We start from the raw sequence: 60010 nt of genomic DNA on the forward strand, positions 1-60010 counted from the left end.
GAATAAAAAAAAAATAAATTATTGCAATACTATGTGTGTTTTTTAATTTCTCTATATAGTTTTTGCACAAAAAAACGACATCGAGATATTTTAAATCAAAACAATTTACGTATTAAAAACAAAACAAAATTAATGATGTTTTAGACTGAGTTTTACTGTTAAAAACAATATATTTTGATTGGTTTTGTTTTTATAACTATAGGATTAAAGTATAAACAAATTTCTATGCATTTTTTAAACATATTAATATCCTTTTTCATTTTTCCACAATTAAATCAAGATAAAGACTTGGCCCAATAATTTTGTGAGTGACTGTGTTTTTTTTTATTTGACAGCAGATTTGGTGTTGCAATCAGCTGTTCAAAGTCAAAGTGACAGAAGCGCGCTTCGAGGATTTCTCAACGTAACGCAACGAAGCGACGCCCTAAAGCGTGATTGTGTTTCAGCTTTAAAGGCTATTTATGTTTTCGTGAAAACAAAAAAAAAGAAACTTTCTTTCAACTTTCCTATCAACCTAGTTTTGATCCTAAAAATATATCCACGAAAACTTAATGCCAACTCGAGTGCACAATATAGACAAGATCTTATCATCACACACTCAAATGTTTACAAAGGAGATACAAATAAATTTAAATGTTTTAAAATTTGTTTTTTTTTTTAATTTATTAAAAAAAGCATTTTAATAGATTAAGGAGTATTTTCTGGTCACACCGGTGACATATTTAACAAACGTTTTGTTTTGTATGAGCCCAGTCGGGATGTTCAAAAAATAAAAATGAAATGGACGGTAGAGGAGATCACTAGAAGCTTAAAACCAGCTTGAGCCAAAGCCGCCATCTTGGATTTAAGGATAAACAAATTTTATTGAATTACCTATTTGACAAGAGGCAAAACTTGTGGAAAATTTTATTTTTAAAATTTGGTCTTGATAAATTTGTCTCTATGACCCATATTTTCGAGTTAATTTAAAAATACTATTCTCTTACTGAGCCAAAAAGTTATACCCTCTTTGAGCATAAATTTAAAGATCAATGCAATATGTAGGGATTGGAAAAACCGGCCGGTTTAAACCGGTTTCGGTTTTTTTGCTTCGGTCAACCGGTTTTTTTGCCCTAGCGGTTTAAATCGGTTTTTACAAAAAAACCGAAAAACCGAAAAAAAAACCGGCTGAAAAAAAACGTCCAACAAAAAATGATCCGACGAGACAAAAAAGTGAAAACCCTCAAAACATTCATTCCCTCTCTCAACTTACCATATAATTATAAATTTTCATTCATATTCGGCTTAACAAATTCCTCAAAACTCCTATTAAGAGTGAGTTAAGAACTCTTAGGGCCAATTTGTTGAGCCTCCATTAAATTTTGAAATTTGTCGTTTTAGTTAAAAGCTTTGTTAATCTATTGACGTCTTTAAGTTTCCATCATTAAAAATTCATTTAATTCACTCTGCTTTAGTTAAAGTCTTTACTTTTAATGGAAACTTTAAATTTAAAACTCCATTAAAAATATGGCAGGGTTATTTTTTGAAAAATTTAACTGTCAAAAGCTACATTTTTGTCAAATAAAATATATTTAAATTTGAAGATTTGAAGGATAAACAATATAAAAACACAAAAATTATGACCCGTAACAGAAGGTGTTACAATTAGGATTACGCAGCATCTCAACCCTGATTAGTTTCACTAGTCGTGAAGATATTCTCTGTGCTCTTCTGCGCTCTGTGAAGTGGATAAGAAATGAATTAATTTCTTTGAATTTTGTGTCTATTAAAAATCTCAAATAAAGTGTTGTCCATTTAACTCTCATACCCATAGATTCAAAAATTTCTGGCAAGCCTATAAATATATTCTTGTCTGGCGAGAGAGAAATGCCAGTAGTGACCAAAACCTTCCTATAACGTTGAACTAAAAAAACACAAAAACGACTTTTTCTGTAAACCAAAATTACCAAACGTTGGTCTTATGAAATTGATTGAACACATTTTCACCATCCCATTTTTCCATATTCATGCATGTTTTATTCATTTTTAATTGTTAACTTACACTGAAACTTTGTTTGATAAAATAATAAATGAAATGACATTTGACGCTAATGGAGAGTGAATAAATAGAAATCCTGTTTAAAACCTTCGTTTGCTCTAAAAATCCCTCTTAAAAGGTCGAATTTGGTGTTTTAACTAGAACGACTTTTAAATTTAATGCTCAATCAGTTAATGATGCCAAACTTCAAAAAATTCCTTAAAAGAGACTGAATTAAACGAATTTGGTTTTAAATTTTGAAATTCCATTTTTCAATGGCGATTTAAGTTTAATGGAGAGTCAATAAATTGGCCCTTATATCAAAATCAAACTAAAATCTTCGAAAAGTTTTTTTTTTTTTTTGGTTGACAAATTAGGTTTAATTTTGTTTTTTTATAAATCAAGCAAAAAAAAACCGAAAACCGGTTTTTCCAAAAACCGGTTTATTGGCCCGGTTTAAAACCGGTCGGTTTAAATGAAAGGAAAAAAACCGGAAAAACCGAAAACCGGAAAAACCGAAAACCGGTGTTTGTACTAACAACCGCCATCCCTAGCAATATGGGAGTGTTTTTTATGTTTTTGGGGTTGAGAAATCTAGCTTAAATTTTAGTTTTTGTGAATTCCTGAAATTTTGAAATAGGCAAGTGTTATATTAAAGAAAATAAGTAGATATTATTACTGAATACAGTTTTTGAATTTTTAAAATCGGTCCATTATTGCCAGAGATATGTATGTTCAATTGTTTATAAGAAAACATAAGCAGGGAGAAAGTTTTAAACAATTGGTCATATCTTAGGCAATAATGGGCCGATTCGAAAAATTCAAAAAGTGTACCTATTTTTTTGTAAAACATAAGTTATTACCTATATTAACCATTTTTTTTTTTACTCAAAGTCGGTATAACGTTTAAGCTCAGTAAGGGAATAGTATTTTCAAATCAACTCGAGAAATATGGGTCATAGAGAAAAATTTATTAAGACAAAAGTTGTAGAAAATTAAATTTTCTACAAGTTTTGCCTCAACAATTTTTGTCAAAAATCAAAAATGACCGTGTAATTCACTAAAACTTGTTTCATTTCAAATGTTTATTCCGACTGGGCTATATGTCAAAAATTTGATACATGATGTTCTTAACTTAACTTAACTTAATATTTAACAATGAAAACCTCTGCAATTTGTTTTTCCCTTTGTCTAAGTTAACGTGCTTTATGGTCAATGTCACGGGTGGAATTAGTCACTCGTTCTTAAATGTACATTAATTTAACTGTAAAATCTTGTTGTTCTAAAACTTAAATAGCAGCAAGTACGTGCGACCCAGTAATGCACCGTTAATGCTTTTACTAAAAAATGACTAAATAAACTGAGGGATATGAAAAAAGAGAGAACTTCAAGCGGCAAATATCAAATGAAAGTTCATAGATGAGTATCTAAACTAATTTACAAAAATACAGAAATAGGAAGGTACCTATTAGAGGTTGGATGCATTTCACTACACCCAAGTGAATAAATGAAATTATAAGGTTAGGTAAACACGTTAAACATTTTTGTAATCAATTAATTAATATTGACAACAACAACAAGAAAATGATATGAATACGGTAGGTTTCTTCTTGTACTTATACTCAAACTTTGGTTATTTTAGATAAGATACTTACTTTTATTTCGATTAAGTTATCTACTGAAGCATTTGTACTCCAAAGCAAAGAATTTAATAAGAAATTAAAAACAAATTGGTACTTAAAAATGGTTATTATTATTATTTAAAAAAAAAATGTTTCTATTCAATATTTAAAAAAATAAATAAGCTATCTCAAGAACCGGATTTATGTCCCCTGAGTGGTCACCCTAAAGAAGTAAGTTATTGAGTGGCCAATACTATGCAGACAACTTACTTAGGTACTTCAATGTACCAATACCTACACTACCTTACTTTACCATAAACCCTTAAGATGAAATTGAAATACAGAACAATTTATGTTTTTTGCTTCCTTTTTATAAAACTGGGGTTCATTTTAAACTGGTAAATGAAAATACCACACAAATTTCTTACAACCCATTTTAAGAGTTTTTAACGTGAGGATTGAAAATAGACGGGCTCCTTCCTTTTAAGGGCCTTCAAATTTTAAATAAATAATTTTCTATACTTTCTTTTATTAAAGTTTGAAATCGCTTTACACAAATAATTAAGATTTTTCATATTTTCAAAATAAATGCATGTTTTTTGTTCACATTTTACAAAAAATAAAAAAAAAAAATAAGCAATTCTAAAAAGAATTTATGAACTCGAAAATTCAAGCTATTGATATTGAAATTTAATTTAATTAAATATAATAATTTTATTATTTTTTATCAAAAAAAAAAAAAAAATTCGCTAAAGTAAGGATTTTTTTCTTAACGTTTTTTTCCTGGAAAGTAAGGATTTCCTTTTTTTTTAAAACTGCTCCGGAATCCTTGTATTTTCTCAACTTTTGTTTACAAATTTGCTCCAAAATTTCATGACTCAAGTTCGAACTTCGAACCCTGATTCAATTCATACCCTATGCAAAATGTGAAAAATAAAAAAAAACCTTAACTTGTTTTATTTAGACAAAGCTTTGTACAAGACCTTAGTGTTGCCTTAAAAAAAACTCTATCTTTGCAAAGATAGAGCTAAGCAGAGATACTTACACTTTTTCATGGCAATGACTCTTGGCCACTTCAGCCTAAAAAAAAATTCATTGGGTCTCATAAGCCAAATTTACTTATTTTTATACATACATATGTATATAGGAATTAAAAAAGAAGTTGTCTGTAAAGCCGGTTTACGGACGATGATTTTACGTGATAACGTCGTCAGAAAACAGGTTGTGTGCTTTTGTTTAAAATGAGTCAATTGAATCCTTTACTTATTTCAAACAACCATAATTTACAAGAAAAAGCTAAATTAAGAGTAAAACCATTTTTAAATTTTTACAATGCGCAAAAAGTATAAAAATAATTTATTGAAAACAATCATTTTCGTAAAAATAAAACATGAATTTTTATCTTCTAATTTTGTTTCCCTCATCTTTCACCTGGCATCTTTAGAATTGTCAAAAAAAATTTCCTTTACTAAAAATCACCATTTGGTCATAGCGCCAACACGTGTGCAACGTTCAAACAAAACGTTATAGCTTAGTTTCAAATTTTTTTAGAATTTTTTCTTAAATGCAGTTATTCTTAAATTAATATTATCTATCTATAGCAAAAAAAATCAATTCTCTACGACTTCGCGTTTAGATTTTAGCCCAAATTTCATCTTTCCATTTTACCCTAGTTTACCCTGTTAAATGAGGGAATTTTTAAAAATCCTTCATTTGGATTAAGCTTTAGGTTATTTTCTTTCAAATAATCTATAGAAGATTTTTGTATCTCTAATAGTTTATTTTTAATTTTTAATTGAAATTTTTTGCCGCACTGCGAAAGTGCGAGAGTGTAACGTTAGAAAATGGCGTCACTTTTTTGTGGTGGCTGCCATGGTTCATCGATTTATAAGACGTTATCACGTCAAAAAACCACTATACAATGTCCCACCCGTGACACGGAGAAGGTACTTCATATGAACAATATAATTTTGAAGTTACCAATAGATGCTATAAAATGAAACAAATAATTTTATATATTTTTGAAATATTTATTTCAATATAATAATAATATTATCGTTATAATATTTGATTTGTATACTATATTATTAAATAATATATTTTTATATTTTCATTTATATTCTTTTAAATCGATTTGATATTAAAAAGCAACAAATCATATTTTATTATCATTAATATAGATGTTTTTGTTTGTTTTTTTTTGTTTATCTTTCTCAATAGTGTTGAGTGTTATTTTATATTATTTTTGTTTTGTATTTGTTTTTAAAATTAATATTAAAATTCATTTATCTTTCTTGTTAGACAAAACTTAAAAATTATTATTCAGCATACCTATATACAGTCTCTTAAATGATATAATTTACTCTTTTTTTTTATTTTGTATCTATTATTAAAATTGTATTGTAATTTTTTTTTTTTAATGTAGTGTAATTAAAAAAATTAAAGTTTTTTTTTTAAGGAGAAAAAAAGATAAACAAACAAATTTTATTTTATAGATGATATGGAGAGCATTTTAATTTTTTTTTTTTTTTTTAATTTATGGATGTGAACAACAATTGAATATGTTTTGCATGTATGTAGTACGTAGGTATACATAGATTTAATATTCCCAATAAGTAATTTAGTGTTTGTTTATTTTTAATTTATATTTTCTTTAATGACACAAAATATTTTTATGATAATTTTACATATTTTACTCAAGTATTGATGATTTTCCAATTATTTGTATATTTAGTTTAATTTTGATTATCCATTTTTTTTTTAAAAAACCATTCCAATGTGTATTTATAGAAACAAAAAATTTAAAAAAATTTAAATTATGTTTTTGTTTAGATATAAAATTTTCTGTAAAAACATTTTTATTTTATATAAATATTAATATATAATATTTTTTTAAGAAAGCATTTCACCTTTGTATAAATAAAAAGGAGATTCGCATCGAAGGCAAATTATTATATTTTTAAGCGTTTTTTCATTTAATTAATTATTTTGTTATATTATTTGAGTATAAGTTATTTCTTTTTGGTTTTAATTTTATTTTTAGTTTGAGCTTTAAAACATGAGAAAAAGTTAAAATCTATCTGAAAATAATAACTTATTAAAATAAAGCAAAAAAAAACTAAGTTGTTTTAAGTGTGTTTCTTTTTTTTTGTTTTATTGCTTGCTGTTGGTCCTTTAAAATAATGACAGATTGTTCTACTTTTTTTTTTATTTTTAATTTAAACTAAGGTGGGATGGTAGTTTTATTGTTAAGCTTGATGCCTCTTTTCAATTTATTGTTCAAGTGCTGTATCAATTGATAAAATGAAGGACGGTTTTAAAAATGCACTTTTTTCGCTACATATTTCCTTGAAAATTGAAATTAAAAACAAATTTATGAAGATATCTAAATAAAGCTGCTATCATGCAATAAATAACGAAAGCATCTATCTGTAATGTTGATATTATCTTGACATGATTTCACTAATTGCATTACAAAAGTGGATGTGTTCAATATCAATATTCATGATTTTCAATGCTAATAAAAGGCATTGTCATGGAAAAGTAAACATGAACATTTATTATCTTGCAACCGTTGGTAAAGGGCAAACCAATATTGCTGTCACTTCTAATTTTCAGAGATTCGGAAATTTCTCAGATAGAATAAATGAAATAAACAAAATATTTGTCAGACTTTAAAGATCAGCCAGCTTATTACCGGCGAAGAGCAAAAAACTTACTTTACGCAATCAGCTCTTCACGTGGAACATTTTTTTTTTTACAAAGTCTCATCATGATTTTCAAAACCAATGGTGAAATCCGTTGAATCTAGTGAAATCGATAGTCGAAACACAGTGTTGGTAGCTCATTTTTTCACTTTAGTGTTAGAGTCCAATGAATTTAATTCGGGTAAAATTCCCTCCAGAAATAAAACTATTCGGGCGAAACATTGGATAATTTACGAAAAAATGTAATTTCACAATAATTCTCGTTCAAAAAGTTGATTCCATTCGAAAAATTCACATTTCAGATTTTTGTTTTTTTTTTTCAGGTGAAATGTGAAAATATCGATAGCTCTTTTTTCACCTTAAGTTAAGATGTTAATTCTAATTCTTTTGAAATTTCGGCAAATACGTTAAACTCACAATAGGGTTCTTTCATTTAATTTCGGTATCCCCTTTGTTTTTCTTAGTTTAAAATTTTAATACGGCCAAAAGCATGCTGAAAAAAATGTTTCTATGCTTAAGAAATTTATTACAAACAAGTCCACTTTACATTAAAAACACATATATCACATACAAACTTCAATATTCCCGTTCAAGGACCAGGGGCTCTATTCTGTGAATTATTCGGCCTTATCATGAATTCCATTCGTATCGGAAATTTCCTACGATCCATAACATCCGATGGTAGTGACGATTTGTATGAAATTTTCCATTACGAACGGTACGAAATGCGATACGAATGGAATTCGAAAGGCCGATAACTTGGGATAAAGATTTTTCAATTTGTTGTAAAATCTATTACATAATATTCCGAAATTTAAGCAAAAATTGGTTCGAATTCCAAGTTTATGAACTAAGAAGTTATGATATTGAACAAAAAATGAGGTAAAACGATTTTAAGATCAAGAGTACAGGATCGGTATCTAAAACTCAACGGTTCCCTGTCTAACAGACTGCGTTTCAGATGAGGCAAATCATCATCAGCCTACCGGAAGATGTTATAATTTGGCAAACTGCGCTTGCAGTTAAACGCTTATCTTAAAATGAGCTTACCCACATACAAGTTCAATTCAGGCCTTGGCTATAAAAAGCTGATGTAATACCTTAGAAACAAACTGCAAGATGTTGGCGCATGTTCATAGTTTTTGTTCAAAAGCGAGCCCTTCCTACACTTTTACATCTAGAACTTTTTTCCATATGCTTCCGCGAAAGATCCCGACCCGACAATGCTCCCGAAGAGCCTTCTTATATGTATTGTCTGTGTTAGTCTGTTAGTCGAAGCAGACTCGAGGGCTCACAAAACCTCTCGGTGCTCTTAAACAGAGTCTGCATAAATATTTAATTGGAAACTACCTTCTTCTTTTAGTAACTTTTCTCGTTCGGTAACAACTAGGGAACCATGACCCTACTTTATTTTTTGAGATTTCCATCTTTAGACTTAAATGCTTTTAAAATACTCGAAATGAATACAGCAATCCAGGCTATCACAAAACAGCATTTACGTAACTTGTTTTCCTTTTTTTATAAACCACACCATCCCTCTTAAAAGCCACTAAGAAAGAAGTGACTCTACCAAGAGGCAAATATCATGACGATGAAATCTGCAAAGAAACTTGTGGAAAGCATCCCAATTAGCTGATGAAAAGGATAACATCCCAACAACGACATCATTGGTAATCGCTTGCTTACCATCAAAGTACCACAAAAGTATGCATTAAAAGATAAGTACCAAAGCAAAGAGACAACAAAGATACAATATGAACAGTCAGAAAGTAGCCTTAACTTAATTGAAGAACAAGTTTTTAGTCTCACTAAATTAACAGCTGACGGTATGAAAACCTGGACATATCAATTTTTTTTTAACTAAGCTTAAATATGGCTCATTTTTATGTCTGGCAACCGGAAAACTCCTCTTTTAATAACAGGATATTTGAATTATAAATATGATAGGAATGATGACTGTGAAAAGAAATAAAAGCGACCATGGTGTTACAGAATTCAAAAGAAAATCAACCAATAAGAATTAAGTAAAAGAAAATAAAAGTCAAAATATACTATAGGTATTTTAAAATAATTTTATTTGTTTGACTGTTTTTCTTTTTATTATTTACGCGTTCTTCTGTTTCTTATTCCTTTTTTGAATAAATTTTAATAATAAATAAAAATCCACGAGTACTTTTTTTTTAAAACGGTCAATGTTTTTTTTGAGTAAAGTCCAAATTAAATTTTAATATTTTAACATGTTTATCATAACACATAAAATTTAAAAATAAAACATTAACATAATTGTTGTCGTCCTTTGACTGAACGAAAATTTTTTGACATTTTAAAGGGATTCGTTTTTAATTATTTCTTCTTTTTATTTATTGTGAGTATATGTGCATGTTAAACAAAAACAAAAAAAAAAAATCATACTAAAATTAACGAACAAAAAAAATCCATTTTGCATGCTCACAGTCTCAATGCATAAAAATGTATGTTTTGTATGCTAAAAATGTCATAATTAAAAATTGTTTAAAATTAAAGATAAACAAAAAAAATCCGTCTTATTTATTTCTTTCTTGTTACATTTAAATACATTTTTTTCTTTTATTTTATTTTGTTTTCTTGTTTCTTTTTTTAAATAACTATGTTTTACACACTAGAATAGTTTATTTTTTTGTTTTTAATAATAATTATAATAAGAATAGTAATAAAAAAATACAATTACTTTGTGAGTTCTCCCGCGTCTGTTTTTAAATAATAATAATTACTTTTACTTTTATTTTTTATTATTTGTTTTTTTTTTATTAACTTTCACTTATTTTTTTGAATAATAATTTTTTCATGCACTTTTGTTTTTTTTTATTTTTTAGTTTCACTTTTGAATATAATCTATCAAAATCATAAATGACTATAAATATATGTTTTTTTTTAAATTTATTATTTAATATATAACACTGAAAACTAAGAAAAAAAAATATATTTTATAGTTAAAATTAAAAAGAGAAGAAAAAAAAAACAGAAAAAATACATTTGAATAGCAAAATAAACTTTGATTCTATCCTAACACATGACAACTTGCTCATTTAAATTATTATAATTTTAATTAAGTTTTTGTTTTTATGTTTAATTACTCAGTTTATTTTACTTTGTTGTTGTTGTTTTTTTTTTTTGTATAGAATAAATTTAAATGTGTCTTTCATGAGATATATTCATGAAAAATATAATGTAATTCAACCCATCCATGATGTTGTTTTTTATGTATATATTTTTGGATGTTTGCCACCTGACATCCATTTTTTTTTTTGTTTAATTTTTACTATCAGTTGTTTTGGTGTGGGATTTTAAATTTTATCGAGTGCGTGATACTGTTCTGAAATGAGAGAATAACAAACAAATTAGTTTATGCGTTTCATATTTTTTAGGAAATTTTAATATCAAAATTAAAAAATAAGTTAAAATATTTTTGATAAATAAAATAACTTAAAAGCCTTTTGATAAATAGATATTGATAAAATATTACAAAAATTTACTAAATTTGTAGAAACTTTTCATAAAAAAAATTTAAACACGTTTTTTTTCATGTGTTTAAATTTTAAAAACAAGATTATTTCTGTTGTAACGGGCGTGACACAGTTACTTAATTTTTTGTTCCTGTCTTGTGTAGTATTCACTTAATAGTGTATTTAATAACTAAAACGATTTATATATTCAGTTGTTAATTTATGTTTAAAATAACATTTTGTTAATCTGTCTTTCAACGTCTCAAACTCTTAGGATAAGATGTAGCGGGTGTGACGTTAGAAAATCGTCTCACGTTTCCGGCCACGTTTCGGAAAATCGTTATAACTAGTGGTTTCGTAGGGTTTATTCCAAATTTTTGCTCTTATCTGTTCTCTAATTAATATTTTAGAACAGCATAACAGCGAAAATTTGAAATAAACCCTACGAAACCACTAGTTATAACGATTTTCCGAATGGTGGCCGGACACTGTGACGGCCGAAATTAGGCAACTCTACCCTATTCAATATGAAAATAGATTTAATTACTTTTTCAGTGAGCATATTCAAGAGAGTTAATAAAAACAACGTGGTTTTATAACAATTAGAAAAAAAAATATCTTAAGTTTTCAAATATTTAAGCACTATTTACACAATAAATATTTTATTAGGGTCAGAGACACACCAGAATAATTGAGTAAAGAATTTTGAGCAAATTATTTAAATTTTGGTTGAAAATGTGCGCCAGTTCATTCTAGTGTTTTTAAAATAATGCTTGCTTTGGAAACTTTAAGAATGCTAGTTTTTCCCACCTTTCATTAAAAAATTCCTCATTTAAACTAATTAGAAATCATTCAAGTAAAACGTATAAGTACTTAAATAGCTCATTCAATTCCTTATATTTTCACTTTCATTCTTTGCTTATTGCTGGTCAACTTGCGTTTCTTACTAAATAAAAAAAATATTATTCAATGAAATTTTACACAAAAAGCAATTCAAGCTATTTTTATCATAACTCTGCTTGCATTTTATTTTAACTGAATTCTTCAATTTTTTTTATAATTTTTTAATAATAATAATATAATAACTTTATTTTCAAAATTTAACGTTTTTAACAATTTCATATATTCAAAATAAATGATATTTTTGGTAAAAAAAAAATGGCAGGATTCTATGTACCAACATCTACAAATTATATATATTTTTAAATAAAAATAACTTAAAGCTGTCATATTGTGTTAATTTGGAAATGGTCTTATACCCTTATTCGTGAAAAAATTGGTTCCGTACTGATAAAATTCCTTATGAATACATTTGCAACTTAGGGGTTCTCCGAAATACATTTTCAAAAAGCAACATATGAACAATGAAGAGTGTTTATAAAAAAAATTCGATGAATCAACTATATACCCGTAATCCCCAATTTTGAAGTTCTTGCTCACTAATGTCTTTACCTCTCACTTCTTTTCAAAATTGAAAAATGTTTAAAAAAAACGAACTGCATTTACCAAATCCCTTTCTGTAAAAAAAAATCAATAGTATAAAAATCCTATACAAAAGTGTTACTTATAACAGCTTTTGTTAAGCAAATCTCTTCGAAACTTTATCCAAAAAGTTCTGAGTGCTTGCTATTTTTCAGCAGATCTCAAATAGTCCCAAGTTCCCAGATAAAAGGTCGGACGCGTCGCGACGGTCACTTATGTATGTAATTAGATTAATTTTGCTCACTCAAAAAACTACCTTCGTCAGTATAATTCAGCTGCAAAATATTCATTGAACTGCCTGCCATTTATTTTTACCTTCCAACTATGTATATCTTTTTAACTCTTTAGCCAGCATTTATGAAACATGACCTGGATGTCATATAAAAATATTACATCCTTTTTACTCTTCAACAGATTAAAAAAGTTATGATATTGACACACCTACCCCCACCAATCTCCCACTTTGTTTGGTTGCCATAGTTATTCCTACCTACCTACCAACTAAGAAAGTATAACCAAAATTATCTAGCAGCCCCATAATTAAAAATAAAAATTCAGGACACTGTGGCGTATGAGGACTTTTGATTACTCAAATCAAATCTAAAAAAAAGTGCTCATACGCCATAGTGACCTAAATTATTAAAGTTTAATAGAAAATAAGAATTGTTTCTTTTGCAGGATACCTATCCAAACATCTTCTTCTAAAATTAGTTAATTATTCGCTAAAAATAGTAAAAACTATGTATATATTTACCTTGGTGACTGCACTCGACGTTTGGGTGTGGTTGCGTTGCTGTGATTGCCACTATTGCTGGCATTGCCGCCTGTTCGATTACTACACGGAGTTCGAGTCCGTGGAGCGGGTACTGGTGGTGTTGCTGTTGCATTAGCCGTTGTTGTTGTTGTAGTTCCTGCTGATGCTGTTGCCGCTGCACCATGTGGATGATGAGCTGCTGCTGCTGGAGGTGCTGTCGCTGCTGCTGCTGGTAGGCTATACCTTTTAGGCGGTACTATTCGACTTGGCGAACGCAAACTCTTTGTTTCTTGTATCACTCTATTTTTGAGGTTAGATAAAGGAGTATGAGGACTAGCATTTGCGATTGTATTCCTAATGATACGATACGATACGAGTGTTTTTTCAACAAAAATCCAACAAAAACAGGCGAGTTTAACATAAATCATATACATAAAAAATACAGGAAAAGAAAAAAGAGAGAGGAGAAAGTAAACAAAAGTGTGTGTTTTTTGTTAAGAAACAATTTCGACAACTTAAGACGATAGAAAACTTAAAATATTTGAATTTTGTAACAAGGATTTATTATAATTATAACCAATGAATGTATGGTGATTATGAAATTTGAATGTTAAACTTACTTCCCCGCCGGATAGCTGACCGGTCGTGGTATCCTCGACTTGTGCGCCGCATTCGCCGATGTTGGTGTTGAACCTCCACTCTTGGTTTCTTGTTCATAGGCCAGATCCTTCAACATCATGCTCGAATCTTTGCTCAACAGTTCCCATTGGATCTGTAAGCGTCTAAAACGATTTGTCGAGATCTTATTCGGTTCTTGTTCTTTTCTACTATTCCGATGCGGAGGCATGCCTCCGGCATTGTTCAACCTCAATGCAATCGAGATGTTCGGTGAGTTGGGTGGTGTTGTGAATCGTTGAGCATTAAGTCCAAGGGTATTGCATTCGGTCTTTTGGTTAAAGGAGACTTTCTTTTGACTCAAAGCCCGACTGACTTCTTTCTTCAGTTCAGCAGCATCGTAATGCTCAGCAGGATGGTGATTCTCTTCGACGGATTCCAAAAAGTTGGCAATTTCCGCATAATACTTTAGTTCTGACTTGGGTACGCTGGCGAGGAAGTTCTCTGCCCTCGTTCTAGCGTCCATGTCTTTGCGCGACAGCCGATGGCTTCCTTGGGTGAGTTTCAAATTTGAATGCAACTCATCATAGTACTCGTCGATTTCAGCTAGGTGCTTGCCGGCCAGAGGGTTCTGTAGATCATCGTTGGATGAGAAATATGCAGCAGGTTCTTGCAAACTACGTCGCTTCTCAATATTATTGCGAACGTTTGAATTGGACTGTTCTTCAATCAAACTTGTCCGTTTGTTGCGTAATCCAGATGTCAGTCTATTGGAGTTCTTGCATGAATTACCGCGATTATGACGGGTCGAACACCTCTCTTCTTCCATTCGCTGGTTTTCATATTGATACACGTACATATTTTTGAGAGGATCGGAATCTTCTGCTTTTCGTGGATTATCAAAAACTGAATCGGACAAAAGAGTCGACGATCCGCGATAGCCAGAGCTCGGGGGATGACTAGATCCAGAGCTGGACTCGCAGGCAGCAGCTCTAGTGGCAGCTCCTTCTGCAGCTGGTTCCTCAGCCATCGTCGTCGTTTGGAAATACTGAGCACAATCACAGACATTTGCCCGATTGTTGGTCCGCCTTATGGGCGGTGACATACAGAATAGCGGTTTCATCGAGCACTCCGCTTCGAGATCAGCTACATCGACCTCTGGAATGTGTTTCAAGCGTTTCCGATACTCGGTCGGAAGAAGAGTAGCCAGCGATTTCCAGTCAACAACATGTTTTAGGTCGACGTTTTTCAGTAGCTCATCCTCACTCATCGAACCAGTGCTGGTTCGCTTCTTTACACCCACAGCATTCTTGTAGTTGAACGGAGTGAAAATCACCTCAGCTGTGTTTGTCTTGACAAAGCCCAAATCCGGCAAAGCATAATTTGGATAGATTACATAAATCGGAGCTTGCTTTTCCTCACCCAAGTTATTCAACTTGGCCAAGAATGATGGTGGCACAAATTTGAGCCTATCTCGTGCAGAAGTCTGCATGGATCTGGTTATCATCTCAGCAGATATCTTCATCCTCTGACTTCGCTGATCATTATACACCTGGGTCAGATTCTCCGATGTGCGACTACCTTCCGAAACGGAATTATTGTTGTTATTATTCAATTGATTATTGTGCTGGTTATTGGTCAAATTAATGACTTGAGGATTTTTGAGCGGTTGGAGCTTTTTGTGCTCCGGCGAAGCAGTTGCAGCAGCAGCAGCAGCAGCACCAGCCGCCGCCCCTGTTTCAAAGACCTCTCTATACAGATCATGTTTAACTTTTCTGACGGGCGTTGTTGTTGTTGCTGCTGCAGTCGTCTCATTTCTCTCCTTATCACATATAATATCAAGACTGTCTAGTTGGTAGCTTGAATCAGCTGGATCCTCTTCTTCGTCATGACGACTCAAGGCGGAGCCTTTGCCCGAATCATTCATGCTTTTCTTGCGAATACGTTGTTCTAGCGATGAACTACCCTCACTCGATGGCCAACATCCCGATGAGACATCCATGCAAGTAGTTTCGCTAGAACAGCTACTCTTTTGTTTGATAAAGAGCTTGACTAGATTGAAGGCCGGCTGATTGGCATTCGTTTGTTTTAGCGTTTGAATGTTATTTGTTGCTGAGCTAGAATTCATGCCGCCAGATGTTGTCGAATCGATGTGGGACGACGAATCGTTATGATGATGGTGATGATGGTGATGATGATGACTGTGATTTGACGAAAAATGTATGGGACTGCCCATTGACGTCTGGGATATTGGCATCTGGCACATTGGAAGAAGATTTCTAGATTTACACGATTCAACCTGTGAGGAGAAAGGATATAAGAGCATGAGAAAAGTTTGATTTTGGGTTGGTAGTTTGAAAACTTACGGTGGAAGTGCTGAGCGCTTGTGACACATTAAGCTGTTGCTGGCTGGCTCCTTTTTTCAGTCGCAAATTGGGCAAGCTTAGACTCTTGCGTACGGTGCAGTGAGGTGCATGGCGCATAACAATATTCACAGATGTATTGTTGTTGCCAGATGGATACCTAGGCACATAAAATATTTAGTAAAGTTGTAAAAAAGATATAAATTATTTAAAAGGGTAAATTTCATGATTTTATGCTCTGTCTTCTCTTGGGCCATTTCAAAGTAACGGAGAGGTCATATTGGCGCTTGTTTATAGTTTATCTCGTTGAAGAAGCAAAACTTAAATCTTAAAACTTGGTGAGACTAAAGAGCTTAATAAATTAATTAGTTTTTCGTGAAACTTTTAGAACATCAACTTTATCATGGGCCCTTAAGACTCACAAAGTTTCAAGAAAAAATATTGCTTCTTCAACGAGATGGACTGAATAACAAGCGTCAAAATTTCCTAAAAGTTAAAATGGAATGGACGTCTTCTAGGAATAAGTGGATGATTTGGATTCTATTGAAACCGACATAGCCCGGCTAACATACATAAATCATTTTAAGATACTGAATCTCTGTTTCTATCAGGAGATCAAAACAACGCCCTTAAAGTCTGCTTTTTCATGTGATTCCTTAAAGACATGGTATTTTGTAAGCAAAATTATTTCATATTTCAATCGGAAGTCCCGAAAAGAAAAGAGGAATACGTTTATTGAAACATGCATATTGATGAATTAACAGAGATCAGAATATGTCTAGTTAAAAATTTCCATTTCAGCAAGTTCACCTAAATAAACAAATCCTTTTTTGACCCAATTACAAGTATTTGGTTAAATTATTCAATGTTAATTTTTTTTTTTTTTTTTTGTATTCAAAATTCATCAAAACTTGTTGTGTTCACCCTGATACACTCGTAGGTATGAGTTGTTGTTTACATAAAAAATAATAACAATTCCCAAGGTTAAACACTCGAAAATATACGAGTGTGTGAATGATTTCATCAATTACCAACCCTGAATAATTTTGCGATGCGACCAATTAAAAAAAAAATAACAAAAAATATAAATTCTGTTTTCATAATGTATAATAGCACTGGCATGACTGTTGTTGGCATATTGAAAGATATAAATACCTACAAAAGTGCGAAAAAACACAATATTGAAACGTGTGGAATGTAAAGAATGTTAAATATGTTCATTCAACTTGTGAAATACATTGAATCAGTATTTTATTTTTTTAATTTTTATCCACAACACGTTAAAAGAACGTTGTTACTTGAAACTGAGAGGGCAAAAAGATAAGGAACAGTTTACCTGAGGGACTATAAAATGAACAACTTTACAATGACTTTGGGTATGGAGTAATATTTTTTTATAGAAAGGTGTGGAAATATCAAGTCAATAACTTATTTTATGATTGTGACTACTATATTTTAGTAGCTATGAAAAGCGAAAGTCATAGTGTGAAGTCAGATCTAGTGAAAAGCACTTAAGGGAATTAATATTCATACAGAATGAAGTTGAAGAAACTTAAGAGTCAATGGCCTATATGTTTGTATTAATAACAAACGAAAATGTTCTTATCGAGAACGAGAAATCGGAAACAAGTTACAATATTTATAAACAAAATTTGACTGGTAATCAAATTTGAAATAATTTTGATTTTTGATTACACTGGCCAACAATTTTCAACTTTTTAAAATTTTCCAGAAAGAATTATATCAAATTTTATAGATTTGGGTTCAGTAATCTCAAAAATCATATTGGTTTCTAATGGATCAAGTTCATTTCTCAATAAGTCGGACGTTTTAAGGTCTTAAAAATTTAAGCGATTCGTTTAAAAGTTCAAAAATTTTATCACATAAATATCCTCATAACCACGTCCACTTTTTTACTTGCTCTATAGGGCAAGTATTGGTTTCGTGTAGAAAAAAAAAATCGAGGTTTTAATCAAAACCAACATTACGATAATGGAGAAGATCAAAAAAGTGGTTTTCGTCATGCCGTCCGTCGGTCTGTGCGTGTGTGCGTCTGTGCGTCTGTGCGTCTGTGCGTCTGTGCGTCCATCTGTACATCGAGCTAGGGCCTAAACGGGTGGATGGATTTGCTTGAAACTTGGTACAGATGATTTTTACGTAATTCCCTAGGTCCATTTTTTTTATTTTTTTAATATCTCCAATTTAACGCATATCTCCCATATAACGTTTTCGAGGTATTTCAAATTTCTCGAAAACGGCTCTAACGATTTCGTTTAAATTTGGTGTGGGCAGTACTCTTATTGATTCCAACAAAACTGCGTTTTTAGTTTTTCTCAAAAAATGCCAAGAGCGGAAATATGGCGTTGCCGTTTTTCAAAAATTGACATGTTTTTTAAGTTCATATATTTCATCAAAGCATAAGTCAATTTTTTCAAAATTTACAGACATCATAGGTATTGAAGTGTAAAATGTAAAAAAAAATTTAAAAAAAAAATTAAAAAAAAAGTTTTTCAAAAAAATTTTTAAAAAATTGAATTTTTTTAACTTTCGATTTTTTTTTTTGTTTTTATTTTTTTTTCTTCACAAAATCTTAAATTTTCAATAGATATTTAAGATAAAGATGCTTTGAACTACAAGAGCAAGTACGTGCGACCCAGTCGTGCATTTTATTTTTGGTGAATTTATGTCTCAGAAACGACTCTGACAATTTTTATAATGGTTTCAAAGCATGTTTTTTTTTCAAAAAAGAAATGAACGGAATTAAGAAAGAATCGTAACGTCCATATTGATATGTGCGAAACGGCTGTAAGGAGATATGTTTAAAAAAAAGGCTGCAACAATTTGAAAAGAACTGTAAGCCCTTTTTTTTACCTACATAAATCAGGAAAAATTGCCTAAAATATATTCAAAAGAAATCGCCAGTAGTAAAGTTTTGTAATTGAATTAATTTATGTATTTGAATTAATTTTTAAGATATGGATGGTTTTATGGAGTTTGTATTAAAACCGAATACTAAAATTTGATGTTAAGAATCACCCATCGTGATTCGTGACCCTAGTTTTGATGAAAATTAATTGATTTGTTATGAGAATGTGTATTGCAAGGACGAGAGTGTTTTAGTTTTAAGCGAAGGATTTCTTTGAAACTGGAGTTCGGTTTAGTTAAGTCATAAAAGATAAAGATTTTCAATATTATCGGTTTTTCACAGATTTTTAATGATATATTTAAGAGCATAATAAAGGTTATCATTATGGTTTGTTTTTGTATATTAATATGACATTCGAATATCCTGCTACGAAAACGAATCTATAATTTGATGGGCATTTTTTTACAGGTGAGTGAGAATCGCTCTCAGGTTCATAAAGTATTCAGATGCTGAAGGTCTTCCTGAGAAAAAATGCTATAATGTAGGTCACTAAAAGTTAAAATTCTGCTATAAATAATGCCTTGCTGAGTTTAACACACAAAAATCTGCAGAAATGCTAAACGTAGTCATAATCATAATACTACACTTGGTAAGTAAATGTATTTCTAAAAACTTATGAACATGTATATAGAATACAGTACTTTGAAAAGGTAAACACATATGCTTCTTGGCTTGTCAAAGACTTTACATTGGCCTTTCAAAATATTGTGCCAAACAAAATTAAAAGCTAAGTTAATAGGGTTACTTCTGATAGTAAAACTTCTACCATTTCAAAACACTCACGCTCTTGGAACGTTTTAAAAATGTGAAAAATAAAGAAATAATGTTCAAGAACTTTCGAATCGCAGATGTTATAATTTAATGGGTGTAATGGGCAATAAATTTCAGATTCACTACTTGGCCAATATTACAAAAACTTATAATTTGTAGTTTTTTTTCCAAGAAGCCACGGTAGCGTATGAGTAACATTTTTTTTAATTGAAAATCATGGAAGTATTATAACAAAAATGTTTTCGCTGGTCTACTAATGAATTTTCCACACAATTGTGAACCAAATATTGTGCTGCAAAATTATTAAAAGGCTTAGTCGAAGGTTCAGATATAGGAAGCTAACATCTCAAACCTAAACAAATTTAGGGAAAATAAAAACAATTTACATACTAAAAGCGCTTCCGGTTATTACATATTTAAATTTTTTTTATTTCAAATATTAAGAAGAAAATCATTTTTTTAACATCATCAAAAAATCGAAATAGATTACAAGTAGAAAAAAAAATTAAAAATTCTTCTTCAATTAGGTACTAAGAATCAAAACTCGAAATTCAATAAAACGCATCATCATTTATCACATTATCTATAAGTCTATACGTCCGTTTAATTGCAATTTATAAAAGGAATGGCCATAAATAAACCCTAAATTATTGAGTTCATTTAAGTTGCAAGCAAGATTACTCACTGAAACTATAAAACACACCATCATCATCACAATCATTTCATAACTAAGTAAGTAAGAGCCACAGCAAAAGCAGTTGATTGAAACCAATTGAAATGACCCCAAAGAGTAATATGTAATAAAGAAATTATATTTTCCAACGGAAACTTTGTTCAATTGACCATTATAACAATAACAACAAACACACACGAACACAGTAGTAGAAGTGGATAAATTAAAGTCTCCTCATACTGAGACGTCGACGACATGAACGACACTCAATTTACTGCCATAGTCTGAGTACAGAAATAAACGTAGTCGTCTTCTATACAATGAACACACTACTTATATGACGAAAGATATTAAAAGGAGTAGTGTAATAAAGTCTGGAGATAGACTTACCTCTGCAGTTGGGATGTGCTGCTTTTCTTGAGTTTGCTCCATGTCGTAAATGCATGATCCGACCGCGACATGGAGACTTCTAGGGATTTTCTTTTAAGGATGTCATCCAAGTTACTATGCAAATTGATAAAGTTCTGTTTGTTCTTCATCTGGATCTCGTTTGGTTCTGCTGCAAAATAAAAAATTGAAATTACCAGGAACCACCACTCAACGAAAGTGAAAGTATAGCAACAAAGACGACAACAAAAGAATCGTCATCATCTTTTCGTGCAATAGGAACAAAGAACTATGACTGCAACAATAACTACTAACTCACCATAGAAACTTTCATCCGAATACAGGGCACTGCCCTCAAAGGCAATCGTATAGTTGTCCTTGTTCGCCTTACAAGTCAGTATAATATCCCCATCGTCCGGATATGCATCCAGATCGAGGGAGTCAATACTGATGTGTGATTCCTTCACTGGCGAGAACAACAATTCTGACTTGCAGATAGAATTCTCAATCTTATCGTCGTCCTTATTATGGTGCTGATACGACGGAATGTGTGACAGTAGCGAATGAATGTCTTCCGCCCGGAAACTCTCCATATCCACTTCGGCTAGATTTGCGTCGATGTTTTTTGCCAGATCATCGTAATATGACAATTCACCGATGCCATTGTAGGAGGCGGACAGCGAGGAGAGGACACTCTGATGCGTTACCCCATCTCGATAGCCGTAATCCAAGAACCACTGGTAATCGGAATTATCATGAGTGAAATCGTGCGACGAAGCTATGGAACAATTTAAGGGACCACCACCATGATTTGTTACACCACCACCACCATTAACGCCAGCCCCAATGATACCACCGCCAACGCTACCACCAACAACGCCACTAGTTAAACCTACCAAATGGTTAAAGTGGTGATGCGGAGTTGTTGCATTGCTATTGTAATCGGATTCCGGGGTGGTAACCATGTTGCCAGCCATGTTGCTGATGCTGCTCAAATTGTTGTTAAAGCTGCTATGGTTGCTAATGCCACCACCGTTAACTTGCTCATTCAGGATGATGCTACGCAGAGCGTTATTGTAGCGGTCCAAATTGTTAAGGACGATTTGGACGTTTTTCTTTAGACATTCGTCGGTTAGTTCGTCATCGTTGATGAGCAAATCATTGAGGTAGGGATTTGCTGAAGAGAGACCGAAGGGATGATGCAAAGTGTTGTGATGTGATGCAGGATTATGATGCGGGTGTGGAGGAAAGCCATGACCATAATAATTGTTAAATGGTGAATTGTTAGGACTAGTTAATGGGCGTTTATAATGATTGTTATGTTGTTGTTGTTGTTGTTGTGTTTGTTGTTGTTGTTGTTGTTGCTGGTGATGATAAGGTTGATGATTTGGGGAATGTGGTGTTGTCGAAAGGGTTAATGGTTTCGTTTGATGATGGTGATTTTGCAAATGATTATTGTGATTATTATGATGATGGGATGAGTTATGATTAAGCTGAGGCAAATGTGATTTTTGGTTTTCGTTTGCTGTTGAGAATTCTGTCATGCCACGTCGGGGTTTCGGTCCTGAAATTATAGAAAAATAAAAAAGAACGTTAGTTAATGGATTAAAAAAAGCTTAAAGGAGAGAAAATGATTAAAGAAAAGGAATATTTGGGGATCAGTAGGTAGTCATACATATACTTTTTTACATATAGAAATTCACATAAACACATTTTCATTTTTCTTGGCTCGTTAAATAAATACTACTTCCAGAAGCCATCACTGGCCCAGGAATACATTAATTTTCATGATTTTTTTTTGTAAATTATAATTCACACTCAGTTGTTTCCAAAAAATCTGCTCATAAGAGAGGATTGGAGTTGCAAAGATATCATATGATAAGATCTGAACTGTTTCAGATCGGAACATTATTGCCACGGTAGTGACATTGTTTCCACACAATTGTCATTCAAAGGTTAAATCAATTGTATTAATTTTCAAAAAAAAAATGGTAACAATGCACAGATGCTTCAAATAGCTCACAAAAGAGTATAAAATTCGTCCACCCTGACAAACATGTATAGTCCTAAAATTGGAAGCGGGTCAAAATTCTGACTTTAAAATTCAGATTTTCAAAATTCTGCTTTTTTAACAAAAATCATGTTTTGTAAAATTCTGCTTTTTTTCTATTTTGGCTTTCAAAATTCTGCTTTTCAAAATTCTGCCAGCATCTATTTTAACAAAAAAAATTCTACCAAATGCACCTCATTAATGTAATTTAACTTATGTACTCTCCTAAAGTTTTTTTGTTTAACTGTCGCAAATATTTTTATCATTTTACATCTACATACATACATATTACATACTAATTAGAATCGATGTTGTATGATACAAAATATTCCTTTTTTTATCAAGTTTTTTGAATATTCATCTTTATTTGATAAATCAATATATTTTTAATTATTTTTCGAAATTATTTAATACTAAGAACCTTTTCTCAATATTTTCAAATTTATTGATCTGTCAAACAAAAAGTTAATATGCATAAAAAATTTGCGAAAGTAGGTAAAAGCAGTATATTTTCAAATTGATTATTTTACAGAATTCTGCAAAAAAGGGTTTGGAAAATTTTTGCAAAATTTTGTAAAAACAGAATTATGAAGGGCAGAATTTTTTAAACGAGAATTAAAAAAAAAAAAAAAGAATTTTGAAAACCAGAATTTTGAAAGTAGAATTTTGACCCCAATCTACTAAAATTTCCTTGGGCAAAAAAAATGGTTTCTATAAAATGAAACGAGTACGAAAAAGGTTTTGATAAGAGTAAATTTTGTGAGTCAATGGGGAGTACATGTTAACACTAACTCATTTTTTGTACATTTACAATCATTTTTATTCTTAATAAATACGAACTTCAAAAAAAAAAAAATACGGAAAAAAAACCTCAAGCGATTTTCGATTTTGTCATCAAGAACCTAATGATTGTGGACAACAGAGAAAAGCTTGATGGTTCCATTGTATAATTTTCAGTTTTAAACCCTAATTCAATAAAACTCGAATAAACTTACCTTACGCTTCCGAATGAATTCCATTCCCATAACTTCATTAGTGACATTCTCTATTGTGGTTACCACTTAAGAGCCAAATTCTTTGAACTGTCAATGTTACTTAAGAATTTTTTTTTATTGAAATTTTCTCCTAAAACCTAAGCTTTTCTCCGATAGAAAAAAAAAAGAAAAAAAAAAGAATAATCTCTTTTGTTCACCGAAATGAACAAAAGAACAGAAAAAATCAATAACACCCAGCCATCCAGAAGAAAAGACAAAAAAAAAAAAAAAGAAAATTTATTCGCCTGAAACTATAGTGCAGTCGTAGCATAATGAAAAAACTTCAATTACATGATGTCTCTTTCTTGTCACAAAAATAACAAATAAATCGATACACAAAACAAAAGAATGTGTATAGATTAAGTAAGAGTATCTATAGACTGCAAAAACTGTCAAACAAAAGAACTTTTATATAAACTTAATTAACCGTATAACAATGGATTACCTATTAAGGTATACTATATGCGCTACTATGCGGATTATTACAAAATTTCAGTCCAGAAGTGTGCTTGCCTCTTTTTTGTTTGCTCATTTTTGACCTTGGAAAGGTCTCACTGCGCAAAGTGCCACTTATGCAATCCATTAGTAAATGTCAATCGAAAAAGAACGAGCAAAAGCGCAAGTAAACTGTCAAACTTATACCGTATGTGCAATTAACGTGCAAAAAAAAAAAATAAAACTACCGAATCCCTGTGTAATTATAAAGGTAATTAGTTGCTACAAGACTTCGTCGACTACAACGTGCTTGCTTGTTACAAAGTAGATTAACGATGTTTGATGGCAAGTAGGTATATAGGTACGTATAGAAGGTAATTTGGAAGACTTTTATTTTGATGGAGTAAAAGAGTTGGATTATGTGTTGAAGTATTTTTAGTTGGCTTTGGAAAACTTATTAAACGGAAGGAAATTTTGCCGCATATTAACAGGGTGTTTTTTTTATGAGATAATGATGTTTAACTACTAATAATCTTTATTGAAACAATCTTATCCCCAAATGAAGAATCGATATTTTTCATTTTATAAACCCAAGACTTTGGGCAAATCAAAAACATTATACAAAAAAACACCCTGTATCAAAATGTCATTGCCTCAACTTGCCAATAAAAAGAGTATTAAAACTTTGTACATTTTTTTAATTGCTGCACATTATTTGTCATATTTTGTATGATGTCGCTTTATGTTTCCAGGAATTTTCATAGTCACTAATTTATATAATTGAAAACATCTTTTCAACAAAAAAAAAAATTGACAGGAGGGTACGACACCCTGTGTTGATGTTTTATGACTTTTGACTTTAATGTTTAATGGTCTGTTTGCATGCAATCATGCATGACCAACCATCAAAGACGAACAAAAAAATGAAAATCACATTAACTAGTTTTTGCCTCAAAAAGAATATTTTGTTATTACCCCAGGCAAAGAATGTATTTTTATTACCTCTTTTCATCAGGATCAACACAATTATTATATCAAAGCGCACATAGTTTGAATACTTTTTTGTGTATTTTTATTACATTTTTTGTGGGTTGTACTATGTAGTACAAAAATTGGTCGAACGCTTTGAGGGAATTTTTTCCCGACTTCTAATTTATGCTTCATTGAGCATTGAGTATGTATGAAAATTGAAGACATAGAAAATTTTAATAATTTTGTATATTCAATTCACAAAAACCATGTGCCTTTCATACTACATTTTTGTGTATAGAAAACTACGCTCGAATGGGTTGAATAGTGTGTATAATGTGTTAAAAGTTTAATAATATGACTTTTTAGCTGCCAAAGATATACAAAGTACATACATAAGTGAAGAGAGCATAAAATTGATGAACATTAAAAATATAAAACGGCCGGCGCGCAATGGGAAGCAATTAATTTTGATCTAGCGTGTGAAGTGAAAAGAATTATTTAATGCGTTTTGTATAAATGTTGGTTTTATTTATTTTTTTTTTTTTTTTTTTCATTTTCAAAGTTCGAAAGAAGAACAGACACGAAGTGGATAAATAATATAATGCGGTAATGACGATTATTCGTTTGAGCGACCATGGACTGAATATAAAAAAAATACAATACAAAATATATTTTAGTTATTTTTTTTTTTTTTTGGGTGGAGATAATAAGAATCATTGAATAAGTAATTTTGGGGGATTATATTTTTACTATTTCTATAATAAATATTGACTTAAGGAACATTATTCGTGAATCTTATTCTATATTAGTGTAATCTTCTTACTTTTTTAACAACAATTTTGTTGAATGTCAAATCAATAGACATTCAATCATGAAATCTTAGCTCTCAGACAGAAGGCAATTTTGTGAATACTTAATTCAAATGTATAAACATCTGTTTAAATGATTGAGAAAACAAAGGAAATTGCTTTTATCAATAAAGTAATGGGAAACATTAAATAAATTATGTACACTTAGGCAAGGAAAAGATTACACTAGGTATACATCAGGGGATATTGGTTTACGAAACATTCTTAGATTTTGTGACGTCGACGTTAACTTTTGGGACACCCTGTATGTAAATACACAAATGGTAATTTCCATTAGTTATATCTTGCAAATGTATCTCACTTTATATACAGTGGGTTGAAAAATTAATAGGGACAAACGAATTTTTTTTTTGGTTTACTTTGCTCAATTTTTTTCGTTTTTGCCAAAGTACCTGACATTTTTTTTGTCTTATTTAGTTATACTAATCAAGTAAAAAAGTAAATAAATCATAATTTTGGTAAAAAAGATAGGGGAAATAGGGCAGAAGCACAAAAAGGCGTTTCCTGTGGAATTTATGCCCGGAAAATTGCCAGACCGGTTTAATACTTATTTTTTCTTAGCGAGGAATAATATGATATTTTGTACTTTATGGCAATTACCCCATCTTGCAAAAAAAAAAATTAAGTATTGGACTGGTCTGGCAATTTTCCGGGCATAAATTCCATAGGAAACGCCTTTTTGTGCTTCTGCCCTATTTCCCCTATATTTTAACCAACATTATGATTTTTTTTTACTTTTTTTAAGTCGTTTTATATCTACTTAATAAGTATAACTAAATGAGACAAAAAAAATTTCAGGTACTTCGAAAAAACCGAAAAAAATTGAGCAAAGTAAACCAAAAAAAAAAAAATTTCGCTTGTCCCTATTAATTTGGCAACCCACTGTAGGTACTTAATTCTACCATAAATTTTTCTTTAACGAGGACTTTAAAACAAAAGGTGACATGTTGACCTTTCGGTCTGTTTTTAACTTAAAATTTTGTTCTCATTAGGATGATGTAGGTATACATGTGGAAATATTGAAAACAACTATTTCGGAAAAAATTGTTCAAACTTATGGAAATCAATAAGGCGTACTCTACTATATTTTTTATAAGAGTGTCTCAAAAATAAAAATAAACTCACAAATATTCAAGTGTCCTTGACTTTATTTTCAATTTTTCAATACAAAATATCGTCGGTCTCATAAGAAAACCTCGTAAACCCACTTTTTTTTTAAATGACTTTTGAATGCCATTCTTTAGAAAATATATATATATCAGGGTCATTCCGAAAACTCTAAATAGACTTAAATTCAAATTTTGCACAGCGCGTTACTTACCAACTACTCTGTTGTTTGTTTACTCTTTCGTCTCTCCTGTAAAATTTTGATTTTGGGAGTAACGAGGTTTTCTTATGAGACCGACGATATCGAATAATTATATAGGTTGGAAACGCCAAATGAGACTCCTACATGAGACATGCTGTTTAATATTTTTCCGAATCATAACCTGGGCCCTGTTCTGTGACTTTATCATTGGCGATAAACGTTTTTCAACGTCTCAAAAAATCCATTTTCTTCCATAAATAAAGCAAAATTTCTTTTAAATTCAGTAGGTATTTATGAATTAAAAAAATTATGATTTTGAACGAAATTTTTTAAATTTGATAAATTGAAATGAGTTGGATTTTGAAGTCATTCAAATATTTTATCGCCAGTGATAAAAGTTACACAACATGGGAACTGGATTTTCATTTTTTTTTTTTTGGTTTGATTAGAATTTTCTAGCGTGCAATTACAAGGTGAAGTTATGAGGCCGACAAAATACTAATTCATTTGCAAAATACCACGTCTAATTTATGAATTGTTTCCGGAAAATAACTCTCCTAAAATGTTTTGGCAAATTGCGGCAACTTTCACTATAAAAGTCCTAAAAACTGAAATTCTTTTCAAATGATAGTTATACCGAACATTTGAGCATTATTTCTTATTATAAATAAAGTTGAGTTTTTATATAAATAAAATTCTAAAATTGAAATTTCCAAACTCCATGATTTTGATGCTGTACGCAAACAAAGCTTATATTTTCGTCAATCTGCTTTTTTTGTATGCAGTTTGACTTTTTTGACATATTACCTGGGCCTTTAACCAGCATCCCGCCCACAGTATTACAAGTATTTTATTTGTAAAAACTTGTTAAAAGTAACAGTGCTGAGAATCCAAAAAAGGCTTGCAAATAGAAATCAAAATAAAAAATTTTTTTAATAAAATTTGGACTATTTTTTATCAATTCTATATCATGCGAATTGTTTGGTGGGAACCAAGCTGGCTAATATTTTTAATCAGTTTGAATTCTTCAATCAAATTATTGTTGTAGCTTTTTTAGTTACTAAAATTCATAGAGACGCATGGAAAAAGGTCATTATTTTTGCAGTCGCTGCAACTGTTATCTAAGCGTTAAAAATGCAAAACTAGAATTATATACACTACAAGTTGGCAGTCTGAAAGAGTCTCTTTCATATTTATTTTTTGTTTCGACTTTCTTTTGCTTGTATTTATTTAAAGGCTATTTTTTTAATAGTATAAACATGTTATTTTTCACAAGAAGTAAAATTGTTTTTTTTTTTTTTATTGCTGCATAAAATTAAAAAAAAAAAAAAACAACAAAACATCTGTGCAATTGAATTGCAGGTCAATAGCTCACTAAATTCATAAAAGTATTTTTGTTTACAATCACTTTATGGGTGTTTAGAGACACTGAATTTTTATTGTGTACACAATAAAAGTGCGTAAATCTCTCTTTAGTTTGTTTAAAAAGTCATCTAAAAATACAATTGACTTCTTATTCAAGTGCAAAATTCATTATGGTTGTGGTTAAATAAAAGTCGTTGGCTGTGTCGCAATTGAGACTTAAGTTGGCCTTTGAATTTATTTGTGCAAAAGGTTTCACTCAAAGAAGATAAAAAAGATACATTTATCCATCTGTTTATTTTTATTTTTTTTCTGCTTTTAAAGAAAGAAGAAGAATTCCACTCTAAAGGCTTTTGACTTGATTTGTCAAGTACTTTTTTACGCACCTCTATCTCAAGTGCTATACCCATTTTCAACAATAGTGACAGACAAACACCATAAAATAATCGCTTCTCTGACAATAACAATAATTAAGAAGAAAACAACAAATATTTAATGGAGCCTCAGATGGCGCTGTTTAAACAAATGATTTTTATTTGGTGACAAGTAGAGGAGTCTTCAGATGGTTTTTTGAAGTTTTAGTTAGAGGGTTCTCCCCCTCTTATTTAGAAAGATACAAAATAGTTCCTGAGTGATTGCGGCTCCCCCGAAGGCGGAGATCATTTTCTAAACGCTTGGTAATAACATCACTTGAATGGGAGATTATTTATCTCCATTTCGAGGGTTGCACTTGTTCATATACAAAAAGGAATAGAAAAGATCACACAGAAGATCAACAGACTCCTCCAAGAAATATGCCTTACTTAAGTAATAGCTGATGGTGGATGTGTTTCGGGGGAAAAAGTAACTTTCCTCCTGGCTAATCAAAATATTATTTTTTTCTGGAGATATTTCAAAAATTCTTAATAACTCAATTTTGAGTTAAAGAGTCGAGTTCCCATAACATCACCCTGCGGTTCCCTTTTTTTTTCTCGTGGGGAATTAAGCTATAAAGTCGGTGTGTGGGAGATTACATCCATCGATTTTTCTTGTCCGTTGATTTTTTTTTTCTTATTTTCGAAACTAACAGAGGGTGTGGGTAGATGTTGTTCAAAGTCTGGGAATGATTTCGTCTTTTCTTTTTTCTTGAACTAAATTGCATGACCAATGCCATGTTATGCGCACTTAATCAAAAGCCAAATCGGTTGCTCTGTCTGTAGATGATGCACTTGAGTGAATGCGTCTGATGTGCTGCATTCCAGTGAGGGGGGGGATTGAAATAAAGTTTTATGTATGTTCTCAAGTAGGGTGGCATGGCAATCATATGAAATTCCATTTTTTGTTGGAATTTCAAATTTTTATAATTATCTGCATTTTATTGAGCTTTTATTTATGTTCTTTCGAAGATATTTTTCCAATTTTTTTTGTTGTTGTTTTCAAATTGTAATGTATTCAATGATTCATAACATATGGATATGGTGGAGTTGTTTTCTGAATGTTTATTTTGTCTAAGAATTTTGTTTTATTACCTAGTGTTTTCTTTTATCAAAAAAAGCTTTTTTTTGTTTCGAGAGAATTAATTTTAGAAGAAAAAGGAGAAATTTTGGTAAATTCCTTTCTTTTTTTAATTTTCATTTAAAAATAGAATTCATAATTTACCAGGTGCCTTGAGTGGAAGATTGAAAATAGATTTAGCCTTAAAAAAAAAATGTGAGAGAAGTTAATATAACGCTTTTGGACATGTGTACAAAACTGGTACAAAATTGAATAAATTTGTTATGCTTACTGTTACAGGACTCATTTAGATGATTATATAACGGATTAATCCTACAAAGCAAGCTTTTAAAAACATCAAATTTTTAAATTGATAGATTGTCGAAAAAACAGTAGGGTAATTCCATGAAAAAGTGGACACGAATTTTGAACAAATTATGCAATCTTTTTTACTGTTTTTTGTAGCAAATTACTATTTACAAACGGCAACTCTTTATGCAAGTTGCAAGAAAAGATTCTTTGTTGTATTCCCTTATTCAGGGAGTTTAATAATCTTAAAGCATTTTTATAGCATAAGCTTGCCAACAACAGAATGATTTCACATGAAAATGACGGAAAACAAGCAAACTGAAAACATGATGAGTCTAATAGTGACGATGACAACATACCCTCGTGATTGGAAAAATAAATTAACAATTAAGCAAACTTCGTTATACAATATTCGATTTAAAAAAAAAAAGTCATGTGTGCAATTCACACGTGGTAGAAGTGAAACCTTAAAAAATCATAACTTTTTTGTCTTTTATCACCTTTAAATCCATTTTTGTTATGACAACTTATAATGAATTTTAAATCATCTGAAAGCTTATGTTTCAGTTCAAAATATTTATATGGCTTGTCTATACAACATCATACAACATCTACAAAAGGAGCTAGAACTTTTGAACCCAATCTGTTTTCATCAAAAAAGCAAAAAAATCAATCTTTTTTCTCTTCTAACACCATTAAATCTATTTTTTTAAATGACACCAATTAAAAATCTGAAATCTTATTATTTCACCTTTTATAAGACGCTTCAATCGTATTCCTACGATGCGATGCCTGCAAAAAAAGTAAGAATTTCTTAAAGCCAACCATGTCGAAATTTAAAACTTAGATTACGGTACTTCCTACAATGGTGGCTGGTCATCGGCAAAAGATCTCCACAGGTGTTTTGAGGTATTTTTCAATTTTTTCAATTTAAGATTGTGTAACTTGTAGAGCACGTACCGTTATGTGTTGTATATCAAATAAAAGATTATGTTAACAGCATGCGTATTAAAGTTAAATCAAGTTTGTATGTGTACTAGATCAAAAGATATAACGTGTGTACAAAAAGATCATCTTTTATCTCAGAATTTTGAATATGAAAATAATTGAAATTTTGTACATTTATAGTTTATTTATTTACCTATCTACAGTACAAATTTCATTTATCTATCTATTAAAACAAAAAAGTTATAACAAGTTGAAGTCGTGTCGCGTTTTCGTTTCATCTTGTTTCAAATCACTACGATACTAAAGAAGTTTTCATTTCAAAAAACTTGAGTGAAAATGCATCCTTTCTTTACATTTGCAACCACAAATCACAGGTAACATGAGTTACCAAAATAATGTAACGTGAGTTACCTAAATATTTTAAAATTTGTCCTCGAAATATTGAAAAAATGTTTGGTTTTGTCACTCATATTAAAAGCTTGTAATTTTCTGTGTAGGTATGGAATCTTCAATAAAAACATATTAAGATTCTTAATTTCACATAAAAACTTCATAATGTCGGACTCTTAGAATTCGTGTCCGATTTTTGTAACGTGAGTTACCATAAAACTTTTATTTTTCCCAAGCAAATGCTAAAAATAAAGACAATTTTTTTAGTTAAATATGAAAGTAATTGTTATGCTCCATTCATGGATAGTAATTTCGTATCAATTTACATTAAAATTGACAAAAAAAAAAGTTATTTTTGTGTTGGAAATTTTTGTGAATGTAACGTGAGTTACCATGGAATTGCCCAGTAATCAAAAGACCCCTTTCCGTATAACCGTACCAGAACAGATTTATAGCTTTTCTATCTAACCTTTCCTTCTTTTCACTTCTTGTTAAATACCTAGGTACCGCTGCTGTATTGAATAGAGAGTTTCTTTAAACTGAAAAGACCAATCTTGTTGAATTGGTTTGTTTAAAATTTTGATCGAATCATAAACAAAATTTGTGATTTAAACCTGGACAGAAAGCTCAAGCTTTGCTTATCTTCAAGTAAGGTTGTTTTTAAAATTATCATTATTATTGTTTTAGTTAAATTAAAAAAATAAAATGTTTGAATTGTAAACTGAATTTTTGGAAAATAAAAACATTGAAAGAATTTTTTCAGCTTTTCAATATTTGGAAAAAATTCCATTTCATTTTTATCAACAAATACATATTATGTCATTCAAATTAATTATTTCCTTTTCCATTAAAAAGTAAGCAAACAATCAAACATCCTTAAAATGACTCATTGTAGGAAATTTATTTAATTTTTTTTTTATTTTTGTCTGCATTCATTTTAAATTTTCTATTTTTTTTTTTTTGCATTTCGATAAATTTTTTAGTGAAAAAGTGACACAAACATACTATATTGCCTTTCGGTCACCTTTATAAAAAAAACCAGGGCAAACATTCCAATTCCAAGAATTTTTTGCCACCGGTGGATTTTAATTTCCTTCTCACACACATCACACACCATTTGGCAAGCTATACTCTTGGACATTGGCCAGGATATAGTTCAAATAAATCTTACCAAAAAATTTAAATAAAAAATAGAATAAAATTAAAAAGAAAAAAAAAATAACACAATTTAATACCTTTACTTGTTCCACCATTTGAATAGCTCCTCGCTTCTACCTGATGTGGCAATGTTGCATTATTCTGTTGCACATTATTGTTGTTGTTATTACATTGATTTTGATATTTTAAAATACCATGTTGCTGATGTTGTTGTTGCCTTGTTTTTTGTCTACGCAACAATTCACGTTGCAATAGCAACAATTGTTGCTGTTGCAATTGTTGATAATGACGTAGTTGTTGCAATTGTTGCGGTGTAATTGGACACACACCGCCATGTTGATTCGATGTATTATTTTCAAAACTAAAATTTTCTTTTGATGATGAATTACTGCTACTGGCACTACTATTGCCACTGCTACTGTTACTATTATTGTTGTTGCTAGTAGATGTTGCAGCAACATTCGGGCCCTTTGAACGGGCCCGATTTAATATCGAAATATCCACGAATTTCATTAGGAAGACGAGTAATATTAACAACATTAGATTATAAATAGAAACATAAGTCTATGTTTTTTTGTTGTATCTTGCCTCGGAGAATTGAAGAAATATACACACAAATTTTATTGGATTGATTTTTTTATGTTTTTTTTTTTTTTTTTTTTTGAGGTTTTATTACACAAATTTAACATACATAGACACTTGATTATGAGGACACACTTTAGTTGATAATATTGATGCACGTTCAAGTATTAAAATACTCAATGTTGCACTGTATTAGTGGCAAAGACCAACGCAATGCGACGCGCGCTTTTTTCCTTCAAACTTAATTGAAGGTTTTTTTTTATTCTTCTTATTCTTCTCTGATTGAATTTCTTTTTAGTTCATGATGTATTTTTGTATCCAGGAAGTTTAGAGAGCAGGCCGATCAAAGATCGATTCTCGATAGTCATGCAATTGAAGTAGTGCAACACGATGAGTTACGAGTTACACCAAAAACAACAAAACAACGAAGACGCAAAATCTCTCTCTGATGATGATCGAAGAAATTTATATCGGCATCCGTTCGTTGGCTTTTTGGACCCGAATGCGTTGCCACGTAAATCGTACGTTTGTATTATGCTCCTATAGCAACTCTTTCGATATACTCACTGAATGTATATTTTTAATTCACTTCAAGTTTTTTGGTTGTTTCTGTGCACATGAATATATTATACGTGCAATGAATTTTATTTTTAGGTTAATTTTTTTTTTTTTCTTATATTCCTCTTTCAGGCGAAATACACTGGCCTTTTTTTTCAACTTGAAGAAGAACACACAAAACATAAGTTTATAGAAAAATTTTTATTTTTATATATTTTTTTTTTTTTTTTTTGTATTCGTTTTTGAAAAACGAAATCGAGAGTTTATGAGTTTTTGAAATAAGACAAAAAAAATTCTTCGTTCTCGTTTAGTTTCGTTGAATAGAGTAGCCTGCATTCGAATTTAAGCTAAATATAAATCAAAGATGGTGGTACATAGCGTCATCTAGCGGCAAAGTGCTATATGGCGCGAGAGCATAAATATTCTTTTTGGTTTTGTTGGTTTTGCATTTTGAAAAAAAAAAAAAAGAAAAGAAGCTAAAATGGCTAAAATGTGAACATTTTCAAAAATTCACATTAAAACCATCAGGTTGTTTGCTGGCCTGTTAAATGAAGAAGGATTTATGTGCCATTATAAAATTTGTTGCAGGGATTTATGTCCTTAAGAATGATCATTAATTTATAGGCTCTGGATAGGTTTGACTTTGTGATGTGTAGAAATTTTTCAAAGCAGTCAGCAAAGTGATTTAGAATAGTTTTTCATTTTTTTTTAAGTTTTCAGTGCTAAGTTAGAGTCGAAAAAAGACTTGATAATTTATTTCACATAAAATTATTATAATTTCATGTTGTTGACATCAGTGTGAGAAAAGTGTCATTCTAATAATTTTCACATAAATATAATTAACGCCCACAAAAATGAATTCCGCTTTGAAGACAGTTTTTACATCATAAATTTTGATACAAAAAAAATATAAAGAAAAAGACCCAATTCATCTTCTTTGTGTTGAAAAATTGTAATTGAAAAGTGCACGCAAAATAAAAATAGAATTTTTTTTTCTTCATATAATTTGACGGGTTGAAAAAAAATGATATTTTCATAGTAGGTAGTATTTTTTTTTTTTTTTTTTGATCATTGAAATTTTTGTCCCAATTTAATTTTATATTTTTTGTTTTTATTTGCATTTGTGTGATGAAATAATACAAACACACATAATTGCAAATATTAAAAGCATTTACTTGTCATGAGTTGAGAATTGTATTTTTTTTTTTCTGGGTAATCAATTAAAATTGAGTTTTCTATGTATTTTATTAAAGCAAATCTAGGGTAAGAAGGTATATTATAGTATAGCTAAAGGCAGACATTTCTCTGAGAATCGGATGTCTTAGTCATTGGAAGAAAATAAATATTTGTTTATGAAAGTTTTGTTTGTATTTTGAATAAAACAAAAATAATGAGTAATGAAAAGAGAGCAGTAAGCTTTTTGGTTATGTTTTTTTGTTTGCAAAACGTTGTCTATTTGAAAATGTTTAAATATTTAAACAGTATTTTGTAAGCTTATAGTAAAAAAAAAAACAAATTTAAAAACTTTGTTGTGCTTGAAAAGTCTTAATCATTTGAACATTGAAAGCATACGATAATAGTGAAACATTTTTAATTTATGTTTTCATTCAAGATTATTTGCACAGTTTTTGAAATTTTTTCAATATAATTTCCAAAATTTATAAACCGAATTTTGTAGTCAAATCTAAAATCAACCCAATTTCAAAATAATTATACATTTAGGCCCAATTAACACTCCTTTAAATTTAAAGTCGTCATTTAACATGGGAAGTTTTAAAGTTTGTATGTGATTTTACAGTCAATGCGGACTTTTAAAGTCAAATCCGATAGTACTGATCTGTGGCAGCTTAACAGGTCAGATAAATATTATAAATCTTAGCTCTGCAAATCCAGTTTGTTTGTTTGAAATAGTTTTTGAAAAACATCACGGTTTTAAAGTCAGTTTTTTTTTTAATTTAAGATTAAAAAGCTAACTCTAAAGCTCACGGAGACCGTTTAAGGCTCAAATTTTAATACATTTTAGGCTGTCATAAATAATTTTTTTCACTTTTCAAGGCTAAAGAAAATCTAAGTAAGACCGATAATGTGCTCTGATAGAGTAGTTATTAAAGCATTTCTTTTTTCTTATTAATAAAAAAAAAAAACATACATATCTATGGAAGAACGAAGCTGTACGACTTTCAACTGCCTCATAACATGAAACAATTTAAAAGGGACTGCAATTAGTTGACAGCAATTATTTTCATGCTTTTATTCTTGGAGAACTATATGTAAGAATTTAATTTTTGTATTACAAATTAGTGCAATTACAATAATTGCGATTCATAAAAAACACAAAAACTATCGATTTTCCACATAAACGCATTATTTGGAAATATGAAGATTTTTTTTCTTTCAGATGTTTTGTTCGACCTACAAGATAAGAATGAATGACAAAAAATTGATTTAAGTGTTGATTCTAAGCCTCTTATATTAAGATGATATGAACCTTCTTCAGAATTTTAAAAATATATACCATTAACACATTTGTTCATGTTAAATAGATGCCTTGAGAAAACAACTTTTCAATGAAAATACTTTCCCATATAAAGAATCAACTATCTTTGTATCAAATTCTTTTTTAACATTTAAGTGCTCAACATGACATATTTGTATCCTATATAGATTAAACTTGAAACCAAAAGCCATATAATATTTTAAGTTTTCTTAAATTAGTGTTCATAAATAATTCATAAACCCATTTAAAATTCTTAAGTTGTAAAACTATCCATTAGGGTGGGTCAAAAAAATCGAAAATTTTTTTTTGATTTGGTACTCCGAAAAATCGATTGCTAGACCCCTCTAGAATATACACACCAAATATGAGCTCTTTATATTAATGGGAAGGTCCTCCGCTTTGCAATTTTCCATTTTTACATCAAGCTTCTACTAAAAAAAAATAATTTTTTTATTAATTGACTTTTTAGCAAATTTCTTTTCATATTCTTGTAGGAAATTGAACGCTCTAAAAAAATGGCCTTATATACTTTTTTCGTTTATCTAACCGTTGAATAGATATTTGAGGTCCAAAAATCGAGAAAATCCTTAAAAATTCGTTTTTTGTTCTTAATTTTGTAACAAATTGAAAAATTATAATGATTAAACGCGCAAGACATATTCTTGTTGGAAATTGATTGCTCCACAAAAAAGGTCTTATTAACTTTTTTCATTAATCTAACCATTCTAAAGATATTCGAGGTCAAAGTTAAAAAAAAATATAAAAACATTTTATATTTTTAAAAAATTTCTAATTCACTGAAACTTCATTATTTTCAAATTAACAAGATATATTCTTGTAGGGGCTTAAATGTTCTACAAAAAATTCCTTGGAATGAAATTGATTGCTTTAACCGTTTAGAAGATATTCGTATCCAAACCAATGCTCACTGATTTCAATAGTTTTCTTATGACCCGTATGCATTGCGATTTGGATACGAATATCTTCTAAACGGTTATATTAATGAAAAAAGTTAATAAGACCTTTTTTGTGGAGCAATCAATTTCCAACAAGAATATGTCTTGCGCGTTTAATCATTATAATTTTTCAATTTGTTACAAAATTAAGAACAAAAAACGAATTTTTAAAGATTTTCTCGATTTTTTGACCTCAAATATCTATTCAACGGTTAGATAAACGAAAAAAGTATATAAGGCCTTTTTTGTAGAGCGTTCAATTTCCTACAAGAATATGAAAAGAAATTTGCTAAAAAGTCAATTAATAAAAAAATTATTTTTTTTTAGTAGAAGCTTGATGTTAAAATGGAAAATTGCAAAGCGGAGGACCTTCCCATTAATATAAAGAGCTCATATTTGGTGTGTATATTCTAGAGGGGTCTAGCAATCGATTTTTCGGAGTACCAATTAAAAAAAAAGAATTTCAATTTTTTTGACCCACCCTACTATCCATATAAAATGAATAAATTAGTACTTCAAAATCTGTTAGTTCACACGTTTGTTTGTTTACATAATCAAAAAAACAACTTTTGATTTTCTTTTAAACCAAAAAAAAAAAAAAACTAAAAGCTATTCACTAGAATCAATGTTTTTGTTTAAAATGCATCTTAATTTAAAATTAATAATCAAGATGGGTTTTGAATTTTGTGTTTAGACTAATAAATTATAAATAATGAATAATTAAAACTTGCTTTGAAAAGTACCTATTCAAGATAGAATTTTTAGTAAAGTAAACGAACAGAACTTTACTTTATTTTACTTCGCTTACTTTTTTTTGAACATTTCTTAATTATTTCTTTACTGTTAAAAAAAAGTACTAAATTTCTTCAAACTAGAACTTTAAAAACATACATATTAAAAACAAATAATAATTTATATGCAATACTTTCCCAAATAAATTTGCAATGTCATTATATAAAATTTTACAATCTATTCCAAACAATAAGACATTTTTTTATAATCAAAATTAAAGGGTTCATTTTGCAATTCTATGTCATTTTAATTTGGACATGTTTACACTGTAGAATAGTCTGTAGTAGATTTAAACAAATTATGACAGTTTCATAATAAATAAACAGATAGAACTAATTAGTTCATTTCAATTACATCTCAGACAAATTTTGTCGTCGAGTAATTTTATAAATTGAGGGTTGAGATATTTGCCGTTCATATTTATTTGTCGAGTTCGTTTGGAGGTGGTAGACATCTAGTGTGTAGGTGATTAGCAGATTAAGTATTTTCTTTTGCCCGAAAAGATGGGAATGTCTTTTTGGTAGTACTAGGTTATGGTTTTAATTTACTCATGAAAGAAAGCCAGAAATTGAAACGTCTTTGTTCTAAACTGAACTTAACTACAAACCCAGAAAATATGCTGTTTGCCTATAATCCAAATTTACATGAGTAAAAAAATATTAAGGTCTTAATTTGTAAAGAGAAATCGATACTCAAACTATTTTAATCAAATAAAATACTTTGATGTGTAAGCCCATCCGCATACTAAACTTAATCGGCCATTGCAATGACAGCAGCTGTCAAGGTTTGTTTGTTTTAAGTTCAAAGACTTGTTCATATCTAATTCCAAAAAGAATTACAAACGGAAAATAGGGAAATAATAAATCTTTGAAAGAAGAAAAAACCATAACAATCCGCAAACATTTAACAGGAAAAATGAAAATATGTTTGTATTAAATTTCTACGAATGCAAGAAAAAAAAATTCACGAAAGAGTTAACAAATAAATAAAATTGTTAAAAGAATTTAAACTCATGTTCCTACACTTTCAAGTATGTAATAATTACGTTACGGCAATTTAATTTTTGCTTAAATGGAATTTACTTTTATAATTGAATTATGTCTGCAAATGGAAAGCCTTATTGCTGACGTCCATTTGAAACAACTGTGTGTTTTATTGTTATATGTCCTACATGTGATGTGTTTTTAACGAATCAAATTTATGCAGATTACCGAATACATTCTACGTAATTTCATATACTTGACCGGAAGAAGTTCATGAATAGAAATTTTCTGTTTCAATTCTATTGTCCCCCTTTTTTTGTCTTGACGTCTATAGATTTAAAAAAAAAAATCACTTCTCTTAAAATTACTTAGAAAAGTGACATTTGGCCAGAACAAAACAAAAGCAAGGTAACTTCTGCATTTAAATAGAGAGATAAGGGTTCAAACTCTTATTTATTTTGTTCTCAATTTGCATTTCCCTAGAAATATTCAGATAAAGGAAATATTATTATATTGTATAATGTCATGGCGTCATCGCATTGCTGAGTAACTACGACTACCTACACTGGAAATGAGAACTTTTGTTTGTATTCGTTTGAATTTTATAAGCTTCACAAAAATGTAATATTTACATTTTGTGATTCTTTCTGTATAAACGGAAAAATCGGTCATGAGTTCAAAAAAGAGTAGATATCTACTCTCTAAAATTCTGAATCAGCCATTTCTATTATAACAAAAAAACAAGACTAAAAAAAAACTGCAAATAAAAAACAAAGATGAAAAGGAGGAACATTCTTGAGGTAAAATTCCGACTACATTTTCAGGGCTCATTGTCCTTCTTTCGGGTATACAAATATTGAAGAAAGGAATTTGCTCTCCTGACGGATGCGCTCGGTGAAGCATCCCAACCAGAAGAATCATCCTAGAGGAGATGTCGTTTTGTATAAACATTTTCGCGCGCCCTTTTAAATGTCATGCTCAACGATAACAACTCACGTACTGTCTGTTCAGCATTGCCAGATCGGTATTTTAAATTTTGTTCTTGTTGCGTTAATTTATTTGACAGTTTGTCCTTTTTTAATAACACCCAAAGATAATTTAATTAGACATTTAAAAAGTTTCGAAACTTGAAATTTTCGAACTTCGAATTATTTTTTTTTTCGAAAAACGTAACTTAATCGAAGATGATATAGCTTTTTCTTCTGTCAAATGAGCTTCAAAACACTAATTTGATAGCTGTTTTTTTCCTTTTTCATATGAACTTGAATAACAGTTTTAATAGAAAATTAAAAATTAAATCTGGCAACACTGCAAAGTGCATAAAGAAGATACTGGTGTTATTCTTTCTCTGTGCATTGAATGCTTTTTTGAAAAGAAGCAAAACTCGCTCGACTCGAGTGAGTTTGAGGGCCAAACAAATATCCTCTACGTACTCGTACTCTCAAGTACACCACATCGCTATCGCACACAGCAAAAAAAAAGCACCCAAAGTGAGGATGACGACTGCCTTGCCTGTACTTACTATATGCATGAAGGGAAGAGCTTCGTCAGTCAGTCTGTCAGCCTTTTCGGCTTCAATCATCAATGTGCAATGCAAGTGAATGCAATGCAAAATGGCAATGCATACAGTTATTCGTGTATAAATTACACAAACACCAGCACAACAAGTATAAGTACAAAACACTTTTACATTAAAAATAAATTTTATTCCTGTTAGCTGGATGCCATTATTCGATTTCATGAAATCAGAATTTATTTTTGAATTGCAAAAGTATGAGTGTGCTTAGGATAAACAAGTACATTTTATAGTTTTATTTTTCTTTTTTTCCGCCCGTTGCGGTCTTTTGTTACGTGAGGAGCCTATAACACCTTTGGTAATTAATGACCTAAGGAAAAGAAACAAAAAATAAACTTTTGTTATGTTTTTTTTTTCTCTTGTGTTTTTCGAAAAAAAAAAGCCAAAAGGAAGAAAAATAAATGTAAGCAAAGAACATTTCCCGTGTGTTCTTTAATGACAGGTATTTATTTTCACATTTTTCTTGCCAAACGTTAAATGGTGTCTGGAAGTTAAGATAACAAAATAAAAAAAAAACACACGCAAACATACAAAAACCTAAAGTAATGAATGACCTTTTTCGAAAAATTAGTTTCTAATTGAATGGTAAAGTTTGTGTATAGTGTACCTTAGCTAATTTATTTTAATTAAAAATCAATAAGGTTTATTTTTACTTATTGAATAATAACAAAAATTAGCTTTTTTTGACTCACAATGTCAAGTAAGCGATTTGAATTTGTGCCAAAAAGAACTCTGCATATACAATTTAAATATATGTGTATGAAAATATGAAAGATGTCTGTCATGATTTAAGCTTTTTATGATTGTTTACTACTTGGCGAAAAGATTTATTTAGATTGTTAAATTTTCGAAAATAGAATAAATTGCAAATTTATGGGACAACTTTTTTGTCGAATCTTCAAAAAGTTTTCAAATTTTTATATGAGCACTTTTTAGAATATGTGGAATTTTAATTTAATTAAAAGATATATTACCTCAAAAAAATCACACATTTAACTGAATAAAAGGCGTGCTTTATTATCAAAGCAAACAGAACTACAATGTCTGTATTCAGCTTTTTTGTTTTTAACTTTATGGACCCAAATATTGGCAGGGATGTGTTTAAAAAATGGATGACAAAAGTTAAAAAGAGCTGCTTTTTAATTTAGGTATATGCTCTTAATTTGACAAAGTTATTTCAAAATAAAATTTGGCATCTAAATTTTTAAACTGTTATAATTTGTAATAAAATGTAAGCTTGCGCAAGAAATTTTTGAAAAACCTACAAAATTTAACAACTAGGTGGAAAATACTATAAGATTAAGTCAAATTTTGCGGAAAGAAATTCGAGTTAAATGTAAAAGCGATATATTACGGAAAAAAAGTGGCATGTACTTTGAACCAGACCTATCTTTCTATATGTATTGGACCCGCTGAATCCGAATTTCAAGCCCGTTTGACCCGGTCACCCGTGACTGCATTTGTATGCCTTTTTTGTTATTATTTTTGCATTAAAATGTATTATCTATAGTTGAAACTAATAGTAACTTGTACCAACTAAGTATGTATAATGATACAAATAATATAACAGTTTCTTATTTTATCAATTTATATTTTACTGGTTATATGTATTTATCGTTAGAAGATAAGTTTTAGTAATGTATGCCACACTTTCACCTACTTGATAAAAGTGATAGACAAGCTTGTTGAATGATAACATTTAACAGGAATACTTATCTTATTTTGCATAACACTTGGGTACTACAAAGAAAAAATTTGACCATTTCAAGCTGAGAAATTAAAAAATTAAGGATTTCTAGAATCAATTAAATAGATAGAAAAGTCTCTATCTTATAAAAATTTCGTAAATTCCACCAACCCTAGCTTTCGTTTGATTTAATTGTAAGACAGATAAACTTTTAGGAATAAAAACTTAAAGTTATTATCTTAAGTACTTTAAAAGACAATTATAGTCTATGAAGTTGTAATAACGACACTATAATTTAAGAGGATCTATTTCAATTAAATGGGAAATTATTCCCCAATAGAACTAATTGCATTTCATATTCAATATACATTCTGACGAAGTTATTGTTTAGCGATAGAAAGTGTGTCTTTTCGATTTACTTTTTTGTTTCATTAAATTCAAAAAAAAAGAAGAAAATGATTTAAACAATGCAATTGTTGCAATGATTAATTAGTCTTTTAGAAGCTAAGGATATAGTCACAGAAGTTAATAAGACTAATTTCGTAAAATCAAAAGACAAGAATAATGAATATTCAGAGAAATACTTTATAATAGTTAAGTTCTCTGTTTCTAGGAATACTTTTATTCCATTCAAAGAAGTCAAAGAAGAAGTGCAAACCTGGACAAAAAAAATGTGATTATTAAAAATGGATTGAAAATAGCTCTAAAGTTATTCAAGGTTAAATTCCGAAAATACTGGTTTTTCGTAAATAACTTCTCGGCACTGAAAGCTATTGGTGAATGTAAACTTAAGACGTTTATCGAATTTGCTACAAAAAGCAAGCTATTCCAATTTAAAAGACGTTAAATCGAAAAGAAATTGACTAATTTGAAGATTCTGTTTGAAGATGTCCTGATTTAATAAAGCATTGTATTGGTAAAAACTTAAAAATTGTCACTTTTCGTTACTGAAAACAACAAAACCTCTCTTATTCCTGAAGTTTGCAAACTGATATTTATTATTTGTATTGCTGTGGCTAAACTAAAATGCGAGCCCCTTTTCTGGGAATGAGAATTTCGGCAACTATTCTTCACTTAAGGAGAACGTTTCAATAAATTTCATAACACAAACTTTAAAAGGTTGTCCTGAGGTTTGTCAATCGAAAACGAAATTTCAAAAGAAATAGTAGCAGGTCGCAAGAAGTCTTTTTATCCGTTGTCAAACAGCTGAAATGCTTAAAGGTTTTCGGTTTATAGTTCGATAAATCTTTGGAAACACCTTGCTTAAAGTTTATTACGAGTTTATTATAAGGACAAGATCAAACCAAGTGTAAGCTATAGAATAAAAAGTTTAAAAAAGGTTTATTTTTTGATCAGACAAATACATGTAATATTTTGCAGTAAATTGCATGCTTATTTTAATCAAGCATTTAGATCTTTTACTATAATCGAAACAAGACAAAAAATATTTAAAAATATGTACAATTGTAAATGTATGAAATTTCAACTTGGGTCACACCAAAGAAAAAACACCCTTTACGCTAATTGACGAAAATTATCCTTCATCATTCTCTAGCTTGTGCACTCAAAATAATGTGCGTGACTATAAAAATTTATCCGGTATTTGCTAATTGCTTCTCAATTGCTCTAGTAACGAGCATAAAATACTTGCTTCTGCTGTAGCTGTTGCAGGTTGGAGATGATATAGATTTATTCTACTACTTTATACCTACCACTTTTGGAATAATCTACAGAAAATAAAAAAAAATATACTTTCATCTTGAAAAAGGAATAAAACTTGTTTCATGACCAATTAATAGTCAATTCCATCACAAAAAAAAACCAGAATTTGCAAAATAAAATAAAAGACTACCAGTATTCTATACAAAAATACAAAAACCTGAATCAATACCTTATAGTTTAGGTAGAGTTATAGGTACATCTTGTACATCCTACGCGATAATGTTGTTTATTTTGTGCATTTTAAATTTTTTTTTTCTTAGGATTCAATTTTTTAAGTAAATATTTATTCAATTTTCCCTGCTAGATAGATATTGGCAGGGCAAGCACTGCCAATTTATTCTTATTTGATTTGGACTTTGTGCAGAAAATTGAAAATACAAAAAAAAAAACGCACTGTGTAAACTATGCACATCGACTCAGCATGCATCTACTACGTCCACACCCACTCTAGCAATCTAGGGCAATTGGTGGTACATTGAACCAAACTTTTCTCTCTCTCTCTGAGGGAAAAAAGGAACGCATCAAAATCAGAAGCTAGATCTGTTTGTTTAAAAAATTATTACAAATTCCATCCAATTAAGAGTGAGGAATTTCTAAAGTGGAGATAACGCAATTAAATGAAACTAACGTCATTTAATGGCAACGAACGAAGGTTTTTTTCTGACATATTTCAAAAACTCATAAAATCCAGGGATGTTATAAAGGGGTGGTTAATTTTTTTATGGGTTTTACCAATTTTGTTTGAATGTTTATCCTTTTTTTGTATTGCTTTTTTAAAGCTGATTTTTATTCACACTTTTCACACTATTTGGTCAGTTAATTGTACAATTTCATAACAAGTGACCTTAAGAGAACCTTCTGATAAGGCTAAAGCCCCATAAGTTTCAATAGATAAGACGATACACAAAAAGTAATATTCACTCTTTTTTTTTCAATACACAAACGAGTTGTGTTTGTTTCTTATATTCGACTTATCTCTCACTTAACACGTCACTGTGTGTCACTTTATTATCTATAATTCTATTTTTCACACATAAAGATTATAGGTACACAATCTTTTTTTTGTTTAATAAAAATCTATTTTCATATATTTTTTTTTTATTGAAAATAAAAATGAAAAATTAAAATAAATAAATAAATATTTCGCGAAACGCGATAATAATTCTACATCCTAAATTTTTGTAGTAGATTCTGAATTCGATAAACACAGAGAACGCGATTCAAGGAGACTATAACTGCGTGTTCTTGGGAACACTCTCTGTTTGTATCTGCTCTGGATTTCAATTTTGTATATTGTATCTTACGCCGCGGGATGCTGATGCTGGTAGCTGGTCGCATTCGATTCGATTAATAAATAATACAAATACAGCACGCGCACTAGCTGTTGCCGGAGAGAAGAGCGAGATATACAATTTGTGCTTATGTTGGTGTGTGATTCGATTTAGAAGCAGAAAAAAAAAAACAACCCATGCGGGTGTTTTTCCTTCTTAAAGATACAAAAATGCATATATACACAGAAGCATAGAGCAAAAACAAAAAAATGTACAATATCTACGCGATGAGATAAGTTAAAGTAAAAACTGTCTGCGTGTTTTTGAGGGAGAATATTTTGTATGATACAGTTTTTGTCTTCTTTTATTATATTTTTTGAATTTACAGAGACACTATAGGAGTATTATAGACGGTACCGGCTCTGTGAGTTGTGCGTTTGGCCGCGACAAAATTACACTAACCGAGGGTCTTTTTGGTTGAGCCTAGCCGACATACTAAGTACATTTGATATTATCGTCAATATTATAGGGTGATTCATGAATATATGGCGAGTATTAATAAAAAATTGTTTTGCTTTATTTTTTGTTGGGTTGGTTTGTCAGAAGTACCCTCTTCATGTAGACATTGACGAGTATATGGATTGGATATGGATGGTATAGTGGCTTTGGAATTCAATATACATGTGTGTATGGGATTTTTAAGGGATGCTCTTGTTAGATAAGGTCCTCGAGAGATTGATTGATGGTTTAGTATGGTTGAGGTCTTAATAGATCCAGATGGTTTGGTGCCCTTGCAAAGCGGAAGGAAGACAAGTCCGGGTCCGCTGCCGCCTTCCTACATATCCACTTGAATTGAAAACACTTGAAAAATGCAGTTTTGATATGAAATTACATAATAGACCATAAAGAAATATTGGTTTTAAAAAGAGGGTCTATTGGGTACTTTATCATATATCAATTGTTTTAGGGGGCGCATGTGCATTATATCTTATTTCATAGGGCATTAATTGGGGCATTTGTATTTGTATCTTTTATAAGTCCTTCTTCAAGTTATGGTTTTTCTTCGTTTTTGTTTTAAAATTTTAAAAATTCAAAATTAAGAAAAAGGAATTTCTTATCTGGTAGGATTAACGAAGGATAGAATTAAACCACTTCTTAGGATCATTAAATTTTTGTTGCACTTAGTGCACTTGAAATGTTATGGGGTGTTGGTTAATTTATTGAAGAGGATTATAGGTTTGACAGACAATCTATAGTTATGTGCGAGACTATTAATGAACAGACATAGACAAAGGATTTATTATTATTATGTTATAGTAGATATACTATGAATTTGTATGTTATGCTTTCAATTTTCTTATCTCATAAATCGTTTGTTGTTTGATTTTAGAAGAGATATTGGTATTATGTATGTTAGTTTCAATTGGTTGGATTAATTTTAAATTGATTTATAAGATTGGTTTGATTAAATGTCTTGAAAAGTTGATAGTCCTTGTTGGGGATTAATTTTCATGTAGACAAACATAATGAAAGGTTTATTAGATAATAAATATTGTTTCATTTTAAATGTCCGTTTTAAAAGAAAACATGAAAGATTTTCAAAGAAATGTTTAATGATGGAGAGAATTAGATTGGCAATTTTTTTGGAAAAATACGTTTCCTGCAATGGTTTTGAGCCAGGAAATGGCATTGTATAACAACAGACTATGCACTAGCATCTAGTTTTCGAAATATTAAGTACCGCGATTCTAATTTATGAGACATGAACACTTAACTCTTTTAATGTTCCGCCGTTTTCACTTGATTAAAGTAACGGCGATGCGATTGAAAAATTTGTATTTAATCTTTAAAATGGGTATTTCAAGAGCAAAACTCAACAGCAAAAGGCTCCCAGAAACTTTGGAATTTGGTAAGAAGATGGTTAAATCTTTAAACCAGTATATTCATATTCTGGTTAAACATTGTTCGTGTCAACAATCATTTTCATGGCCATGACCTATCGAAAATAAATGTAATTTGGCAAGCTTCAGGACTTCAGTGTGCTATATCAAAAATGATTGGCAACTTTTTTTTTAAATGGCGCATAAAATAGACATTTAAAATGAATTTCCAGTTTTACTACTGTGAAGAAGTTAAAAATTTAGTTAAAATGATCTTAAAAAGTTATAAGTGTTCTATTTAAAGTCTAATTTTAATGAATTGTACAAAAAAAATGTTTTGAACTCCAAACGAAACATGCCATTTAATTTTTGGTGTAACAAAGCATTTTCAGAAGAAAAATATTTTTTTTTTTTAAATAATTTTTAAAACTTAAAAAAAAATATTTTTTAAAAAAAAATTTGGCATTCCATTAAAAAAGAAGAGGAATTTTCAAAAAATTAATTTTTCAAAAAAAAAAAATTCTTAATTTTAGGATATAATGTAAGTCACTTAAACGTGTTTGTACAAAAAAAAATGCATTGAAATCATTCATGTCGTTGACGAGAAATTCAGACATAAATAAAACAGTATTATGGATAGTACCGTTAACACTTTACATGGTTTTTTTAATGAAATTGTGCCCGTTTTTAAATAAAAAAAAAACACCTTCGATTTAAGTCATTAATTTTGGTCCTAAAATTATTTCAATTTCTTTCAAAATTTAAAATTTGATCTCATTTTTTTAAAAGTCAGCTTAACCCCTTGTAACCCAACATCGTAAATTTTAAAATTAATAATGTAAATCGAAAGGGCTTTAGCTATAATAAAACACGTATTTTTTAAAAATTCAATAAATTCATTGTTTGCTTAGTTATTTCGAAATTTACGCAGTAAAAAAAAAAGTTTAAATAATTTATTTTTGTATATAAATGCAAAAATTCAAACAAAAAGATATCTAATATTTATTTTTAGGCGCATTCCTAAAATCCAAAAATAAAACCCCGTTAGTTTATGCACGAAAAATATTTTTTCTGAATTTCGTAGTTTTTACATAAATTAGCTTGTTTTCCAAAAAAGCCGAACTTTCAACATTAACTGCCAATTAAAAACTATTGGTGCTATTTATTAGAAATATGGCGCATTATTTCGATAAAGCAATTCTTAAAGATTATGTAAGAAGCTTTAAAAGAATAAAAATATGTTTTTTACAGCTTTTGGGCGATCTTTTTCGGTTTGTTACAGAAATGTCACATGGGGCTACAAGGGGTTAAATATATTTATTGCTTGGAAAAAATCTTAAAGGGTAATAATAACAAAGTTTCAAGACTTTTGCAAATATTTAAAAATTTGTTGAAAATCAAACAACAGTCGGGTGTAACAATATTATCCGAACTTACTATATTAACCCTATTTTAACGAGATGGAAACAAAATTCAATTTGAAATGAGGATTATCAAAAGTGTTCCCGTTTAAGAGTATCGACTACTGAAATCTTTTCTTCTTATTACTTTAAATATTAATTAGAGGGATATACATAGCTTTCAAACCATAATTCAAACATTTCAAACCTCCGAGGAATTTGTTGATAACAAGCACGTCACTGAAATTGCTTAATCATACAAATTTTAAAAGCATAACTTTACCGTTTGTTTAATGAAATTTCATAGGAAGTGCATTTGATAACAATTTTCTTCGAATGACATACATAAACTGTTTTCGAAGGCAATGAGTCAGATTGCTATTTTCTTTCTTTTGTGAATCACACCGGTAAATGCAAATTGTTGAAAGGTAGACACAACTAAATTATCCATTTAACCGATAACAAAAATGTGTAACAGACAATTTCTTTTTAATGACTTATTTTGATAATCAGCAGAAGCCCATACCTATTTAATACTTTACGAACAATTTTGTTATGTTTGAACTCGTAAAGGTGAAAAACATATTTATCATCTTTTAAAATAAAGTACCTACATAATTATTATAACTGGGTAAATGGAATTTTTGTTTTTGTTTTCAAGATAAAATGTGTGGTTTAACTACCTTATGTTATTTTCACATTAGACTTATTTATTTATGGGCGCACAACAAAAACATTTAAAATTCCACAGCAATAATGTTTAATAGTGAGATAAGTAATTATTTAAAATGTGTGTTTGAAAAATTAAATAAAAACAGCTTTATCAATAGTTAAGAATTTTTTAATTTTGTAAGAGTTAAATTAAAAGTTAAAGGTTCCTATTTGTTAAGTATTTTGACCTTTTAAACATTTCAAATTCTATCTTAATCGTTTGATGCATTCACCACATTATATGCTGCTAGGAACAAAGGTTTCCAACTTTGTTTTGGCTGGTGAAAATTAAAAACCATTTTAATCGAAGTTTTGTACACCAAATGATTGTTAGCAACATGTTTAAAAAACATGTTGCTTGCAGTTTTTTTAGCGTCAACGAACAAGGCGACAAAACTTAAACATAATTTGTTTTTATTACAATTATGTTCAAAATTAGCTGAGCTGATTATTTGATTAAAGATAAAAGAAGAATATAGATAAAAGATCTGATTAAATTGATCTACTTTCTTAATTCTGCCAACAAGCAAAAGAATTTACCAAGAAAGACAAGACACCCTATGTCCAATAAGCTTCTACAGAAAAGTTCAGAAGTTTATTTTCTATGAATGAAAAAAAAATAGACCAAACAATTTGTACACTCTCATTTTTACTTTATCTTATACTCTCTCTTTCTCTTTGCTGCCTTTAATAATTTAAGAATTTAATCTCTTTGAGTGTTATGTGTCTGAATGTGTCTATCAAACAAAATTGCAAATGACTTTTGAGAAACAACATGCCATACATCGCACCGCACCGGGTAAAGCTCTCTATGATCTTTTATTACAAACAAACCCCCAGAGTGATGCTAACCGGAGTACAAATCATCTGTTTATATCCTCTATACACAGATTTCCTTCAGGTACGTACGTAGACAAAAACACTCTCATACAGATAGACAAGCGAAAAATCTATGTTTTAGTGCTATAATGTAGATTGCTATTGCGTATATACGTATAAAACAAAAATTTGAACCAATGCCAATTATTATAACCTCTGTGAGTAGAATAGATAGATCTGTGAAGAGAATAGCCATACAAAAGCCAGAAAAGTCTGTCCGACGACGACAACAGCCAGCACAGTGCGATGATGGGGCATCAAAAGCGGGTGCTGTCAAGTCAGCATCTTTCTATTTTTTCCCCCCCATTTACCTCCCCCGGTGAACAAATAGAATACAAAAAAAAAGGAAACATAAAAATGATACAGTGCACACGAAGAATGCTAAATGACACGGTACTCAAAGAGAAGACAAGACAATTTGTTTCGTATCCCCCTGAAACCCACACAAACCAGATGCCACAAAACGGCTGCTTCAAATCTATACGTGAACATGAACATATCTATACATCTAACGTGACCAAAGTTGGTTTTTGAAGATATTTATGTACGGATGCTTCAAAATTCGCCACTGGAGTGCTAAAAATTTGCCCCTACACCGACCATGACACACCAATTGCGATATTATGGAGGCTACTGTTATTTCAAAAACGGCTTGTTAGTGTTTTATGGTGACCAGGCACCCTATTTTGTAAGGAAAATTTTAAGTTTTTTAACTAAAGTTTTCAAATTAAAATTCATTGAACGAAAATTATTGCCTCATTATTTTCTTTTAATTTCGAATATAAACTTGTTTATTTCAAGATTCTTGTCCAAGCGTATCGTTAAAATGAAGAATTTTAAAACTCAACATTAATTTTTCAGAAATTTTATAGTCGAAAAGACGAAAGTTGAGTTCATAAGGTAAGAGGTTAAAATTGGTGTCAAATGAAAAATAAGTTGATACTGAAAATAAAAAAAATAGGGTTGCCACTTTTAAAATTGGAAATTCTGTATGGTAACCCTATTTTATAGGAAGAATTGTCACTGTCAAGAAACACTAAATATTATTTTCAACAAAAATGTATGATATGTGATAGAGTTAAAGGCTGAAACATACTTTAGATTTAAGGTGAGACACTCTTTTACCTTAAAAATGTCGACTGCCACCGGTAAAATATTTACAAGTACTCGGCAACCCTACGCAAATGTTAAGAAACACTAATTTACTATTTTGTATCTATTGTTTATTGTGTACACTTTCTTCAGGCTCATTCATCTGCTCGTTCAATACCTACAACACTGCGGTGATCTGGGAGTCGCATAATTCAGACAAAAGAATTCATCTCGGAACTTCAGGACTTTTTTAGATAACGTCATTGCCGAACTCATGAGTCATGACCTTAATAACTGCCTATATTGCAAGTTTTACTATTTGAAAAACATCAACAAATATGGGAAGACGATGAGATCTGAATACATTTCGGCATTTTTTAGGGCAAGTTTAGGATTCGGAAAAAAATCGAACTCGAGATAACAATTTTACATAACATTACGATAACGGAGAGTGTCAAAAAAGTGGGTCCGGCAATTCTGTCTGTCTCAGTGTACCTCGAGCTACAGCCTAAGCTAATGGAGCGATTTTTTTCAAACTTCGCAGTTAACAGTTTTGGAGTTTCTAGAGCCTAGAGGACAGATTGAAATTTTTTTTAGGTCCAAAACTACCTGTCATATAACGGAAATAGAAAAGTAATTTTTTTTTCAAAAACGGCATAAAAGCTTCGTTTGGACGGGTTTTTTTATTTATGAATTTCTCATAAATGACGAATACAGAAACGTTAAAACAATCATTATATAAAAAGTTTTAAAATTTTTTCAAAAAAACACATTTTTGTATTTTTAAAAAATATTTCAAAATTTTTGGTTGAAAAATCAATTTTTTGAAAACGGATTAATGAATATTATCCATTCATGTGTTGAAAATATACAAAAAGTGGCATACCAAATTTTTTTTTTGAAAAATGTTAGAAAATTTGTATACCTATATAAAAAATTATTTAAAAAAAAACGACTCTAACGATTTTCAAATTTTTGTTTCTAAAATTTCATTTGTATGCAAGAAATCAAATTGCATACTTGGTTTTGTGAAAAAGATCATTAAAAACGGTGTTTAATTAATTACAAAAACAGATTTTATTTGTTTTACACTATTTATGAGAAATTCCTTAAAAATATAAAACTTTAAAATTTCCATAATTTTGTTAAGTAAAAAACTTTAACATTCGAGTTGATTTTACCATAAGAGCAAGTACGTGCGACCCCAGTCGTGCATTTTATTTAATAACGGCGCGCTGAATCTGAATTTCCGTTTGGCCCGGTCACCCTCTAGTTTTAAGCTGTGACTGCATTTTGTTTGAATTTTTATGACTTTTTTGGAGTTTTTGTCGCGACATGTTGCTGTCATCCCCGGCACACAAAAAAAATAGTTTCATGTACCAGGAACCAGACTTATCTTTTTATATGTTTTTGGACCCGCTGAATTCGAATTTCATCTTCGTTTTGCCCGGTCACCCTCCAGTTTTGAGAAAAATGTAAAGAAGACCCCAAAAAAGGCGAAAAACTTCCTCTTTTTGAGTTTTTTTTGCATTTTACTCAAAACTGGAGGGTGACAGGGCCAAACTGACTTGAAATTCGGATTCAGCGTGCAAAAAAACATATAGAAAGATATAGCTAGTTCCTGGTACATGCCACTTTTTTTTTTGTGTAATCATTACTAAAATTTTGTTGCCACAATACTACAAATACAAATACTGGAAATTTGTGTTCAGTTAACCGGATTCTTAGCTTTTGTAAGCCTTCAGAGATTTTTTAAATGCATTCAAGAGTTGAGTTACACTGGTAATAAGATAGGGCAACATCATCTGCAAAAGCAATGGGAGATCCGTCCAGCTTAAATTGAGTTCTATATTTAAAAAAACAAGGGACCGAGAACTGATCCCTGTGGAAGACCGTTTCTTAAAATTTTGGACTCACTAAAAGGCCTCTTCACCCACACTTTTTCTTATCGAAATTAATGGAATGGATGATTTGGCATATAAGAATTTAAATTAACGAATAACTATATTGCAAAGGCTTTTGAATTTGACATCTGTAATTAGTTCACTCTAGCAAAAAGGTTGAAACCTCCAATGCATTTTGAAGAATACGGTCACCCTAAAAATTCTACCTCCCCATACCATACACGTATGGCAAACATCAGACAGAAATAGAAATTTTGCAAAAAAAAAATATCATTGGGGGGTTGATTTATCCAATACAAACGAAAAAACGAAAAAAAAAAAGTACAACAAATAAAAATTATATCATCAAGTTGAGTGATTACAGTGCATGGGTTAAGTTGTTAAAGAATCATTGGACCACAGCACAGAGCAGCGTTCCAGGGCATCAGATTAATTCAGCTTAGTATGGCAGTTTTTTCTTTGTATTGTATTTCCTCTACCCGATTCGGTAGAACAAAATAACCATACATGCTAGATTGGTGCTTATTCATCTCTATGGGACGTCATACAAAAATATAATTATTATTTATTTCATATGACGGACTTCTTAAATTTCAAAAAAAAAAAAAAGTAATTAATCAATTTATTGATTGACATTTAATATGTTAGCTTAAGATGGGATTTCCTTTCATATATTTTATAATGGCACAAAAAAAATGACAGTCACATGACATATCAACAAGAATATAGCTGTCGTATTAGTTACGAATGTTAGGAATTATTTAATATAGAAAAATAAAAGCTTAGAAGGTGTCAAATAGCACAGTTCCGTTTTTGGATTTCAAATGATTAATTTGATGGAAAAATGTCTAAGGTAGCTTGTTTCTAGAACAACTACGGCACAGTTTTGCTCTTTTATAATTTGTATTTTTCTAGGAAGTTAAGCGATTTTTATTTTAGCTTTTAAGCTTTTGTGACTTTTAATGCAGAAGATTTTGCATTTTAAAATTAAAAGTTAATTAGTTTCCAATTAAAAAAACAAAAATTCTCTGAAAACTCTTTTTGAAACAAACAGATCTAAATGATTCCAGTAGAAGAATTATGCGAGTGATTTTTGCTCTTCTTATTTGACTCCTGACATTATACCTCCGTTTAAGAAATGTCTTGAGATGAAATTCGTGGAAAAAGTATTTAATTTGAATGAAATAACGCAATTTCTGAGTATTTAAACAATCTGTCTTTCCTCTTTGAGAATGAAGACTTTTGAAATTGGAATAATTAATATCAATTTAAGAGGAATATTAAAGCTATGGAGCAACTTTTAGCTTTGGAATGAATTTCGAATCTTTTCAATAAAGCAAACGAACAGAACCACAAAATAACTCATCGCACTTCGTTCGGTATTGGGCTTGTAAGCCAAACGTCAGTGTCGAAGAAAAAAAAAAAAAAAAACAGAAGAAAAAAATTTTTGACATTTCAATTTTGAGGAAAAGTGGCGTAGGTAAGTATAATGCATTTATGCATTTGTTTTCCTCAGAATTGATTTGAATGGTTGGTTTTTTCTTGTACTTCTTTAATAAACAGTTATGATAGAAAGGAAAAAGACAAATTAACATTAAAACTCTTTTGTAGGGCTTAATAATTTACAGGAATCCGTTCATGAAAAGTAAACGAACAGAATCAAAAACCCAACTGATCAAGATTTCACTCAGTATTATTCGTTTGCCTCAAAGCTGTATTGAACAAATGTTTTGGTAGGCGTCTAACAGTTCTAATAATTCACAGGTATCTAAAGTTCATGAACAGACCTAATACATGCAATATTGTGTGGGTTTGTTTGGTTAGATAATTAGATTATTATGCGAAAATTTGACAAATAAATTGACATCTGTCAAAAAGAATAAGTTTGTTTGATTTGAATTTTCAGTTCTATTTAATAAAAGTCAAATGAACTTTTAGCCCTTTTAAATAATTTATTTTGTAGAAATGCTGTTTTTTTCTTCACTAAATCAACAAAACCGTTTAAAAATTAAGTCTCGCACGCCAGAACTGGCACGTGTCACCGCAGGGTAATTACCGTCTGAATTCTAATATTCATCAAGTATGTACTGAAAACTCTCGACATTAAAGAAATTTATTCTGGGAAAACTTTGCCTAAGAAAAGAACTATAAAATATTTCCAAAACTTTTTGCTGACTTAAGACTGTTTATTATTCACATAATTTTACATTTTAAAGTAAACAAAAATTATTTTGCACATCATAACTACCATCTAACCATAATATCATTTAAACTTAATTATAATTTTGTTCAATTGCAAATTTTCTTGCTGTAGGTAATTTATGACGTGGGTTAGGTTGTCTGAATATTTTTAACACAACCAAACACCACACCTGTCAACAGTTTTATAATTTATGTTTTCCTCATGAGTTTTTATTCAAGTCTCTTTTATACAGTTAAACTTTAGTATACGAGCCTGAAATACGATATTTTATTTTCCTTCGTTAATTTATTCAGCCTGATAACGCATATATTTTGGCTCATTTAATATCAAAAAAAAACTCTCACTTTACACCATAACTTCCGCGAACTTGTCTCAAAGAAAGTTAAGAACTGTTTGCAAACCATTTTTAATATCTTCTTGGCATGATGATAAAATAATGTTCAACTCTCAAACCATTCTTTTTATTTTATTTTTTTGCCGGTTTGAAACCTTTTTTCTTTATCTTTGCCAGACAAGTTGATTTCTTTTCGGAATTTTCCTTTTTTTACGATTAGAAAAGTGAAAAATGATAAAAATACGCGCTTCTCTTTAGTCCAAAATAATATACACGAGCAAATAACATCCAAATATCTTTTGAGCAAGGCTATAGACACATTCATAACCATAACCACTCCTCGCTAATCGAAATCTAATATTTATCCAATCACCTTATATTTTTATACTCAGTCCAGCATATCGAGGCGTACACTGGATAATGGTATTTTAATGATCATGGGAAAATTATGTTTGCTTCTCTATTGGAATTTATGCGAAACTATTATCCACCAAACATTGGCAAATTTTCAAATAATGCAACAAAAAAAAAAAAATAAACATCGTCCAAGTCAACAAGTTTTGCGGTTTTGGTCATCGTCACTTTGGTTTTCTCGTTTCACGCACAACAAAATAGTAGGCAACTATACACTTTTATTGCCGCAATTTCCACACTATCTTATACACTTGCAGAACCAGAATTGGCAGCGGGCATAGTAGATGTTGTGTTGTCAAACTATTGGAAGGTACAAATTTGCAACATTGCGTATCCGTGTGGCAAGCAAGCATCATCAAACATTGGATTCAATAAACAGTAGCGGAATGACTGTTGAATATAGAGTTCCGAACGTCAAGGGGCCCCCAATCGATTTATCTGTCAAATGAACTGTCAAATTGAAATTTGTTCATAAATTTTCGATGGGATGCATTTCTGCAAGATATTTATTTGGTTGAAAATTCGATGTTTTAGTAGTAAGCGAACGGATCCAGTAATTCACAGAAATTCAAAGTAAATAAACAAACCTAAGAAGTGCGTGCCTTGTGCGGGTTTGTTTGATCAGAAATTTGTCAAGATCTTTATCAAAATGAGATTGACAGCTGTCAAAATAGAAATAAGTTTGTTTGATTCGAATCATCACTCCTTCTTTGCATTGAAATATTGCTCATCAGGACCTCAATAAGTCTCTGAGTCCACACCTGATCAAAGGTTTTTTGTAGTTTACACCCTGCTGCTCACTTAACAACAGAAAAAACCTGTACTTCAAGTGAAAGTTGATAATAGGAAGAATTTTTGTTTAATAGCTTTCCGAATAGATTCGATTTGAAAAATGTGCAATTCAATACGCGCATTCATATAGCTTTTATTTATACATGACTACAACGACTACTCCTACTTGCAACTTGCAACGGTCAGATGCCCTGGAATGACGGGTGTGTAGAGTATTTTTTTTAGATACAGATCTTCAAAGTAATCGATGAATCGATGCGATCGATCATGAGAGTGATTGATATCATCGACGATGGATATCATTTGAAATATTATTTCCATATATACAATTTAAACACAAATAGAAAGTAGTCCATTATGTAATTTGTTTTCTTGTTTTATTTTCTTGTTTTTTGGTATTTGTATAGGAATGTATTTTCCTGAAATAGGAATGTAGGTACACAGATTAATTAGACAGGTTCGGAGTTTGGTTTGGTTGTTTAATGTACATCAGCACATTTGGTGACAGTTTTGACGGAGCACGCACTATTGATGAAGATGATGATGATGGTTGATGACTTATGAACGTACATAAGTTTCATTGAGTGTTTTAAGTGTCAATCACCTTCGATCTTGTAACACTTGGAATAATAAAAAACTCAATTAAGTAATTAATAGTTTTCGAGATGATTAGACAGGGTTTGTATAATGTCGAACAAAATTTATGATTACAAATGTATACAAAGTTGAATGTGATATGAACGTTTAAACATATGAGAGGCACACTAGCTCATTTTTAAAGAGGAAGTGAATTCTTCAGATGGTGAATTAAATAGATAATGAAAACATAAACATCACAAAAATTTTAAAATTTGCTAAGCTGTCAAAACAGCGAATTCTAATGCAAATTATTAAAAAAGATGTTTAAAGTTACAACTTCAATAAAAAAACTGACAGACAGTTCACCTTCGTATTTAATAAACTTAAACCTCTAGTGTGTTATTAAGGTTCTTTCGATTTCAACAAAGTTGTTTATAGTTGAATATGCTAGGATTTTGGAATCGAGTGATGGACAAAATTGCAAATAATAATTAATTTAGGTCTTAAGAGCGTTTCTGAGAGAAAGGCTCTATACCACAGTTGTTCGTCCAGCACTTACATACGGTTCACAAACGCCAGCTGAGAGGAAAATGCTCCGTATGATAGAAGGAGTTACAAAGCTTAATCGAATTAGAGGCACGAAGATCCGAGGAAACCTTCATGTTAAAAATACTATCTCTCAATATATTTAACACGACCGAATCAGTTGGTATTTTTATGTTCAAAGGAAATATTCTTAGAACCCCGTCAAAAAGGCAATATCATAAAACGTTCCAACACGAAGGAAGAAGAAAGGTAGGCCTAAAAACTTCTCCTATAAGCAAACGCAGTTGGCCTCAGAAATGGAACAGTACATAGCAGAAATTCTCTTTTAACTGGCGTTCAAGTCACAAGCAGAAAAGAGATTTCGCAGGAAGTGAAAAGACAGTTATGAGAAGACTTATCGATGCCGTCTTTACAGTGGAACGTCTTCGACTTCAATTTGAGCAATCACATATACGGTTAGGAAGTTGACCAATAAAGACAATTTAAGTTCACGGATGAGTACAGAAGTTGTTTGCATGGAACCAATCGTTTATGCAGATAATTCATATACAGACGAAGATGACCTGGCGAGCGGTAGTTCAACTCAGGGGTGAGATTCTGTAAGGCGAAAACGAACAATTGTTTTCGTGTGTGCGAACGGTTTGATTCATACAACTTGAAAAACGAAAAAATTTGTTTTGTATATGTCGCAAATTTTTTTTCGTTTTTAAAAAATGAATGATTGTTTTCGTTTCGTTTTTTGTAGAATTTTTCCCAAAACCGTGCTTTATGAAGAAGGATCTGTTATGATATGAGACGCCTTTTTAATTAAAGTAAATCAAGCCGTTTTTGTTCCAGAAAGTCGTTAAGGAGGTTTAAGTTCAGCTCAGCTTTAGCGGAGCTCAGAAGAAGGGTTAGAGCCTTAAATTTAGTTCCTTCGGCAGTTAATGAACCTAAAATGTCAGTGATAGAAGAATTTACGGAAGGAATTTCTCAGGATACAGAGAAGAAATTCATCAGTATGCAAAAAGGATAAGAAGGTTCAATACAATCTACGGAGGTAATAAAAATATAATATTCCAATATTTCCAGATTAAGTTATAAATGTTTAATATTCCAGATACTCTTTATTTTAATTTCACTCAGTTTTGTTATTTTGGATGTTTACACGATTATCTCCTAAAGTATTTTTTTTTTTTTTTTTGTTTTATGTTTGATTTGTTGCTAGTAAACGAAAATTTTTAACGACACCATAAACTTTCTACCATTTGAACTGGGTGATTTCATATACTTTTGCTCGTTAGTGAAAAAAGCCTGTTGAATCTTTTCTGAACATAGCCAAGGTGAGATTTAAATTCAACAAATTTCCTGAAATTCAGCTACATCCAAAAAATTCATTCAGATTTTGGCAAACAAAATTATTGAAAATTGAATTTTGCAACTATGCATTAATGCACTAGAATGACTAATGCTTACATATTCCAGATTTTACAAAAATAGAATTGTCCTATATGTATTTAGACATAATTTTATGTCAGTTAGAACAAACTATTTTTTTGTTTAAA

General features: G+C 30.3%; 1 protein-coding gene across 4 annotated transcripts; it reads right to left on the reverse strand.

Moving 5' to 3' along the window:
* Window positions 1–10463: 10463 nt before the first annotated feature.
* On the reverse strand, window positions 10464–45569 carry LOC129916464 (uncharacterized protein DDB_G0283357). Of its 4 annotated transcripts, XM_055996443.1 has the most exons (9): window positions 45194–45568; window positions 33186–34407; window positions 21696–22363; window positions 21119–21536; window positions 20803–20971; window positions 16046–16202; window positions 13685–15978; window positions 13065–13418; window positions 10464–10698 (listed from the first exon to the last, which is right to left on the reverse strand). In XM_055996443.1, the coding sequence occupies exons 2-9, from the start codon at window positions 33646–33648 to the stop codon at window positions 10677–10679; spliced, it is 4545 nt and encodes a 1514-aa protein (XP_055852418.1). In that variant the 5' UTR covers window positions 33649–34407; window positions 45194–45568; the 3' UTR covers window positions 10464–10676. The 4 variants fall into 4 exon arrangements, with proteins under 4 accessions (XP_055852418.1, XP_055852416.1, XP_055852417.1 ...); XM_055996441.1 differs by having other exon boundaries at window positions 20803–20968; window positions 21119–22363; window positions 45194–45569; XM_055996442.1 differs by having other exon boundaries at window positions 13065–13364; window positions 21119–22363; window positions 45194–45569.
* Window positions 45570–60010: the final 14441 nt, after the last annotated feature.

Source organism: Episyrphus balteatus, chromosome 3 (assembly GCF_945859705.1).
Source record: "Episyrphus balteatus chromosome 3, idEpiBalt1.1, whole genome shotgun sequence".
NCBI lineage: Eukaryota > Metazoa > Arthropoda > Insecta > Diptera > Syrphidae > Episyrphus > Episyrphus balteatus.

What these genes read in the sequence shown, in the direction of transcription:
- LOC129916464 (XM_055996440.1), bottom strand. Translation starts at nt 33,648, where the DNA reads ATGTTGTTAATATTACTCGTCTTCCTAATGAAATTCGTGGATATTTCG. An exon ending in TTCGGATGAAAGTTTCTATG is followed by an intron (nt 20,972 to 21,118) that starts GTGAGTTAGTAG and finishes TTTATTTTGCAG; the next exon opens with CAGAACCAAACGAGATCCAG. An exon ending in GTCAGCTATCCGGCGGGGAA is followed by an intron (nt 13,419 to 13,684) that starts GTAAGTTTAACA and finishes TCGTATCATTAG; the next exon opens with GAATACAATCGCAAATGCTA.